Genomic DNA, 72,089 nt, shown 5'->3' on the forward strand with positions numbered 1-72,089 from the left:
CGTTGTTTATAATCAATCCTCAATGTGTTTTTCAAATATCTATTCGATAATATATCAACCGGGACAATTGGTTTCTCAGTAGAAGCGATTGGTATAATGGCTACCTCTGTATTTTAAGCGAGAATTTCTCAGGGAGCATCAGGTGACCACTTGCGCAATGAAGCTGCCTACGGGTATTTTTCAACATAAATGCGTAAAACTACGTCACAATGCTGTAGACACCTTGGGGAATACGCAGAAAGCGTAATCTGGTTGATAGGGCATTCACAGCTCAATAGGGACGCATCGGAACGCAGGGCTTTCAAAAGATGAGTCACTTCCGGATTGGATTTTTCTCAGGCTTTCGCCTGTAACATCAGTTATGTTATACTCACAGACAATATTTTTTACAGTTTTGGAAACTTTAGAGTGTGTTCTATCCTAAGCTGTAAATTATATGCATATTCTAGCATCTTGTCCTGACAAAATATCCCGTTTAATTTGGGAATGTTATTTTTCCAAAAATGAAAAATACTGTCCCCTAGTACCAACAGGTTTTTAAAGTAGTTCATTTGTATCCACTCTCATTGGACTTTGGCTGAATATTTTCCTCCATTTTCTTCAAATCTGACATCGACGTGAAGTCACGCCCATTTCCTGAAGAATTGCATTATGGGCCGTAAAGTACTGCGTGTATATTTCATATTTTGGCGAATTTAGTACTACATCCGGGAACTTTTGGCATACTAACTACATCATACTATAATAAGCAAACTATATACTCAATTAACATCACAAATAGTGCAGTTAGTATGAGTATTCTAACACAGCTTAGGTCTCTGGGCAGCCATTTTGTTTGTTTAAAAACTAGGTGGCCCCTTTAAAAAAGCCAAACTTTCAATCAACCAATCTGCAGTTCAACCAATAACAAAGCTGTAATTACACCACTATTTTGGTAATAAGATGGATGGGGCTGGAGAAATGTAACTACTCTCAAATTCATAGACAGACCTATGGATGCAAGGACTGACCATCCATGATATCAACATTATAGTTTTAACCATGTTGACGCTATACAGTGTTGGTTTACATTGTTTCTAAACATTGGAGTAAAAAAAAGCTTATTTGGGGTTCTGATGTGGTAAACAGTTGAACTAAGCTCATGAGGCATGCGTTATAGTCTTCAAGAATCAATGCCTATAAATAAATAATTTAAAAGTCAAAATATGGATGTAGCAATTGCAAATTTCCCCTTTAACACCACACATCAGTTCAACAACTGCAGAGTTTGTGCTCCTGTTTTTAAGACAGTACTTACTAGTGTTAATCAGGGCCCCGTCATCGTTAGAACCATCGGACGCCTTAAGATGCGCTTGGGAAACCGGGCCGAGATATCCAGTTTCCTCCTCTTCTTCATTTTCCGATGTGACAGTCACCTCCCCCTCCTCTTCGTTCACTGAAACGTCGTCGTCCCCCTCTTTATTAACTCTGAACGAGTCTCCCTCTTCTTTAACTGAGACGTCTTTCTCTTCTTTCACGGTAACAGCCCCAACCTCTACTTGTTTTTGTATTGTAACAGCCTCCTCTTCCTCCACCGCTTTCACGAGAGCTTCTTTCTCCATCCAGACGACCGTCTCTTCTTCAGCAGGAACGGGGTTAAGTTGACTGGAGCTCTGAGGCATGTACTGAAGTCGCTAAGCGGTATAATTCAAAGCAGTCTCACTTTATCAGCACCACGTGATAAATGACGTCTGAAGAATAATTTCGTCGAACACCTGATTGGTTTTGATTCATTTGGGCTCGTTCGACATTGCAGCCGACAGTGCAGGTGGCTGCTGACTGCTGACTGACTAATTTACAAATCACCTTGCATCATAACCGCACAGCTCTTATATACGTCACAGAAAGTAGGTTGACCCTAGGAAGATCGGATCTCCGGATTGGTTCAGCTGGTTGTAGTCTGTAGTCTTCCGCCATTGGCTCAGTTGTCTGTCCATCATCGTAGGATCTTCTTCGGGCACACAGTGTTCGGTTAAAATTAAAAGGAGATTGTGTGTAATGTGGGAGCTATCCTGTAGGGGACCCCACAGGCTTTACTGTGAGTTGTAGCCATGTAATTAGCAGTAAGTTAGTCACCTGCATACGAAATAGCAATTCCTTACAAAACCCTCTCTTCACGTCTCACCAGAGACGTGACACAACCTAACTGGATCCAGACACAAAGAGAAACTTCTCCCATAAGGACTATGAAATAAGGCACGGTATTAAACAGAAATAGATATTTATGTATTACCATCATGTTCTCCATTCAATCCCACTATGTACTAAGTTGGCTACCAGCCACCTAGGAACTTACAACCCTCATTTAACAGAGCGGAGAACAGCTCAAAATAAAAGTAAAATGATTGTCCACATTAGCCCACTTTTTCCAGCAGGAAAAAGTTTCTGATACCCTCTCTTCACATCTCCTAAGAGATGTGATATAGTCCAGATACATTACTCCAAGCAAAAACGAAGACATAATCCAAAAAGGAAAAATATCCTAAACTAGGTATGTCTATCCGGAAATGGCCCACAAAGAAAAATAATTTCCCCCTCTTCCCATCCCAGATGGGACACGACATACAATGGAGAAGCTTAATCAATAAAAGCAACTGGATCCCCCTTTTTACTCCTGCTAGGGTGTCACTCAATTATCCTTTATTTCAGCAGTCATAGCATTTCATGAAAATAATAAACAGTTTATTACTAATTACAAGTTATATATGCCTTTGTTGTATGCCTTTGTTCCCCCCAAGGGTGTCACTTATCAAAAACAGGATAAAACTTTATTGTTATTGACATGTAAGATGTAGGATAAAACTTTGGTCATGGAAAACAGAGTAAAGAATTATTAGAAACCATCTGGTCCTCTCAGCTACTTCTATCCTGTACCAGGTGGTACCAGTCCCATCCTCCCCTGAAAGCATGCGTCCGTATCAGCATCGCCAACTGGAGCATCAAGCAAAGGCATCATGCCTGAAGCCCTCACCACATCTGTAACAGACTTGTCAAAACACAGTATGATGCAAGCAGCACATCACATCAATAACAAATAATACAAGAATTAGGGTCAGAAATCCAGTAACCATCATATCAGTGTACTTACCAAACCAGGCCAAGAGAACAGACTCCTCCACCCCCCCCGTGGACCTCATCTTAGCAGATAGTGCATCAACCCCGCCTTAGATTGTGAAGTTTAAAAACTATCATCTGGACTGGTATTAGGAATATACGTGCAACATTGTTTACCGAACATCTTGAAGACGTCCCACCGACTGGCAAGAAGCATATCCAAGGCAAGTCTATTCTGTCTGGAAACCCCAAATGTGGCCTCAAGCTGTTCAGACATACTAGTGAGTGCATCACGGGAGTAATTCACAAAACGCTGTTGGTCATAGTAGATATAATTAATCCATGCAGTCTGTCCAGCATCCACCATGGCTGGACCCATAGTAGGTAGTAAGTGCCAGAGTCCATCATTCCTACCCAAGGCCTGAAACTCATGAGGAATCCCCACTGGCACTCCCAACAGGTTAGTGTGTATGTCAACTACATCCTCTGTCCATGGAGCACTACTACATTTGTCTCCCATGGGATGGAATGTTTTCAGGTCCCCTGGTTACAGAACTCAGCAGCTGTTCAGCAACAACATCAACAATGGTCAGTGGAATTATCAAACTGGTCAGACCACACGTACCTTGCCATTCTCCTCTAAGAATGGGTCTCAGCCCTCTTTTGGCTTCACTCATCCACCATACATCAGCCAGACCACTAGTTTGGTTTAGGCCTGTAACTGGCCAAGTGGAATTAATGGTTATGTTACTCCTGCAATCAGCTTCAGGCAATCTCCCATAATCAATGCCATTACCTGTACCCGTGATGCACTCGTAATTGCCCCCATATGCCTCAACACCCCAAGAGGCCCGATGAGGAGGTACTGCAGGAAACACAAGGCTCAAAGAGGAACAGAGGGTTGAATTGGGCTTAACCTGGTAAAAACTTCTCAAAATACACAACCACCCCTCTCCTTCTCCTACAGAAATAATACAGTCCTTTCCTCTCAGGGTTTTAGCTGTGTACCTCATATAAGACAGCCACAAATTGTCCCTACTATCAAAACCAGTCTCAGTTTCTAATTGATCAATAGCCGAATAGTCTCTATCATTAATTACCTGAATGGTATTTTTAACACAGTGGTGGTAGAGGAGTGTGTCCGGCCACCTCTGGTCTTGGCAGTACCTTGATAGAAAACACACCCATCATGTCTGTCCTCGTCCTTTGTAGTCCGAGGGTGTGAGTGCCTGCATCAGAGAGCTTAATAGTTTTGATGGTTAGTAGGATTTCATCACCTTTACAAAGTTCAACATTGCTCCCAGGTTTCCCCATATCATGGAAAACCTATCCACCCTTGTGGGATCCTCCATGCTATCAGGATACCCTCTTCTCCAATCCTAGAACTGTCCTAAGTCGGTTATCATGTAATCTCTACTCTAACTTCTTGTCTACCCAGATCTAGGGATTCTTATGCTTATTTTGGAACAAAATACACATCACTTAGCCAGAGCCAGACACATCTTCACTTCTATGAACAAAAACAGGGGTGATAGGACAGGTAGGGTTACTTCATTCGAGAGTTGGCCCCCGGAATTCTGTTAATTCCAGTTCTTCTCCCGAACTCTGTTTATTGTCCGACAGTGAAAAAATGTCTTACCCTTCCGCCGTGCGATATGAATCTGGGTAGCTCTTTCAGCTAGCTGTCACCAGGGGTCTTCTATGGTCCCCAAGCCTCTGGGACTGGATTGAGGGACTTCACCTGTAGTTCACCTGTAATGCATACAATCCTGGACATACAGGCTTGGTTAACAAACAATTTCTCATATGTTTTATCTGATTATATCTTTAACTTCTATTCCCAATTGTTAGCTTACATTTTTTAAAGTTTCCTATCCAATAAGCCCCATCCTATCCTAGACCACAATTTACCCATCCCCCTTTGATACCTGACTCTGCCCAGGTATCAACCTTACCTACTCTAAATACTGACTTAGGTAAGATTAGTATATTATCCTTATGTCTGACATCATGAAGGAGCCCCTTTTAGTTTTCCACATGTCCAATTCTCCCTTGGGCGTCAATCCAGTACCAATTCCCTGTCAAGTTTCTTATCTACTTAAGAACTATCTGCGCTACTTATATATTTTCTTAAATATATATTTACCAATTTAAACCTTTTCTCTCATATTTCTCAAATACCACTAAGCTTCTAACTGTTTGACTTTATCCAAAATTATGTCTATGAGTGTCAATCTCTAAAGTCCTTACATTTCCTTAATCAACCTAACAATAATCCTAAATCATCACAGATGTCCTATATACCTGTTAAATATAATACTATTTTTTTTTTATTATTATTATTTTTTTTTTAAACCCCTAATGGTCAAAAAAAATTCAAAACAAATGCTTATCATATCAAAATCCTTCCTTCAAGGACTCTCAGTATTCTATCTGACAATAACATGAATTTAATATATGTTGCAGAGTGCAGAATTCCTTGTCTACAGTGATTTATCACCCCTAAGAACTGAAACTTATTTTTCTATGTAATTCCCTGCCCTATTGGCTTAATATATATCCTATCCTAACCTCCTAACCTAAACTCCTTTATAATGAATTTACCTTAAAACTAGTACTCAATATGACCACATTCATTATACCAATGACTCTCCCCAAGGCTGATCAGACCTTAGAAGACAGTCATGATAAGGTCCATGAGTCAACCCACCCTTTTATAGTCAAGGTCTATACTACACTAGACATATTAAAGAACCCTTTATCCTTAAAATCCAAATTCACTTGTGTAATTTAAAACTCATAAAATAAAAACTCATAAAGTTCCATATTTGAGCGTGTCTCTTTAAAATACCTTTGCACCAAAACAAATAGTCCTAACAAATGTTTTATGTGTATATATTTGCAAACCTTAATGATTAATCAAAACTTCCAGGCCTTTCCAATTTGGTCGTTTATGGCCTCATTCTCCCCAATATTATAATCCCTGATATTTAATAAAAATAACGTATTTTCCCTTGGCTCCTTCAACTCACATTTACATCTCAATATAACAAAACACCATCTGCGTGTTCCTCAAGGAAAAACAACTTGCCCCTGTTACGTATGTCTACGTATCAAGGGAAATGTTCAAATAACCAAATTCAACCTCGCTAGTTTACCGAAACATGTACAATTATGTTTTACCATATAGGTTACTTTTCACCATTAATACCCTGACACCGTTCCACATAATGGAAACAGTGCTCAAATTCACTGGTGCTATTCAAACGATCAAACCAAGAATCAACAACCATCAGAATCCACCATCACGATGTTTTATGACTCAGACATCCAATCCCTCTCTCTCACGGCCCAATTACAGTCCAAATAAACGCCACAAATCAATGATACCCACCCAGCGAATCAGCTGCTAGTTTTTAGCATCTTTCCTGACGATTTACATACTCCTTTTAAAGGACACTAACCATTTTCTCTGTCACCCCCAGTCAAGACATCATTTCCGTGGCGACGGAAACCTCGCGAGTGATGTCATCAACAAGCGCTCAATCTTGACTCATTTCGCAACGATTTTCAACTCATTGTAAATAATGGTTGGCCTTCTGCAACAACAGTATTTCGGGTTCGATAAACCAAACCTAATTTATCACATCTGTTGAATCCTGAATTAGAGTTTACAACATCAATCAACATCTCTCAATTCGCTAATCTTATAAAAACATTTCGATGGACACAAATCTATCGTAATTGTTCCCTCGTTATTATTCAGAATTAATTTGATTCAAATCACTGTCTTCTCTATTGATACAGTAATTTAAATACGACCCAATTCTCAATACATTATTCCAGCAGATCATCTAGTGAACAGATATCGTCTTGCATCGGAATTCGCTTCGTTATTATTTTAAATTGAAATAGTCTATCAATTTAACCTAAACAATCTATTGAAAACGTTCAATTTATCTCTTATACAAACACTAGCGACCATAACTTTCCAGGCAATCCTTCAAATAGATTATTTACAATCAAAAACTCTGAATTCAGCCAGCGCCATGACTGGGAATGGAACTCGGGCCTCCCGCGTGGCAGGCGAGAATTCTACCACTGAACCACCAATGCTATTGTGAATATCTAAAATTACTCCGGATATAAACCCCATTTACAAAGGAAAATCTAAACAAGTCACTATCGGTAATTCCCAGAAAAATAATAGCCCAATTTTAATAGTACGAACGTTACTCCAGCTATGATTCTCAAATTCCAAATTGCACATATTAGCAATCAAAGAATAAAGTCGACACTAATGACTAGGAAACAGATGCGCCTTTTAATTGAAAGTAGATTGTTTACTTATGCAACGTATTTCAGTTACTTTACTACTTCACATTAATCACGCAATGATAATTAGTTTGATGGAAAACCTTAGGCTTTGTACAACATTATAAATTACATCGAGCATCCCTCGAATTCTCTAACTTTATGGAAAACAGTTTATTCAATAAATCCCGCAACTTCTCTCATACTGGGAAGAAAAATTATTACATGTTCAGACTTTAAGGGCAGTTTAATTTAACATGTTTCACCCAGATGGAGATAATCCAATATGCGTTCTATAGTTACATCGTTAGGGTAAGATAACCAGAAGTGGACACTCTAATCAGTTTCTAGAGCTCAATTTCCCAGATTTTGTAGATTATTTTAATAGTGCTTAAAAACTTCATCTTTACTATAACTTTCTCTGCAAAACAACCAGTTCAATTACAACCAAAAACTCAGATATATATAACTATTCTTTACACCTCAGCTGGGAACCGAACCCCGGCCTCCCACGTGGCAGGCGAGAACTCCACCACTGAGATTCTCCGCAAATAGACCCAATTTTCAGTTATCTGCGTGTGTTACTCCGGCATCTGAACAACAGAAAATAGCACTAATTTAAACGCCCAAAGTTTTCCCTCAATTAGGATTCTCATTAATCTCGCTCCCTTCGTATCTGACCCCTCTTTCTTAAATACGTGATTTTTGTTCTTTTCTGCCTCTTTCTCTCTATGTAACAACCAACAATCTTAATGGAAACAATTACAACCACTTTGCATTTTAATATAAACAGTTACAAATAGACAAAACATACAATTACAGGTTATATCTCTGACCTCTATTAATTCGACCCCTATCAGACCGAGCTAAGCGGATTTACTGGATAGAATTCAACTCTAGAATCCAATTCTATCCCCTACTGATCCCTATCGAATTTAACCCCTATCAGAATTAATACACGTTAATACACGATCTCTCTGACCCCTGAAAGCCGATCCCTATCGGCGAATCTCTCTATTCCCGATCCCTATCGCACTAACCCCTATCAGCATTGATGCGCATGTCCAACCCCTATCGGAACTGAATTTATATATATGTCCGATCCCTATTGGAACTTTTTAGGCCTTTAATTGATCTCTCATCATTGAAAGCTATCAGACTGTGACTGATATCTCATCATTGATTCATATCACACCAGCCGTCGCTGGCTTGTTTCTACATATCTTCACTTACACTGTTCTTTTCGACTCGTCAGCAAATTATAAATTTACACAAGAATTCATACTTACTCGGAAATACTGATCAAAATTTAGGCAGACTATACGACAATATGCAAAGTTTGATTTAACAGGTTTTGCTTACCTTATTTATGGTGCACCTTTAGATCAGTTTCCCGAGTTGAGTAGAATTGTTGTCCACCCCCCGAGAATCAAATCACCCGTCCTTCTCGAATCTCCCTCTCCACGCGCTCAACCCTCTCTCACATCCAATCTGCCCGCTTCGACTGGACCGTTAGTTAACCATCCTCTGCGTACCATTTCTGTTAGCAATTGGATATGTAGATGGGTGAGCCGGTCAAGGATCGATTCAGACTAAGTGGTAAATTTTATGACAAGTAAACAGTTTATTCAGAGTGAAAATATGTATTACAACGTAATTACGGCTCTTCCGTTAGTTCGTGTGGAACGGCAGGCAGAGAGCGTAAACAGTCAGCACAGCTCTTATATACGTCACAGAAAGTAGGTTGACCCTAGGAAGATCGGATCTCCGGATTGGTTCAGCTGGTTGTAGTCTGTAGTCTTCCGCCATTGGCTCAGTTGTCTGTCCATCATCGTAGGATCTTCTTCGGGCACACAGTGTTCGGTTAAAATTAAAAGGAGATTGTGTGTAATGTGGGAGCTATCCTGTAGGGGACTCCACAGGCTTTACTGTGAGTTGTAGCCATGTAATTAGCAGTAAGTTAGTCACCTGCATACGAAATAGCAATTCCTTACACTACTCATTATTATTTATAAATCAGTCAGCCAGTCACCGTAGATCCGATCTTCCTTCCGGAGATCCGATCTTCCTAGGGTCAACCTACTTTCTGTGACGTATATAAGAGCTGTGCTGACTGTTTACGCTCTCTGCCTGCCGTTCCACACGAACTAACGGAAGAGCCGTAATTACGTTGTAATACATATTTTCACTCTGAATAAACTGTTTACTTGTCATAAAATTTACCACTTAGTCTGAATCGATCCTTGACCGGCTCACCCATCTACATATCCAATTGCTAACAGAAATGGTACGCAGAGGATGGTTAACTAACGGTCCAGTCGAAGCGGGCAGATTGGATGTGAGAGAGGGTTGAGCGCGTGGAGAGGGAGATTCGAGAAGGACGGGTGATTTGATTCTCGGGGGGTGGACAACAATTCTACTCAACTCGGGAAACTGATCTAAAGGTGCACCATAAATAAGGTAAGCAAAACCTGTCCTTACCTATGATGTTAACTACAACAGAAATGACTTCAAATGTAGAACTTTAAATTAAACCAATCGTTTGCACTCATGACTTGAGTGATTAAAGTAAACCAACGTTTTGGAAATACATAATGGTTGATTTCCAGTTTTTTAAGTATGGCATTTAAGATGATTGATGAGAAAAGTATCGTCCAACCATCGGGTAACTTGTTTCATGCACAGCAAAGGTGAGGGTGAATTTCAGATGTTCACTGCTTGTATTGATGAAGGAGTGGAATCGATGAAGTTCCTCTGCTGTCCCCTGGAATAGAAAGAACACGTCATCAATGAAGACTTTTTCAGAGCCTGATGAGATGCTAGAATGGATTGTTAGGGCTGACAATCACATTCTTCTCTAACAACCCCACATACAGTTACGCATAATTAGATGCTATTTTTTTAAACTACAATGACCATAATGACCTGAGCGCCTACTTGTCATGGCTGTGTTTCTTTTACACCTGCTACGTAAAAGAGACTGAAGAATGTGTAACAGTATAGCTTCCGTCCCTCTCCTCGCCCCTAGCTGGGCTCAAACCAGGGACTCTGCACACATAAACAACTGCCTCCCACGAAACATCGTTACCATCGCTATTAGCGCACACCCCGCTAACTAGCTAGCCATTTCACATCGGTTACAAATGCACAATGGTCAATGCTATCTGGGATTCTTGGGACATCCCTACCCTAAACCCTAACCTTAATCCACAACTTAACCATTTTAAATGTAAACTTCAACGGGCTAGTGACGTCCCAAGATCTATCTCTACCTGAAAATACATGATCTAAGTGATTGATAGGTTGGTATTCAGCAGTCATAAAGCCTTATTTATTTTAATGAACTACTAATTTTTTTGTCAGACAGCAGCTCTACACTTTATTGACTGACTGATCCATTCATCCTTCCAACCCTCCTCAGCCTTCCTCTCCTCTGAAGACCCAGTGAGGGTGGAGCTCAGTCAGAGAGCTGTTGAGGGACTGGTTAGGAAGAACACTTCTACAGCCAGAGAGGTGAGAGGTCAAATATGGTTTAGATGGTAAATATTTATGTCCCCTTAATGGTTCATCACGTAAGCAAAAGGGAATATGTTCCATCATCCATGTTTATTTACATTAGTACAAATTGTCCACTGATATTGGTGTAATTTCTCACCCCTTCTGGCTGTATGAAAGTTAATTTCCCCTCAGGCACACATTTGTTCTTTGCTATTATGGTCATTTGTGTAGAATGTACTTTTCCCCACTCATTCACTCCACCACTTTACGTTGCTTATTTATATTCAGTGGCCTGACTGCATCCAGACTGTCAAAGGCCCATCCTGGTAGATCTGAACCTAATGCAGCTTGGAGTGATCAGATGACAGAAGTCATATTTAGGTGCCAGGTGTAACTGAGGCCATAGACGCTCCATATCGATTACTTTTAATGTTTTATATAATATGACTAAATGTATTTATTTCTGTGTTACAGGGGCAGTCAAGAAATGGAACAGCAAGGCCACAGAACATGACATAAGCAGAGCTGTGGGAGACCACCTCAAGCCCCTGGTAGAGCAGGGGGTGGTGTTTACCACTCCACCACACCTTCAGCAGGCTGGAAAATTAACCCTGATATTTTAAAAGCAGGGCAACAACGTCAATATAATTGTACCCAAAAATTGTCAGTTGGTTGCATAAATAATTATGATTACTAAATGTTACATGAAATGTAAATATTAAATATTCGGTTACAGTCTCATTTTCAACGTCTTTTCAATGACATTTTGCTAGGTGGGATATCCCCAATGTCAAAACACAGTTTTAATGTCTCCAAACCAATAACCAATATGCAGAAACAGTTTGGGATAAATTGAAAACCTAAACATAAAATGTGCTATATACACAAACATCTGCCACAATAATCATATTACTTGTAATTTTTAAAACAAGCTCCTTATAAACTGCACAAGCACCAAAAACACTGTTGTTTTGACAAGTAGCAATAAATCACTGATATTGATTAGAGGGGAAATTAGGTTGTACGTGCTGTTGAAACTAACACAAACAAACACATGGAAATGGGAGATATATTTCACCTCACTGGTTAGAGGACAACCTGCAGAAGACAGTCAGCTACATTTTGGAGTGAGGCATTTAAATTTAGGAGTCACTAAACAAAGGAACACAACACTTATTTGTTATAACTCATCGATATCATGCTAAAATAATTTGTGGAAGAGGAGAGAGATGGGGTTGCATGTCCTGTTAAAGCTAACAGCTCAAAAACCACACTGAATCTGGGAGTAATGTGTACATCCTTAAATCAATAGAACAGGGGACAAATGTTTAGGGTTCTACATTGTGACGTCATTAAAATACGTCCTCTACAATGTTAAAACATTCTACATTGTGTCATGTTTTCATTGGTATCATGAAATAACTCATTCATGTATGTATTTTCTGATGTTTGATCAGAGATCTTTTATTAAAGTATCTCTTGGCACACTGATCACAGCTATAAGATTTCTCTCCTGTGTGTGCTCTCTGGTGTGATACCAGATGGCCAGATTGACCAAAACTCTTCCCACATTATTCACAGACAAAGGATTTCTCTCTTGTGTGTATTCTCTGGTGTTGAGTCAGAGTTCTTGATGCAGCAAAACTGTTCCCACATTGACTACAGCTATAAGGTTTCTCTCCTGTGTGTATTCTCTGGTGCACTGTCAGCGCTCCAGATTGGGAAAAACTCTTCCCACATTGATCACAGCTATAAGGTCTCTCTCCTAAGTGTGTTCTCTGGTGCACTCTCAGATCTCCAGATTGACCAAAACTCTTCCCACATTGACCACAGCTATAAGGTTTATCTCCTGTGTGTACTCTCTGGTGCACTGTCAGTGCTCCAGATTGGGCAAAACTCTTCCCACATTCATCACAGCTATAGGATTTCTCTCCTGTGTGTATTCTCTGGTGTGATATCAGGTTGCTTTGTTGAGTAAACCTCTTCCCACATTGAGTACAGCTATAAGGTTTCTCTCCTGTGTGTGTTCTCTGGTGTGATATCAGGCCGGATGGATTAGTAAAACTCTTCCGACATTGAGTACAGCTATAAGGTTTCTCTCCTGTGTGTATTCTCTGGTGTGTTATTAGGCTGCTGAGCTGAGTAAAACTCTTCCCACATTGAGTACAGCTATAAGGTTTCTCTCCTGTGTGTGTTCTCTGGTGTAACGTCAGAGAGCCAGATGTAGTAAAACTCTTCCCACATTGATCACAGCTATAAGATTTCACCCCTGTGTGTGTTCGCTGATGAATTGTAATGCCTGATGAGGTGAATCTCTTCCCACAGTCAGAACAGCAGAGAGTTCTCTTCCCTGTGGATCTCTGCAGGTGTTTCTTGGGGTGTTCTAATGTGGAGAGACTCTTCTCTGCCTCGTCAGCGTCATGAGGTTGTTGAGGCTCCCCAGAGGACCCACGGTAGTCCCGTCTCTCTCCTGTGTGAACAACAAAGTCAGACAGATGGTTAAAAGCCCACAACAGCGGAAATCCATTGTAAAAGGTGATGCCAACAGCGTAGCCATGATGTTGTACAACAATTGTTGTCTGTAATGAATGTAATGATTATTTGACAATGGTCTTAAAATGAGCAAGAATAGTCCTATTTTGTCTTGTTTTCACATTAGTAGTAACATCGATGATTGTAGGCTAGAAATAAGTTATTAAAGTTGTTGAAATCCTTAGAAGTGTGCCAGACGCCTTTTGGTCTACAAAATAGGCACCTTTCTGTGTTTGCTAAAATTGCGACACGAGGGCGATGCACATACAATTTGGTGGTAGAAACTCATCCCCCTAATGAGGAAACCAAATAGTTTTGGATGAAGTATATCTGCCTGGAGCAAAAATTGTGAGCAAAGATTTTGTTTTTTCACAATGTATTCTGAATGTGAATGGGAGAAAACTCAGGGGAGCAACCTCCATTTCCAGGTTGCTTATGAGAGCATTTCACACTACTTTGGATTAAAATTGTAAGGCTCGTTTGAACGTCCTGCTTAATATAATGTTTGTGTCGTCATCGCAAATCAACCTCTTTGTACTTAAAAAACACTTCAACCAGTAAAATGCTCTTTGGCTTTTCCATCAGCCTGACAATCAGGGTTGTTTGCCAAATTGGCCCATAACTTCACCTAACAATAACATAGACCTATGTAATGAATGAAGAAGCACTTTGGTTGTTGTTGCATGACACACATAGTGTACTCTAGGACCCATAACAATAACATAGACCTACTGTAGGACCCATAACTTCACCTAACAACAAATATAGGAAAATAGCTCTATGTGTTGTACTAAGCATCAAGGAACAGTTCTCTACACATTAACAGGTAAGAAACTCTGTGTCCAAACATACTAACGAGACCCTACTGTAAATCAAGTAGACAATAACACATTATAAACATGAATTTGTTAGGGATGTTGGATCCAACGTGGAGCATAACTGTCTTTACCAGAGTAATGAATGAAGAAGCACTTTGCTTGTTGTAGGTCGTGATGTTTGTCATGTGACTGTCATTCAGAAAATGATTTCCTGGATCAGCTGAACATTATTTTTTATTTTTTTTACCTTTATTTTACTAGGCAAGTCAGTTAATTAAGAACAAATTCTTATTTTCAATGACGGCCTAGGAACAGTAGGTTAACTGCCTGTTCAGGGGCTGAATGACAGATTTGTACCTTGTCAGCTCAGGGATTCGAACTTGCAACCTTTCGGTTACTAGTCCAACACTCTAACCACTAGGCTACCCTGATTTCCTGGCCCCATGTGACTGTAACTAAACAGCTAGACTATTAAATAACGATGTGTAATTATTGAAGAACCGCGTAATGACAGTATCGATTTGGGTGTTGTCAATAAAGTTAAGGTGACTCTCAGTTAGAACCATTGGATTTAGCCAACTCTGAAATGATTTAGGATTTCTGTGCCCATGAAAACTGTTTTCCCATCGTAATATAAGGAGACACTAAATGTTACGTAGTTAGAGAGCATTTCAGAGATCTGAATACCAAAAAAACTGTCCTAACAGGAAAATAACTTAAACTTCAAGGCCAAATCTACACTGGAGGAGCTTACCAAGATGACATTGAATGTTCCCAAGTGGCCTAGTTACAGTTTGGACTTAAATCGTCTTGAAAGTCTATGGCAAAACTTGAAAATGGCTTTCTAGCAATGATGAACATCCAACTTGACAGAACAGGAAGGATTTTAAAAAGAATAATGAATATTCACATGAAGATCCATCACCTATTGGATGACATCACAACTCCCCATCAAGCCAACTCATTGAAGGACTTACTATGACATCACTCACTCCAAGTTTGCAGTTGTCTAAAAAATACTATTTTTCTTACTGTATTTATATATCACTTTCAACAGGAAAAGTTTTTTTTTTTATCACTGGAGGACGTCATCAACAATGTAGAACGGCCTTTTAAAAATCACACATTACTTCAACAACTGCAGAGTTTGTGTCCCTGTTTTATAAGATAATACTCACTGTATTTACTGGTGTTAATCAGATCAATGTCCCTGTTTTATAAGATAATACTCACTGTATTTACTGGTGTTAATCAGATCAATGTCCCTGTTTTATAAGACAATACTCACTGTATTTACTGGTGTTAATCAGATCTCCAGTCTTCGTCCTCCTCTAATGTGACAGTAATCTCCCCCTCTTCATTCTTCATGCCAAAAATGTCTTCATTCTCCACTCTGAAGGCGTCTTTCTCTTCTTCTTTCACGGTAATAGCCTCACCCTCTACTTGTTTTTGTATTGTAACAGCCTCCTCTTCCTCCTCTTTCACGAGAGCTTCTTTCTCCGTCCAGCAGACCCCCTCTTCTTTAACAGGAGGAGAGTAGCTTAGTGAACTCATGTTCGGAAATAATAGCTAGTTAGTATTAGCGAGTATTAGTATTAGTATTAGTATTAGTATTAGTGCTAACTTAACCAGCCAGCAAGTTGACTTAAACGTAAATATTAAATTAAATGGGGTATTAAATGTGGTATCTAGTTGTTTCCACATAAGTATGTTTAAATCATAGTGGCAAATAAACCACGAAATTGTCTAAAAAACTTGAATGTTCCGACGTTGTTGTCTAGCGAGCTACCGAGGTGGCTGCAGTTGTTGAAGAAGCGTTCCGTCCACTAGATTAAAAGTCACAGTAGAAACATCGCCTGAAAGACACTTATTGCCATCTGCTGTCTGGAGGGAGGAAACGCATGGTGTATATAATGAACAGACTAGGTCTATACTGCGCCTACATGGTGTAACAATACATCAGTGTGCCAGGTGGACATTGGGTTTGATTCAGACCCTGTCAGTGTGCCAGGTGGACATTGGGTTTGATTCAGACCCTGCCAGTGTGCCAGGTGGACATTGGGTTTGATTCAGACCCTGCCAGCATGTCCAGAAATGTATTCCAAGGTCAGTAACATATAACCACATAACCACCACAGACCTTTCATGCGTAACTAAAAACACCTAAGTATTAGATTTACTGCCATGGTCTAGTATGTCACCGCCTCAGACAACATTCACAATGCTGGCTGAGGTACGAGTAAAACATGAAATATTATTTCCTATTTGTAAAAATGGCAAGGCTTTAGCTCAGGGGGCTTCTCCATTGTTGAGGAAAGCAGAGGAAGTGTTGTGAGTAACAGAACTGCCTGAGATGTGGGGGAAGGGAAGCTGCTCACTGATTGGTTGTAGTGACAAGGGTACCTCCAGAAATCTATCATTATTCCAACTGACATGTCAAATTCACAAATTCTACAGCATAACGACAGTTATGTCTTAAGTGTAAAACTAACAATGACTCAATAATCCTTCTGGGAATGTTACGATGTCATAAAGTTAGGGGAGGAGTTAGAACGTTGGCTGTCAGAAGTACAGTGTTATAATGTACATTTACTTTAAATAGGTCTGTCTGCATATTTCAAGACATGGCATATGAGGATGCAGTGAGATACCCGATGGTTGGATGATACCTTTCTAATCAGTCATCTTAAATATTATAGTTCAAACCTGGAAATCAACCAATCCTCTGTTGTTAATTCAATAGAAAGGTAAAATGCTTTATTATCTAAAAGTTGAAAGTGACGGAGAGAAATAAAATGGTGCTGATGCGCTGGACGCTGTGGGTCTGGGCAGATGTAGTTAATGGAGATGGAGGTGTGTTCTAGTGGGTCTGGGCAGGTGTGATGAAGTTAATGGAGATGGGGGTGTGTTCTAGTGGGTCTGGGCAGGTGTGATGTAGTTAATGGAGATGGAGGTGTGTTCTAGTGGGTCTGGGCAGTGAATGATTGTTTGATGTTTGTATGTTTTGTATTGTTTATAAAATATCAAATACAATATATATATATTTTTTTAAACCAATCAGAATTCAGAAGAATGCCAAAGTCAGGTGTGAAGTAATATGCAGGACCAGCCTATTCCCTATGATGTCAACTACAACATAAATAACTTCAAATGTAGAACTTAAAGTTCAAAATTATTTGCGCTCATGACTTGGGTGATTAACGTAAACCACAGTTTTGGAAATATATAATGCCATCTAACCAATCAAAGAATGTTAGCTACATGCAGTTATCTTAGACAGCCAGCTAACGTTAGCTATTTAGCCAACTAGCTATTAGCCTAAACAGCATAACCAACAAGCGCGGTTATGGTCAGCGAGACCAACTACCGGAGACCAGTTAGAACCCAACTAACAGTAAGCCAAGGTGGAACATGTTACAAAACTCCCGTAGTCTAATTCACAGAAAACATGCTGAAAAATAGTGATGGGGAAACAAAGCTTCCTGAAGCATTGGCTCTTTTCCAGCCAATTGTGTCAAAAATAGGTTCATTACTCAGACACAGAATTTAGAACAGCCACATTAGTATAGATGAAGTCCCGCAGCGTAGTCTTTATGTCATATATACATTTATAAATAATAATGAGTAGTTATTTCTGATGCAAGGTGATTTGTAAATTAGTCAGTCAGCAGTCAGCAGCCACCTGCACTGTCGGCTGCAATGTCGAACGAGCCCAAATTAATCAAAACCAATCAGGTGTTCAACGAAATTATTCTTCAGACGTCATTGATCACGTGCTGCTGATAAAGGGACACTGCTTTCAATTATACCGCTTAGCGACTTCAGTACATGCCTCATAGCTCCAGTCTCAAACTTAACCACGTTCCTGCTGAAGAAGAGGAGGTCTGCTGGATGGAGAAAGAAGCTCTCGTGAAAGAGGAGGAGGCTGTTACAATACAAAAACAAGTAGAGGTTGAGGCTGTTACGGTGAAAGAATAAGAGAAAGACGTCTCAGTTAAAGAAGAGGAAGACTCGTTCAGAATGAAAGAGGGCGACGACGTTTCAGTGAAAGAAGTGGAGGGGGAGGTGACTGTCTCATCGAACAATGAAGAAGAGGAGCAAACTGGATATCCGGGCCCCGTTTCCCAAACGCATCTTAAGGCGTCCGATGGTTCTAACGATGAACGGGCCCTGATTAACACTAGTAAGTACTGTCTTAACAGAATAGCAAGTACTGTCTTAACAGAAGCACAAACTCTGCGGTTGTTGAACTGATGTGTGGTGTTAAAGGAGAAATTTGCCATTGCTACATCCATATTTTGAGTAAATTATTTATTTATAGGCATTGGTTCTTGAAGAATATAACGCATGCATCATGAGCTTAGTTCAACTGTTTACCCCATCAGATCCCCAAATAAGCTTTTTTTTACTCCAATGTTTAGAAACAATGTAAACCAACACTGTATAGCCTCAACATGGTTAAAACTATAATGTTGATATCATGGATGGTCAGTCCTTTTATCCATAGGTCTGTCTATGAATTTGAGAGTAGTTACATTTCTCCAGCCCCATCCATCTTATTTCCAAAATAGTGGTGTAATTACAGCTTTGTTATTGGTTGAACTGCAGATTGGTTGATTGATTGTTGTATGGCTTTTTTAAAGGGGCAACCTAGTTTAAAAAAATGGCTGCCCAGAGACCTGAGCTGTGTTAGAATACTCATACTAACTGTACTATTTGATGTTAATGGAGTATATAGTTGGCTGCCCAGACACCTGAGCTGTGTTAGAATACTCATACTAACTGTACTATTTGATGTTAATGGAGTATATAGTTGGCTGCCCAGACACCTGAGCTGTGTTAGAATACTCATACTAACTGTACTATTTGATGTTAATGGAGTATATAGTTGGCTGCCCAGACACCTGAGCTGTGTTAGAATACTCATACTAACTGTACTATGTGATGTTAATGGAGTATATAGTTGGCTGCCCAGAGACCTGAGCTGTGTTAGAATACTCATACTAACTGTACTATGTGATGTTAATGGAGTATATAGTTGGCTGCCCAGAGACCTGAGCTGTGTTAGAATACTCATACTAACTGTACTATGTGATGTTAATGGAGTATATAGTTGGCTGCCCAGACACCTGAGCTGTGTTAGAATACTCATACTAACTGTACTATGTGATGTTAATGGAGTATATAGTTGGCTGCCCAGACACCTGAGCTGTGTTAGAATACTCATACTAACTGTACTATGTGATGTTAATGGAGTATATAGTTGGCTGCCCAGAGACCTGAGCTGTGTTAGAATACTCATACTAACTGTACTATGTGATGTTAATGGAGTATATAGTTGGCTGCCCAGAGACCTGAGCTGTGTTAGAATACTCATACTAACTGTACTATGTGATGTTAATGGCTGTGTTAGTATATAGTTGGCTGCCCAGACACCTGAGCTGTGTTAGAATACTCATACTAACTGTACTATGTGATGTTAATGGAGTATATAGTTGGCTGCCCAGACACCTGAGCTGTGTTAGAATACTCATACTAACTGTACTATGTGATGTTAATGGAGTATATAGTTGGCTGCCCAGACACCTGAGCTGTGTTAGAATACTCATACTAACTGTACTATGTGATGTTAATGGAGTATATAGTTGGCTGCCCAGACACCTGAGCTGTGTTAGAATACTCATACTAACTGTACTATGTGATGTTAATGGAGTATATAGTTGGCTGCCCAGACACCTGAGCTGTGTTAGAATACTCATACTAACTGTACTATGTGATGTTAATGGAGTATATAGTTGGCTGCCCAGACACCTGAGCTGTGTTAGAATACTCATACTAACTGTACTATGTGATGTTAATGGAGTATATAGTTGGCTGCCCAGACACCTGAGCTGTGTTAGAATACTCATACTAACTGTACTATGTGATGTTAATGGAGTATATAGTTGGCTGCCCAGACACCTGAGCTGTGTTAGAATACTCATACTAACTGTACTATGTGATGTTAATGGAGTATATAGTTGGCTGCCCAGACACCTGAGCTGTGTTAGAATACTCATACTAACTGTACTATGTGATGTTAATGGAGTATATAGTTGGCTGCCCAGACACCTGAGCTGTGTTAGAATACTCATACTAACTGTACTATGTGATGTTAATGGAGTATATAGTTGGCTGCCCAGACACCTGAGCTGTGTTAGAATACTCATACTAACTGTACTATGTGATGTTAATGGAGTATATAGTTGGCTGCCCAGACACCTGAGCTGTGTTAGAATACTCATACTAACTGTACTATGTGATGTTAATGGAGTATATAGTTGGCTGCCCAGACACCTGAGCTGTGTTAGAATACTCATACTAACTGTACTATGTGATGTTAATGGAGTATATAGTTGGCTGCCCAGAGACCTGAGCTGTGTTAGAATACTCATACTAACTGTACTATGTGATGTTAATGGAGTATATAGTTGGCTGCCCAGACACCTGAGCTGTGTTAGAATACTCATACTAACTGTACTATGTGATGTTAATGGAGTATATAGTTGGCTGCCCAGACACCTGAGCTGTGTTAGAATACTAATGGAGTACTAACTGTACTATGTGATGTTAATGGAGTATATAGTTGGCTGCCCAGAGACCTGAGCTGTGTTAGAATACTCATACTAACTGTACTATGTGATGTTAATGGAGTATATAGTTGGCTGCCCAGAGACCTGAGCTGTGTTAGAATACTCATACTAACTGTACTATTTGATGTTAATGGAGTATATAGTTGGCTGCCCAGACACCTGAGCTGTGTTAGAATACTCATACTAACTGTACTATGTGATGTTAATGGAGTATATAGTTGGCTGCCCAGAGACCTGAGCTGTGTTAGAATACTCATACTAACTGTACTATGTGATGTTAATGGAGTATATAGTTGGCTGCCCAGACACCTGAGCTGTGTTAGAATACTCATACTAACTGTACTATGTGATGTTAATGGAGTATATAGTTGGCTGCCCAGACACCTGAGCTGTGTTAGAATACTCATACTAACTGTACTATGTGATGTTAATGGAGTATATAGTTGGCTGCCCAGACACCTGAGCTGTGTTAGAATACTCATACTAACTGTACTATGTGATGTTAATGGAGTATATAGTTGGCTGCCCAGACACCTGAGCTGTGTTAGAATACTCATACTAACTGTACTATGTGATGTTAATGGAGTATATAGTTGGCTGCCCAGAGACCTGAGCTGTGTTAGAATACTCATACTAACTGTACTATGTGATGTTAATGGAGTATATAGTTGGCTGCCCAGACACCTGAGCTGTGTTAGAATACTCATACTAACTGTACTATGTGATGTTAATGGAGTATATAGTTGGCTGCCCAGACACCTGAGCTGTGTTAGAATACTCATACTAACTGTACTATGTGATGTTAATGGAGTATATAGTTGGCTGCCCAGAGACCTGAGCTGTGTTAGAATACTCATACTAACTGTACTATGTGATGTTAATGGAGTATATAGTTGGCTGCCCAGAGACCTGAGCTGTGTTAGAATACTCATACTAACTGTACTATGTGATGTTAATGGAGTATATAGTTGGCTGCCCAGAGACCTGAGCTGTGTTAGAATACTCATACTAACTGTACTATGTGATGTTAATGGAGTATATAGTTGGCTGCCCAGACACCTGAGCTGTGTTAGAATACTCATACTAACTGTACTATGTGATGTTAATGGAGTATATAGTTGGCTGCCCAGAGACCTGAGCTGTGTTAGAATACTCATACTAACTGTACTATGTGATGTTAATGGAGTATATAGTTGGCTGCCCAGACACCTGAGCTGTGTTAGAATACTCATACTAACTGTACTATGTGATGTTAATGGAGTATATAGTTGGCTGCCCAGAGACCTGAGCTGTGTTAGAATACTCATACTAACTGTACTATGTGATGTTAATGGAGTATATAGTTGGCTGCCCAGACACCTGAGCTGTGTTAGAATACTCATACTAACTGTACTATGTGATGTTAATGGAGTATATAGTTGGCTGCCCAGAGACCTGAGCTGTGTTAGAATACTCATACTAACTGTACTATGTGATGTTAATGGAGTATATAGTTGGCTGCCCAGACACCTGAGCTGTGTTAGAATACTCATACTAACTGTACTATGTGATGTTAATGGAGTATATAGTTGGCTGCCCAGAGACCTGAGCTGTGTTAGAATACTCATACTAACTGTACTATGTGATGTTAATGGAGTATATAGTTGGCTGCCCAGAGACCTGAGCTGTGTTAGAATACTCATACTAACTGTACTATGTGATGTTAATGGAGTATATAGTTGGCTGCCCAGACACCTGAGCTGTGTTAGAATACTCATACTAACTGTACTATGTGATGTTAATGGAGTATATAGTTGGCTGCCCAGAGACCTGAGCTGTGTTAGAATACTCATACTAACTGTACTATGTGATGTTAATGGAGTATATAGTTGGCTGCCCAGACACCTGAGCTGTGTTAGAATACTCATACTAACTGTACTATGTGATGTTAATGGAGTATATAGTTGGCTGCCCAGAGACCTGAGCTGTGTTAGAATACTCATACTAACTGTACTATGTGATGTTAATGGAGTATATAGTTGGCTGCCCAGACACCTGAGCTGTGTTAGAATACTCATACTAACTGTACTATGTGATGTTAATGGAGTATATAGTTGGCTGCCCAGAGACCTGAGCTGTGTTAGAATACTCATACTAACTGTACTATGTGATGTTAATGGAGTATATAGTTGGCTGCCCAGAGACCTGAGCTGTGTTAGAATACTCATACTAACTGTACTATGTGATGTTAATGGAGTATATAGTTGGCTGCCCAGAGACCTGAGCTGTGTTAGAATACTCATACTAACTGTACTATGTGATGTTAATGGAGTATATAGTTGGCTGCCCAGAGACCTGAGCTGTGTTAGAATACTCATACTAACTGTACTATGTGATGTTAATGGAGTATATAGTTGGCTGCCCAGACACCTGAGCTGTGTTAGAATACTCATACTAACTGTACTATGTGATGTTAATGGAGTATATAGTTGGCTGCCCAGACACCTGAGCTGTGTTAGAATACTCATACTAACTGTACTATGTGATGTTAATGGAGTATATAGTTGGCTGCCCAGAGACCTGAGCTGTGTTAGAATACTCATACTAACTGTACTATTTGATGTTAATGGAGTATATAGTTGGCTGCCCAGACACCTGAGCTGTGTTAGAATACTCATACTAACTGTACTATTTGATGTTAATGGAGTATATAGTTGGCTGCCCAGACACCTGAGCTGTGTTAGAATACTCATACTAACTGTACTATGTGATGTTAATGGAGTATATAGTTGGCTGCCCAGAGACCTGAGCTGTGTTAGAATACTCATACTAACTGTACTATGTGATGTTAATGGAGTATATAGTTGGCTGCCCAGACACCTGAGCTGTGTTAGAATACTCATACTAACTGTACTATGTGATGTTAATGGAGTATATAGTTGGCTGCCCAGACACCTGAGCTGTGTTAGAATACTCATACTAACTGTACTATGTGATGTTAATGGAGTATATAGTTGGCTGCCCAGAGACCTGAGCTGTGTTAGAATACTCATACTAACTGTACTATGTGATGTTAATGGAGTATATAGTTGGCTGCCCAGACACCTGAGCTGTGTTAGAATACTCATACTAACTGTACTATGTGATGTTAATGGAGTATATAGTTGGCTGCCCAGACACCTGAGCTGTGTTAGAATACTCATACTAACTGTACTATGTGATGTTAATGGAGTATATAGTTGGCTGCCCAGACACCTGAGCTGTGTTAGAATACTCATACTAACTGTACTATGTGATGTTAATGGAGTATATAGTTGGCTGCCCAGACACCTGAGCTGTGTTAGAATACTCATACTAACTGTACTATGTGATGTTAATGGAGTATATAGTTGGCTGCCCAGAGACCTGAGCTGTGTTAGAATACTCATACTAACTGTACTATGTGATGTTAATGGAGTATATAGTTGGCTGCCCAGACACCTGAGCTGTGTTAGAATACTCATACTAACTGTACTATGTGATGTTAATGGAGTATATAGTTGGCTGCCCAGAGACCTGAGCTGTGTTAGAATACTCATACTAACTGTACTATGTGATGTTAATGGAGTATATAGTTGGCTGCCCAGACACCTGAGCTGTGTTAGAATACAACTGTTGATGTTGAAGGAGCGTCCAGTCCACAATATTACACGTCACAGTGGCAGAATCACCTGAAAGACACACATCGCCATCTGCTGACTGGAGTTGGTATCACAGTTGAGAAAATAACTTTCAGACAAAAAGCTAAAACAGTTATTTGAAGAACCTTTTGTGGGAACACCTATATGTTATTTGAAGAACCCCTTATCATGGTTCCTCAAAGAACATTTGGGGTTCATTTTTTAACTCCCTGTCCACCTTCCCTCCATTATAAAAACATATTATAATAATATTGACAATTTTGACTTAAATAATTAATTGTTTATTTAGTGGCACGACAAATGTGAATTAATATTTACAAAACAATTTATCCACAATTTTTTTTACAAATGATGATGTACAATAAAAACAACATAAAAACAACATACATTAAAAATGAATCATAGGTAAACTAACAACATTGTAGACTTGGTAATAAATGCAGATTTTTCAGCTTTAGTGTGTATATCATAAAGTTTGCCATCTTTATGACCGGCCCTGGTAACTTCACCCAACTTCTCTTATCCCCAGAACACAGTAACTTAATAACATAAGTGTTTTTCTGACATTTTTGGGAAATTTAAGGGAATTTTTTTTTTTAATACAGCCGAAGCAGAGCCCCAAGTCCCATGGGGACGTCCTCGAGGGCGTGGATGTTCTCCCCATCAAAGGCCAGCGGGATTTCACTCTCATGGTGAAATGGATTTCCACCGATGTGCAGTAAAGGAGTGAAGAGCGGTGAAATCTGTGTCAACAAAAGTAAGAAAAGATTAATACACATACAATTAACAAAGACCATAACAAAAGTTCAGCTGTAGTTTTATATAAGCATGCACACCTATGTTTATGAAGAAACAGATGATTGGTGCATAAGCATACCTTGTCATGGACATAAAGACCCCTCGGGTCCTGAAGAGGTAGGGCAAGAGCAGAATCGCTGCTGTGGTCTCCAGTCCTAGTAAAGCATTGATCTTACTACACTTGCTAATTTTATTACAAAATACATTAGAGAAAGGGAAGGAATAAGAGAAAATCCCTCTTCTGTATTGTCCTTCAGGGACTGTCAAAATAGCAGGATGATGTCCTCACCCCTGCCTCGCCTCTCTACCTCTGCTAGTCCTTGAAATCTCGTTTTGTCGATATCCATTCAATGGACTTGATTCATTTCTGAGAAGATAATGAAAAGATAATTAAGATACTTAACGCAGACATGTAACGTTTCCAAAATGGGATGGGATTGTTCATGTAACGTTATGCCCCCTTGTGAGTTAATAGTGTTGCAGGCTGTAGCAGGCTATATAAAGAGGAAGACCTCCATTGACGATTCAGTTCCTTGTACATCTCGTCTGGACAGGTCACCGTCCTTACTTAGTTAGTTAACGTTTGCTAGTTCATTATCACAAAACTGAGAACTGCTCTAGATTGGAAACTTACGTTAATGAGAGTGTAAAGCCATGTTGGCTTTATGGAAACGATATACAATACATGGGAACAAATATAGTTGAGGGAAATAATCCAAACCTTGTTGTGCCTAGTTAGGACATCTAACGTAACGGTATCTAGCTAGATCAACGGCTTTCTACTGTAATTAACTATAGTAACGTTATATTCAACGAAAACCATCATTGTCTTCGTTATTCATTATTAGTATGTTATATTATTATAATTATTATTTCGACATCAAACCCCAACTTAACCTTTTTAACTTGTTTCGCATCTAATATTTTCAGTTGTAATAATTAACTACCCTTCCTCGACGGTTCTTTGAAGAAACTTTTGGGATCAGAGAACAACTCCAGTTGAACCCTTCATTTTTGGAGTTGTAATCGGATCTATTTACTCTCAGATTCAAAACATGATGATAAGCATCAACGAACTGACGGTGAACTGGGCAGTCAGCGGCTGCTGCTCCAATACAGTATGAGGTGAGACGGTGAACTGATGTTGAATCATAATAATTAAGTTAATTAAAATTAATTAGTGAAACTGTTAAAAAAAACAGTAGTGTATGATTAAAGTTAATTAAAATGAATTAGTGAAACTGTTATATATTAAATATATTAGGCTATTATTATCATATAGAAACATCATGGAATATTGTACATCATATTAGCATCAACATACATTATTGTTTCATTCAATTTCACATTATACGGATATTTAATTTTTTTCAAGTTCAGAAGTCAGAACCCATCACCTGCTATGTAAAAGAGACAGAAGAATGCACAATGGTCAATGCTATCTGGGATCCTTGGGACATCCCTACCCTCAACCCTACCTTAACCATTGTAAATGTCAACTTCAACGGGCTAGTGACTTCCCAAGGATCTATCTCTACCTGAAAATACATGATCTAAGTGATTAATAGTTGGTATTCAGCAGTCATAAAGCCTTATTTCCTTTAATGAACTACTAAAATAGTGATTTTGTCAGACAGCAGCTCTACACTTTATTGACTGACTGATCCATTCATCCTTCCATCCCTCCTCAGCCTTCCTCTCCTCTGAAGACCCAGTGAGGGTGGAGCTCAGTCAGAGAGCTGTTGAGGGACTGGTTAGGAAGAACACTTCTACAGCCAGAGAGGTGAGAGGTCAAAGATGGTAAATATTTATGTCCCCTTAATGGTTCATCACGTAAGCAAAAGGTAATATGTTCCATCATCCATGTTTATTTACATTAGTACAAATTGTCCACTGATATTGGTGTAATTTCTCACCCCTTTTGGCTGTATGAAAGTAAATTTTCCCCCAGACACAAACATTTGTTCTTTGATATTATGAAGGTAATTTATGTAGAATTTACTTTTCCCCACATCTCTTTACATTGCTTATGCATATTTGGTGGCCTGACTGCGTCAAAGGCCCATCCTGTTAGATCTGAACCTAATGGAGCGATCGGATGACAGAAATCACATTTAGGTGCCAGGTGTAACTGAGGCCATAAATGCTCCATATCCATTACTTTGAGAGTTTTATATAATATTACTAAATATATTTCTTTCTGTGTTGCAGGGGCAGTCAAGAAATGGAACGGCAAGGCCACAGAACATGACATAAGCAGAGCTGTGGGAGACCACCTCAAGCCCCTGGTAGAGCCGGGGGTGGTGTTCACCACTCCACCACACCTTCAGCAGGCTGGAAAAGTGGGATTGATCTGTTTGATCCATTTGTCTGTTTCAGTTTTCAGTAGTTTGATCCTTTGATGTATTGTTCATTTAAACATTTTTGATTTTCAACAAATGCACTGGGTTGGTTGAAAAGTGATACTAAACTTACATACCATGCACTGAATTGATACTGTTTTTCATACGTAGATGGACCATGCGCTATAATGACAAGGTAGAAGATAAATTCAGTCTAAGATGGACCAAAATATGCCTTTGCACAAACAGAAACTTAACTGAAAGACTGAGCATTTTAAGGAAATGTCATTGATTCAAATATTAACAATTTGATGCAACATCCAATACAAATTATAAACTTGTTTTACTCCATTGTTTGTTGTTATGTTCTCCATCAAGAAACCCCCCAAAAACTAAATGTTACATGAATTGGAAAAAAAAGCAAAAGCAAATGTGATTGTTGAGGCATGGAATAATACAACATATCTTTGTCAGGCTGAATGTTTGAAATATGAGGTGATTTGAGACATGCTTCTTCAGTAGTGGAATAAAGACAATTAGCGCTTGAATGTTGTCAATAAATACTGGAGTGATGTTAGATTGTTAATAATATTGATTATAGGTGTATAAGCTGCAAGTACATTGAAATTAAGTTATGAAAAAAGACCTGAAAATATATATTTTATAAACAATACAAAACATACAAACATTAACATCACACCTGATCTTTTTGTTAAATCACATAAATAGAACTCATTCAATTCAGAGCCTGGATTCTTCCCCAGAGGCTAATATCCATATCATGCTGAAATCAATTCATCAAATTGAACAGGGGGCAAACGTTTAGGGTTCTACATTGTGAAATTCATTCAAATACTCCTACTACAATGTTACAACATTCTACATTGTGACATCATTAGAATACTCCTACTACAATGTTACAACATTCTACATTGTGACATCATTATTCTACATTGTGACATCATTAGAATACTCCTACTACAATGTTACAACATTCTACATTGTGACAATATTCCATTGATTTCATGAAACAACTCCATGTATTTTCTGATGTTTGACTAGATATATGTTATCAGAGTATCTCTTGTCACATTGATCATAGCCATAAGGTTTCTCTCATGTGTGTGTCCGCTGGTGTGATATCAGGCTGCTTGACTGAGTAAAACTCTTCCCACATTGATTACAGCTATGGGATTTCTCTCCTGTGTGTATTCTCTGGTGTATCTTCAGATAGACAGATGTAGCAAAACTCTTCCCACATTGAGTACAGCTATATGGTTTCTCTCCTGTGTGTGTTATCTGGTGTGATATCAGGCCGCTTGACTGAGTAAAACTCTTCCCACATTGATCACAGCCATAAGGTTTCTCTCCAGTGTGTATTCGCTGGTGTGATTTCAAGTTGCTTGGCTTAGTAATACTCTTCCCACATTGATCACAGCCAAAAGGTTTCTCTCCAGTGTGAATTCTCTGATGTATTTTAAGGTCTACTGAAGAGGTGAATCTCTTCCCACAGTCAGAGCAGAAGTGAAGATTCTCTCCAGTGTGTATTCTCAGGTGTAGTTTAAGTGAATCTGATTTTAAGTAACTCTTCCCACAGTCAAAACAGTGGTGAGGTTTCTCTCCTGTGTGTACTCGCTGGTGTATTCTCTTATGTAGTTTAAGTGAATCTGATCTTGAGTAACTCTTCCCACATACAGAGCAGTGGTGAGATTTATTCCCTGTGGGTCTCTGCAGGTGTTTCTTGAGGTGTTCTGATCTGGAGAGACTCTTCTCTGCCTTGTCAGCATCATGATGTTGTTCTCCTGTGTGAAGAACAAAGTCAGACAGATGGTTAAAGGCTCAAAACAGCAGAAATCGACTGTTTATTTGAGTTAAAAGGTGATGCCCAGAGCGTACCCATGAAGTTGTACAACAATTGACGTCTGTTAAATTATTTGACAAATGTCTTAAAACAGTCATGTGAGCAACAATTTTGTATTGTTTTCACATTAGTAGTAACATCGATGATTGGAGGCACTCCTCCCTGCTAATGAGGAAACTGCTAGTTATGGATGTAGTATATCTGGTAATGAGGAAACCACTAGTTATGGATGTAGTATATCTGGTAATGAGGAAACCACTAGTTATGGATGTAGTATATCTGCTAATGAGGAAACTGCTAGTTATGGATGTAGTATATCTGGTAATGAGGAAACCGCTAGTTATGGATGTAGTATATCTGGTAATGAGGAAACTGCTAGTTATGGATGTAGTATATCTGCTAATGAGGAAACTGCTAGTTATGGATGTAGTATATCTGCTAATGAGAAAACTGCTAGTTATGGATGTAGTATATCTGCTAATGAGGAAACTGCTAGTTATGGATGTAGTATATCTGCTAATGAGGAAACCACTAGTTATGGATGTAGTATATCTGGTAATGAGGAAACCACTAGTTATGGATGTAGTATATCTGGTAATGAGGAAACCACTAGTTATGGATGTAGTATATCTGGTAATGAGGAAACCACTAGTTATGGATGTAGTATATCTGGTTGGAGCAAAAAATGGTGAGCCAAGATTTTAGTTTTTCACAATGTATTCTGAATATTACAGCTCACTATCATCGCAGATCAGGAGTCCTACTGAAGGAAACTCACATTAAGCTCTGTGTCTATTCACTAATTCACCACCGTGGGGGAAAACTCAGGGGAGTTCTCAAAGGCTGACAGCAAAAATAGCCTCCATTTACAGGTTGCTTATGAGTGCATTTCACACTGCTTTTGGATTATAATTGTAAAGCTTGCTTGAATCTCCTGCTTAGTGTAATGTTTGTGGAAGTCTCAAATCAACTGCTTCATACTTACAAAACACCTTAACCAGTAAAATACTCTTTAGCTAGCTTTTCCATCAGCCTGACAATGAGGGTTTGTAAACCAAGTGTTTGCCAAATTGGCCCATAACTTCACCTAACAATAACATAGACCTACTGTAGGACCCATAACTTCACCTAACAATAACATAGACCTACTGTAGGACCCATAACTTCACCTAACAATAACATACACCTACTGTAGGACCCATAACTTCCCCTAACAACAACATAGACCTAGAACTATAAATAATTTCTTATTTCAGGTGAAACATGGAAAATAAAATGTCATGACATTTCATAACCTGATCACCAGATAATTTTGTCAATAATCCCACTAAGCTACTCTGTAATGTGTTGTCATTCTAAATGTCCTGAATAAAGGAAAATAGCTATGTGTGTTGTACAATAGCCTATCCATCAAGGAACAGTTCTCTACAGATTATGAGCAAAGTATCTCCGTGTCCAAACAGACTAACGAGACCCTACTGTAAATCAAGCAGACAATAACACATTATAAACATCAATTTGTTAGGGATGTTGGATCCAACGTGGAGCACGGCATGACTGTCTTTACCAGAGTAATGAATGAAGAAGCACTTTGGTTGTTGTTGCATGTCGTGGTGTTTGTAATTTGACTGGAATTCAAAATTGTCCGACAGCAAGATCCCGTATTTAAGTTGAAGTTCATCATATGTGCTTGACGTTCTGACTATAACTACTGCTCCCTGAGTTTTTATACCTAGCTGACCCAAACGGATACTAAATGAAACGGCCCCTGGCAGACCACCCAGACCTTATCCGGCAAGATGCGTCAGTTTTGTCAATTTATTAAATTGTCTTTCAATTGAAACACTCCTGTCAATGTTGAGGAAGGACGCACAACTGATTGTGCATATAGAAGTAGGAAGTAGGACTAGTCTACCTGGCCTGCATGCACATGTAGGCCTATAACTATAAATGTGCCCATTTGGGGATGTCTGATAGTATTTCTCATTGTCTTACCGCTGCACCAATAATGAGTTGTGGAGCTTCTCAAAGTAATGTTTTCTTCACCTCAAACAGCAACAAAGTCTAATCAAAATCAATTGTGAATGACAATAGTTTCTAAAAGTATTTTCGTAAAATATTTACAGCTCTCGCCCTTTCACCATTCGGCACTTGAGTGGTTACATTTCTCCAGCTCCCATCCCTCAGCTGTTGACAAAACCAAGTCTCTGGGCAGCCATTTTATTGCTTTTTTAAAACCTAGGTTGTCCCTTTAAAAAAGGCCACAATCAATCAACCAATCTGCAGTTCAACCAATAACAAAGCTGTAATTCCACCACTGTTTTGGTAATAAGATGATGGGAAATGTAACTTCTCTCAAATTCATAGACAGACCTATGGATGCAAGGACTGACCATCCATGATATCAACATTATAGTTTTAACCATGTTGAGGTGATACAGTGTTGGTTTACATTGTTTCTAAACACCGGAGTAAAAAAAGCTTATTTGGGGATCTGATGGGGTACAACAGTTGAACTAAGCTCATGAGGCATGTGTTATATTCTTCAAGAATCAACGGCTATAAATAAATAATTTAAAAGCCAAAATATTGACGTAGTAATTGCATATTTCCGCTTTAACACCAAACATCAGTTCAAGGACTACAGAGTTTGTGCCTCTGTTTTTAAGACAGTACTTACTAGTGTTAATCAGGGCCCGTTCATCGTTAGAACCATTGGATGCCTTAAGATGCATTTGGGAAACCAGGCGCAGATATCCAGTTCCCTCCTCTTCTTCCTTCTCATTTCTCGATGTGACAGCCGTCCCCCCCTCCTCCTCCTCCTCTATCACTCCAAAAACAGCATCATTCTCTTTCTCTTCTTTCACTGTAACGTCTTTCTCTTCTTCCTTCACGGTAACAGCCTCACCCTCTACTTGTTTCTGTATTGAAACAGTCTCCTCTTCCTCCTCCTTTTTCACGATAACTTCTTCCTCCGTCCAGCAGACCTCTTCTTTAGCAGAAGGAGAGTAGCTTAGTGACCTCATGGTTGGAGATGTTACCTAGCTAGTCTAATGCTAACTTAACCAGCCCGTCCAGCAGACCTCTTCTTTAGCAGAAGGAGAGTAGCTTAGTGACCTCATGGTTGGAGATGTTAGCTAGCTAGTCTAATGCTAACTTAACCAGCCCGTCCAGCAGACCTCTTCTTTAGCAGAAGGAGAGTAGCTTAGTGACCTCATGGTTGGAGATGTTACCTAGCTAGTCTAATGCTAACTTAACCAGCCCGTCCAGCAGACCTCTTCTTTAGCAGAAGGAGAGTAGCTTAGTGACCTCATGGTTGGAGATGTTACCTAGCTAGTCTAATGCTAACTTAACCTTAAGCTAGCTGACTAATAACAACAACACCATTAATATAGAATTCAATCCGATAACTAACTAGACCACAGAATTAGGTTTTAAAACACAGTGGCTAATATCAACGAAAGCGTCTAAAGAGCTTTATTGGTTCGGCTATTTTGTCTAGAAAGCTACCGAGGTACCTAGTCTGTTCATTATATACATCTACATGATGTATTGTTACACCATGTAGGAGCAGTATAGACCTAGTCTGTTCATTATATACATCTACATGATGTATTGTTACACCTGTAGGAGCAGTATAGTCTATTCATTATATACATCTACATGAGCAGTATAGACCTAGTCTGTTCATTATATACATCTACATGATGTATTGTTACACCATGTAGGAGCAGTATAGACCTAGTCTGTTCATTATATACATCTACATGATGTATTGTTACACCATGTAGGAGCAGTATAGACCTAGTCTGTTCATTATATACATCTACATGATGTATTGTTACACCATGTAGGAGCAGTATAGACCTAGTCTGTTCATTATATACATCTACATGATGTATTGTTACACCATGTAGGAGCAGTATAGACCTAGTCTGTTCATTATATACATCTATGTGATGTATTGTTACACCATGTAGGAGCAGTATAGACCTAGTCTGTTCATTATATACATCTACATGATGTATTGTTACACCATGTAGGAGCAGTATAGACCGACAGTAGCTAGCTACTTATTTAGATTTAGTTTGATTTAATGAAAATGCCTTTAATGTGCTGTAGTAAACATGTTTTATTTGCACTAATCAATCAACACATTCAGGTCTTTGTATGTCTCAATATAATAGTATTATTTAATTAAATCCATGTAAATCCTTTGTCTCAAAGGATTTAAATCCAGGCGGCGATGTGCGTCTTTCAGGCGACGCTGCCAGCGTGACGTATAATCTAGTGGACGGTTCTTCAGAAACAGCTCGTCAACCACCTCGGTAGCTTGCTAGCCAACATAGCCGAAAGATTCAAGATATTTATACGATTTCGGTGTATATTAGCTACTGTGTTTCAGACACACTTCTGTGTCTAAACTTGTTAACCTGTTTAATTTAATATTACGTTATTTTGTATTAGTCAGCTTTAGTAGCTGGCTGGTTTAAGTTAGCAGGAGCCTAGTCGCTAATGATAGCTAGCTAGCTAACATCCCCGACCATGAGCTCCCTAAACTACTCTCCTCCTGTTAAAGAAGATGAGGTCTGCTGGACGGAGAAAGAGGGTCTGTGGCTGAACATTGTTGTGAAAGAGGAGAAGGAAGAGGGGGATGTTACAGTAAAACAAGTAGGAGGTGAGGCTGTTACAGTGAAAGAAGAGAAAGACGTTTCAGTGATAGAAGAGGAAGACACGTTCAGAGTAAAAGAAGAGGAGGATGAGAAGGAGGAGGGGGAGATTACTGTCACATTGGAGGAAGAAGAGGAGGTTGGTGATCTGTTTAACACCAGTAAGTACCGTCTCTGCAGTCGTTGAACCAATATGCAGTAAAAGGGTTCTACACTTTAATGTTGTTCTGTAGGAATGGCTGAAGCTTCACTGTAACGTGTAGAACATCAAGAGTGGACCATCAACAAAACGTTAACAATTGATCAAATGCATCCAATGACAATGTCTGAAATACTGTACTCCCCAATATCTCCTATTAGATTAGCCCAGGAGGGGCTATCAGCAGTTGTTACATCCATTTTGGGACTTATACATTAATGATATGTACCCATTGTTTCTTGAAGAAATCACTTATAAATGCCTCATGAGCTTAGGTCAACTGTCGTACCCCATCAGAACCCAAAATATAAGCTTTTTTTCACGACAATGTTCATTAGTAAATGTAAACACACTGTATATCCTCAAAACATGATTCATTAATTTGAGTCTCAAGCATTTCTAAAACATTTAACATTTTCATTTAATTCTTTAAAACAAATCTAATTTAGAATAAGTAACGTAACAAAATGTGTAAAAAGGGAAGTGGTCTGAACTTAATGAATGCACTAGGGCCCCAACTAAAACAAATCTTGGGTCAACCAAGAATCATCTTTTCTTTCTACCAACCGATTTGGAGAAATGTTATAAACGTGTATTTTTCCATATATAGACACATCCCATGTGGTTTTTAATAAAAATAAACTGTATGTACTGAACTGGTCTGATGCTTTGAGCACGCAGTTTGATTAAATAATTAAGACACACATATGACTCGGGAACCAGAGATCAAGATAGCCTAACCATCAGAAAAAACCTCTTCCTCCTCCCGCTGGCCTACGTAAATTCTGACGTTATGCTCCTATAGTTTCTGGTAATAGACTACACCAGCAGTCGGCGACCTTTTCCATCCATCCTTTGAGTTCCTTTTGGCAAACTCCAAGCAGGCTGACATGTGTCTTTTACTGAGGAGTGGCTTCTGTCTGGCCACTCTACCATAAAGGCCTGATTGTTGGAGTGCTACAGAGATGGTTGTCCTTCTGGAAGGTTCTTCCATCTCCACAGAGGAACTCTGGAGCGCTGTCAGAGTTACCATCAGGTTTTTGGTCACCTCCCTGACCAAGGCCCTTCTCCCCCAATCGCTCATTTTGGCCGGGTGACCAGCTCTAGGAAGAGTATTCCATTTAAAAATGATGGAGGCCACTGTGTTCTTGGGGACCTTCAATGCTGCAGAATTTTTTTGGTACCCTTCCCCAGATCTGTGCCTCGACATAATCCTGTCTTGGAGCTCTACGGACAATTTCTTCGACCTCATTGCTTGGTTTTTGCTCTGACATACACTGTCAGCTCTGGGACCTTATATAGACAGGTGTATACCTTCCAAATCTTACCCAATCAATTGAAATTACCACAGGTGGACTCTGAACAAGTTGTAGATACATTTCAAGGATGATTAATGGAAACAAGATGCACCTGAAAGCAATTTCGAGTCTCATAGCAAAGGGTCTGAATACTTATGTAAATAAGGTATTTCTGTTTATTATCTGTTGTCATTATGGGCTATTGATGACACTCCTCTGAAACAAGATAGTCTAACCATCAGAAAAAAACCTCTTCCTTAGCCTACACCTCCCGCTGCTGCTGGCCTTCGTAAATTCTGATGTTATGCTCCTATAGTTTCTGGTAATAGACTACACCAGTAGTCGTTATGCTCCTATAGTTTCTGGTAATAGACTACACCAGCAGTCGTTATGCTCCTATAGTTTCTGGTAATAGGCTACACCAGCAGTCGTTATGCTCCTATAGTTTCTGGTAATAGGCTACACCAGCAGTCGTTATGCTCCTATAGTTTCTGGTAATAGGCTACACCAGCAGTCGTTATGCTCCTATAGTTTCTGGTAATAGACTACATCAGCAGTCGTTATGCTCCTATAGTCTCTGGTAATAGACTACACCAGCAGTCGTTATGCTCCTATAGTTTCTGGTAATAGACTACACCAGCAGTCGTTATGCTCCTATAGTCTCTGGTAATAGACTACACCAGCAGTCGTTATGCTCCTATAGATTCTGGTAATAGACTACACCAGTAGTCGTTATGCTCCTATAGATTCTGGTAATAGACTACACCAGTAGTCGTTATGCTCCTATAGATTCTGGTAATAGACTACACCAGCAGTCAGCAACCTTTTCCATTTGGTGCCAAAGTTTGCTGTATCCAATGTTTTTTAACTGAGTCATCTTGCAATTCAAGATGGCGTAGCAGTGATGGCTGTTGTAAATGTTATGGGTTTTTTTCCTCATTTTTTGTATATATTGCAAAATATTCCAATCTCTTTTTCCATGTTTAAATTAAATATACCTTCCGGCATCCCGCCTCACCCAATGTGATACGGATCTGCTTATTTTTAGACTTTATAGCTAGAACCTCCATCAGCAGCTAGCCATCAGAAGCTAACCAGCTGATTAGCTACTAGCTATTTAGTCATTGTTAGCCACTGCTAGCGGCCTTTACCTTTTTAGCTCAGACACCAGCCGCTTTTAGCCTGGATAATACCTGCCAGTCTGCACAGCGTAATATCAACCCTGAGCATATCAGACTGTTTTTCTCCACTACATCACCGTATTCTTGCCGTATTCCCGCTCTGGACCATTACACCGGATAATCGCAGCTAGCTTGCTGCCACCAAGTGGCCCAGTCTCGAAGCTAGCCGTGAGCCAGGCTCATCTCCCAGCCTGCTCAGTGGACCCTATGATCACTCGGCTACACAGCTGTTGCCTCCCAGACTCTTCACTAAGACGACTAGAAGCCACTACATCACCGGATTCCTGCCGTAAGCTCTGGATCTTTGCACCAGTGTGGCTATAGTGGCTAACGCCCTTGTTCCGAAGCTAGCACCAGTTAGCCTCGAGCCAGGTGCATCTCCCGGCTAGCAAACAAAATTACTCCAGCTACAGTACCTCTTTTGCCAATTGGCCTGGACCCTTTGTCAACACGGAGCCCCGCCGATCAATCACGACTGGTCTGCCGACGTAATTCTGTCCGATGTGCCCTCAACCGGCCTTTGCAGGACGTCCGTGACGCCCTTGTCCCGAAGCTAGCACCAGTTAGCCTCGAGCCAGGCGCATCTCCCGGCTAGCGTAGTAATGACTACCTAACGGCTTCCCTGGTTCATATATTCCTGTTCACTGGACCCTATGATCATTTGTCTACATAGCTGATGCCTGCTGGATTGTTCATTAATCACGGGTCTCCATTTTGTTTTTTGTTTATCTGTCGGCCACAGTCTCGAACTCAGGCCCTGTGTGTAGTTAACTGACCCTCTCTGCCCATTCATTGGCATTTTACCTGTTGTCTTAGATGATTAACTGTTGTTGTCTTACCCGTTGTTGTCTTAGCTAGCTCTCCCAATCAACACCTGTGATTGCTTTATGCCTCGCTTTATGTCTCGCTTTATGTCTTTATGTTAAGTACAACCCTAAATCCGTAAACATGGGCACCCTCATAGATATTATCCTGACCCACTTGCCCTCCAAATACACCTCTGCTGTTTTCAATCAGGATCTCAGCGATCATTGCCTGCATCCGTTATGGGTCCGCGGTCAAACAACCACCCCTCATCACTGTCAAACGCTCCCTAAAACACTTCTGCAAGCATGCCTTTCTAATCGACCAGGCCTGGGTATCCTGGAAGGATTTTGACCTCATCCCGTCAGTAGAGGATGCCTCGTTGTTCTTTAAAAATAATTTCCTCACCACCTTAAATAAGCATGCACCTTTCAAAAAATGTAGAACTAAGAACAGATATAGACCTTGGTTCACTCCGGACCTGACTGCCCTCGACCAGCACAAAAACATCCTGTGGCGTACTGCACTAGCAGCGAATTATCCCCGCGATATGCAAGTTTTCAGAGAAGTCAGGAACCAATACACACAATCAGTTAGGAAAGCAACGGCTATCTTTTTCAAACATACATTTTTATCCTGTAGCTCTAATTCCCAAAAGTTTTGTGACACTGTAAAGTCCATGGAGAATAAGAGCACCTCCTCCCAGCTGCCCACTGCACTGAGGCTAGGAAACACTGTCACCACCGATAAATCCACGATAATTGAGAATTTCAACAAGCATTTCTCTACGGCTGGCCATGCTTTCCTCCTGGCTACCACAGCCAACAGCTCCACACACCCCGCAGCTACTTGCCCAAGCCTCCCCAGCTTCTCCTTCACCCAAATCCAGATAGCTGATGTTCTGAAAGAGCTGCAAAACCTGGACCCATATAAATCAGCTGGGCAAGACAATCTGGACCCTCTCTTTCTAAATTGATCTGCCTCCATTGTGACAACCCCTATTACTAGTCTGTTCAACCTCTCTTTAGTTTTTTTCAGAGGTTCCTAAAGATTGGAAAGGTTCCGCGGTCATCCCCCTTTCAAAGGGGTGACACTCTAGACCCAAACTGTTAGACCTAGGTCCATCCTGCCATCCTGCCCTGCCTTTCTAAAGTCTTCGAATGCCAAGTTAATTAACAAACAGATCACTGTCCATTTCGAATCCCACTGTACCTTCTCCGCTGTGCAATCCAGTTTCCGAGCTGGTCACGGGTGCACCTCAGCCACGCTCAAGGTACGAAACGATATCATAACCACCATCGATAAAAGACAGTACTGTGCAGCAGTCTTCATCGACCTGGCCAAGGCTTTCGACTCAATCAACAACCGATCGCTGCCTGCACCCCCCGGACTAGCACCACTACTCTGGACGGTTCTGACTTAGAATACGTGGACAACAACAATTACCGAGGTGTCTGGTTAGACTGTAAACTCTCATTCCAGACTAATATGAATCATCTCCAATCCAAAATTAAATCTAGAATCGGCTTCCTATTTCTCAACAAAGCCTCCTTCACTCACGGTGCCAAACATACCCTCGTAAAACTGACTATCCTACCGATCCTTGACCTTGGCGATGTCATTTACAAAATAGCCTCCAACACTTTACTCAGCAAACTGGTTGCAGTCTATCACAGTGCCATCCGTTTTGTCACCAAAGCCCCATATACCACCCACCACTGCGACCTGTCGGCTGTCCGCTGGCCCTCGCTACATATTCGTCGCCAAACCCGTTGGCTCCAGGTCATCTCTAAGTCTTTGCTAAGTAAAGCTCTGCCTTAACTCAGTTCACTGGTCACCATAGCAACACCCACCCGTAGCACGCGCTCCAGCAGGTTTATCTCACTGGTCATCCCCAAAGCCAACACCTCCTTTGGCCGCCTTTCCTTCCAGTTCTCTGCTGCCAATGACTGGAACAAATTGCAAAAATCGCTGAAGTTGGAGACTTATTTCTCCCTCAATAACTTTTAAGCATCAGCTATCTGAGCAGCTTACCGATCGCTGCAGCTGTACACAGCCCATCTGTAAATAGCCCATCCAACTACCTACCTCGTCCCCATGTTTTTATTGACTTTTTTGCTCTTTTGCACACCAGTATTTCTACTTGCACATCATCATCTGCACATCTATCTCTCCAGTGTTAATTTGCTAAATTGTTATTACTTCGCTACTATGGCCTATTTATTACCTTTCCACCCTACACCATTTGCAGACACTATATAGATATTTCTATTGTGTTATTGACTGTTCCTTTGTTAATCCCACGTGTAACTCTGTTGTTTTTTGTCGCACTGCTTTGCTTTATCTTGGCCAGGTCGCAGTTGTAAATGAGAACTTGATCTCAACTGGCCTACCTGGTTAAACTATCATTATGACATCATGGCCACCTGGTTAAATAAAGGTTAAATAAATAACATTAAGAAAAATTATAAATATCGTAACTTTATTGACAACACCCAAATGGATACTGTCATTAATGTGGTTCTTCAATAATTAAACATCATTCTTAATACTGTAGCTGTTTAGTTAGTCACATGTTCATCTATCATCAGCTGATCCAGGAAATAATTTTCTGAATGATTGTCACATGACAAACATCACAACATGCAACAACAACCAAAGTGCTTCTTCATTCATTACTCTGGTAAAGACAGTTATGCCGTGCTCCACGTTGGATCCAACATCCCTACTTTGGTCATAATTTGTAGAGAACTGTTCCTTGTTGGATAGGCTATTGTACAACACACAGAGCTATTTTCCTTCATTTGTTGTTAGGTTAAGTTATGGGCCAATTTGGCAAACCGTGTACAAACCCTCAGCCAAAGAGCATTTTACTGGTTGAAGTGTTTTTTAAGTACGAAGCGGTTGATTTGCGATGATGACACAAACATTATATTAAGCAGGACGTTCAAACGAGCATTACATTTATAATCCAAAGTAGTGTGAAATGCTCTCATAAGCAACCTGAACATGGAGGTTACTCCCCTGAGTTTTCCCCCATTCACATTCAGAATACTGAAAAACTAAAATCTTTGCCCACCATTTTTGCTCCAGGCAGATATACTACGTCCATAACTATCGGTTTCCTCATTAGCAGGGAGGAGTATCTGCAATCAAATTGCATGTGCATCGCCCTCATGCTGCAAGTTTAGCAAACACAGAAAGGTGCCTTGGAGACCAAAAGTCGTCTGGCACACTGTTTAGAGTTTCAACAACATGAATATCCTATTTCTAGCCTACAATCATCGATGTTACTACTAATGTGAAAACAAGAAAAAATATGACTTTTCTTGCTAATTTTAAGACAATTGTCAAATAATGTTAACATTCATTACAGACGTCAATTGCTGTACAACATCATAGCTACGCTGTTGGCATCACCTTTTACAGTGGACTTCTGCTGTTGTGGGCCTTTAATCATCTGTCTGACTTTGTTGTTCACACAGGAGAGATACGGGACTATCGTGGATCCTCTGGGGAGCCTCAACAACCTCATGATGCTGAAGAGGCAGAGGAGAGTCTCTCCAGATCAGAACACCTCAATAAACACCTGCAGAGACCCACAGTGAAGAGAACTCACTGCTGCTCTGACTGTGGGAAGAGATTCACCTCATCAGGCATTACAATTCATCAGAGAATACACACAGGAGAGAAATCTTACAGCTGTGATCAATGTGGGAAGAGTTTTGGTCAATCTGGAGAGCTGACAGTGCACCAGAGAACACACACAGGAGAGAAATCTTACAGCTGTGGTCAATGTGGGAAGAGTTTTACAACATCTGGCTCTCTGACTCTACACCTGAGAACCCACACAGGAGAGAAACCTTATAGCTGTGGTCAATGTGGGAAGAGTTTGGTCGATCTGGCCATCTGACTCTACACCAGAGAATACACAGGAGAGAAAACCCTAGCTGCTGTGATCAATGTGGGAAGAGAGTTTGGTCGATCTTGGGAAGATCTGACTCTGACTCTACACCAGAGAACACACACAGGAGAGAAACCCTATAGCTGTGATCAATGTGGGAAGAGTTTTGGTCAATGACTGAGAACACACACAGAGCTGACAGTGCACCAGAGAACACACACAGGAGAGAAACCTTATAGCTGTGGTCAATGTGGGAAAAAGTTTTACAACAGTTTTACAACATCTGGCTCTCTGACTCTACACCAGAGAACACACACAGGAGAGAAACCCTATAGCTGTGATCAATGTGGGAAGAGTTTTACAACATCTGGCTCTCTGACTCTACACCAGAGAACACACACAGGAGAGAAACCCTAGAACACACAGCTGTGTGATCAATGTGGGAAGAGATTTGCACCAGAGAACATCTGGCCACTGTGACAATGTCTACACCAGAGAACACACACAGGAGAGAAAAACCTATAGCTGTGATCAATGTGGGAAGAGTTTTGGTCAATCTGGCCATCTGACTCTACACCAGAGAACACACAGGATTGAAATCTCATAGCTGTGACCAGAGATATCTGATAAGAGATCTCTGATCAAATATTAGAAAATACATACATGAAGGAGTTGTTTCATGATTTCAGTGAATTAATGTCACAATGTAGAATTTTTTAACATTGTAGTAGGAGTATTGTAATGATTTCACAATGTAGAAGCCTAAACGTTTGCCCCCTTATGAATTGATTTCAACATGTTATGGATATTAGCCTCATGGGGAAAATCCAGGCTCTGAAATGGAAGAGTACTATATTATGGATCAAATCAAATGTATTTATATAGCCCTTCTTACATCAGCTGATATCTCAAAGTGCTGTACAGAAACCCAGCCTAAAACCCCAAACAGCAAGCAATGCAGGTGTAGAAGCACGGTGGCTAGTATAAACTCCCTAGAAAGGCCAAAATCTAGGAAGAAACCTAGAGAGGAACCAGGCTATGAAGGGTGGCCAGCCCTCTTCTGGCTGTGCCGGGTGGAGATTATAACAGAACATGGCCAAGATGTTCAAATGTTCATAAATGACCAGCATGGTCAAATCATAATAATCACAGTAGTTGTCGAGGGTGCAACAGATCAACACCTCAGGAGTAAATGTCAGTTGGCTTTTCATAGCCGATCATTAAGAGTATCTCTTCCGTTCCTGATGTCTCTAGAGAGTTGAAAACAGCAGGTTTGGGACAGGTAGCACATCCGGTGAACAGGTCAGGGTTCCATAGCCGCAGGGAGAACAGTTGAAACTGGAGCAGCAGCACGGCCAGGTGGACTGGGGACAGCAAGGAGTCATCATGCCAGGTAGTCCTGAGGCCTGGTCCTCCGAGAGAGAGAAAGAAAGAGAGAATTAGAGAGAGCATACTTAAATTCACACAGGACACCGGATAAGACAGGAGAAGTACTCCAGATATATCAAACTGACCCTAGCCCCCTGACACATAAACTACTGCAGCATAAATACTGGAGGCTGAGACAGGAGGGGTCAGGAGACACTGTGGCCGATGATACCCTCGGACAGGGCCAAACAGGAAGGACATAACCCCACCCACTTTGCCAAAGCACAGCCCCCACACCGCTAGAGGGATATCTTCAACCACCAACTTACCATCCTGAGACAAGGCCGAGTAAAGCCCACAAAGATCTCCGCCACGGCACAACCCAAGGGGGAGCGCCAACCCAGACAGGAAGATCACGTCAGTGACTCAACCCACTCAAGTGATGCACCCCTCCTAGGGACGGCATGAAAGAGCACCAGTTTGCCAGTGACTCAGCCCCTGTAATAGGGTTAGAGGCAGAGAATCCCAGTGGAGAGAGGGGAACCGGCCAGGCAGAGACAGCAAGGACGGTTCGTTGCTCCAGAGCCTTTCCGTTTACCTTCACACTCCTGGGCCAGACTACACTCAATCATATGACCTACTGAAGAGATGAGTCTTCAGTAAAGACTTAAAGGTTGAGACCGAGTCTGCGTCTCTCACATGGATAGGCAGACCATTCCATTCAAATGGAGATCTACAGGAGAAAGCCCTGCCTCCAGCTGTTTGCTTAGAAATTCTAGGGACAATTAGGAGTTGTGTTACACTTACCACGTTGGTGACCCACTTGAATCAAAATGCAACACTTCAAAATGTGGCGTGCTGTTTTCTACAAATTGTCCTCTAACCAGGGATGTACTCCCAGATTCCGATTCCGTGTGGTTTTTGAGCTGTAGTTTTAACAGGACGTGCAACCTCATCTCTCTCCTCTCTCACAATTTTTTTAGCATGATATCGATGAGTGATGACAAATAAGTGTTGCATTCCCTTGTTTAGCGACCCCTAAATTTAATGCATCACTCCCAAATGTAGCTGACTCTTCTGCAGGTTGTCCTCTAACCAGGGAGGTAAAATATATCTCCCATTTCCATGTGTTTTTTTGTGTCAGTTTTAACAGCACGTACAACCTAATTTCCCACCTAATCGATATCAGTGATTTATTGCTATTTGTCAAAACAACAGTGTTTCTGGTGCTTGTGCAGTTTATAAGGAGCTTGTTTAAAAAATACAAGTAATGTGATTATTGTGGCAGATGTTTGTGTATATAGCACATGTTATGTTTAGGTTTTCAATTTATCCCCAAACTGTTCCTGCATATTGGTTATTGATTTGGACACGTTAAAACTGTGTTTTGACATTGGGCTATCCCACCAAGCAAAATTATATTGAAAAGACGTTGAAAATATGACTATGCAATCAAATATTTCATATTTACATTTCATGTAACATTTGGTAGTGATATTTATTCATGCAACCAACATGACAATTTTTTGGTACAATTATATTGACATTGTTGCCCTGTTTTTAGAATATCAGGGTTAATTCTCACATGTGCCAAACCAAATGTTCTAGAGCATGATATTGGGGACTGGGCCCAGATCCAACAACATGCCTATCTAGTGAACCCTGAAAAGAGAGAGAAGCTCCGCAGTGAGGTGGAAAGTTATTACGGATATCGCAGGAGTTTCCTCTTGAAATCAGTCCGTGGTAAGGAAAACTTGGTTGCTGATTATCTCTGGGGTGGGCAGTCAAAAAGATTTGTGTTTTGCGTTGAGCCAGCGTGTTTATTTGGAGTTTTATCTCTTATTCTTTTCCGTATTGAAACTGCACTGTTGGTTAGGGGCTCATAAGGAAGCATTTCACTGTTGTATTCGGTGCATGTGACTAATACAATTTGATCTGAGTTTTGTTTGGGCAAACAAAAGGGGTCTAATGGTGGGTGTCTTTTAGGTCCCAGTTGTTGTTACTAGTCAACTTTCAGTGGACACTGTGAGAGCAAAATTGCAAGATTATGTTATTGTACTTTTATTGTATCAAATGGTTGTTTTATGCAACAGAATAGAGGGTTCTTAGAACTATTGTGTCTGTGTTCTACTGAGGATGGGCCTCTGGGAGAAAACACTGACAGGAGATTTACATTGTCTTTTGGGTGATTAAAACCTAAAGAGACAGTATTCCAGATTATGAGTTAATGTTTCTGTTCTATATGTTACCAGGGAGAGATGACCTCAGGGCCAGACCCTGGTTTCTACACAGAGTACTGTTTTTACAGCAGATACTGTCTGCTGAGAATTATAAGTATCTTTCATACAAATCTTAACCTTGTGACCCGTTCTATACATCTGTTGTTGGTCATGTAGGTTGAAAGGGGTGTATCTTAGCTATAAAAGACCTTTGTACTTTTGTCTCGTGGCTCTCAACGAATCATCTGGGGCTGATTTGTTGACCAGCCATCATTATTGTAGAGCACTCAATTGATTCACTTTATATGTGTGTGTTGTATTGACCTGCTCCCTTATTAATAAGTGAATAAAGATTTAGTTTAAGAATAAATCTGACTTGTGTGATAAGTTTGTTTCTCATTTGATATTAAAGAAATTAACAACCACATTTGGCAATGTGAATCTTGACTTGGTGACCGCTCCTGACGACCTGGGTAAATGGTCCTCGAGGGATCCCTCAAACTTGGAATCTCATGGAGACCACACTTCGGGAATGGAGCAGATGGACCCACCTTAGACCTGAGAGGCAGCGAGCAGATTCTATACACCAAGTTTTTTAAAAAGTTTTTAGAAAATCCTCGTAGGCTCTGAGTGTGTATTCCTATGTGAGGGGGCACCTTGGAGGCGTAAACAGGGCCGAGTCAGGATCTGAGTGTGTACTCCTGTGTGGGGGTGTAAACAGGGCCCAGTCAGGAGGCTCGGAGTGTGTATTCCTGTGTGGAGGTGTAAACAGGGCCCAGTCAGGAGGCTCTGAGTATAAATGTATGAGTTGCATTATCCTAGGAACTAACCATGAGATAGAAATGTGAAAATATTCCTGCAGGTAAAAATATTGTTGAAAAACTAATTGATTAGGTATGTTTGGGAATAGCATTGTGTGACTGATATGAGAGTTGTGTGAATGTGGAAATGAGTCTTAATCTGACGTTTGGATAGTAACATATAGAAATATGCTTACTCAGATTATTGAAATTTGGATAATAAACGGGATGATATTTTAGAAAGCAGCGGAAGGTCTATAGTTCCTGGGAGGCTTGATTTTGCCGTGGTCTCTGAAAGGTTAGAGAACTGTTGAGGATCCTATGGTCATTGTCTGGGAAACAAAAGTTTATTTTTTTATTCTGCTGGGAGTATGTTTGGAGAGCTGCTGTGTAGCTATGGAGAGTCCTTGAAAAAGCAAATGGAATGGTTGTCGCAAGTCGCTGAGAATTTCTTACGTTTTATATGGATTCTGTGAATATGAAAATATGATGAATTGTATGTGGGTATATTTATTACTAGAGATTTGATGAAGTATTACTGGCATAATCATTAGATACAATTTAAACAACCCATATGTAGATGAATGTAGGTTTTGCATTGGTATCTTTAATGGATAATTTGATAAAGATGAGGTTTAAGCATTATTAAACAGTCTACAAAGTCTGGGCAGTTGTCTCAGAAACTGGTGGGAGTGTGTCCACTTTAGGATAAGTTATCCTAACATTGTGACTATAAAACGCTAACTGGATTTTCTCTGTCCGGGTACTACAATTGAAATAAAACTGCCCTTAAGGCCTGAAAATGCGGGGGTCTTCCCAGTATGAGAGGAGTTGCATTCCCAGTATGAGAGGAGTTGCTATTGCAACAGTATAGCTTCCGTCCCTCTCCTCGCCCCGACCTGGGCTCGAACCAGGGACCCTCTGCACACATCAACAACAGCCAACCTCGAGGCATCGTTTCCCATCGCTCCACAAAAGCCGCGACCATTGCAAAGCAACTACTTCAAGGTCTCAGAGCGAGTGACGTCACCGATTGAAACGCTAACTGGCTAGCCATTTCACATCGGTTACACTATATTTATTGAATACACATTTTTCCATAAAGTTAGAGTGAACCAAAGTGTCTGACTAACTGTTGATGTTGAAGAAGCGTCCCGTCCACTATATTATACGTCACAGTGGCAGAATCACCTGAAAGACGCACATCGCCATCTGCTGACTGGAGTCGGTATCGCAGTTGAGAAAATACTTTGACAAAAAGCTAAAAAGCGACTGCCTCTAAAAACCAACGACTCCCTTTGAAAAAGGGCTATGTGTCATCAAAAACATTTATCATTGTGTAAAAACGTACTACAAAGTGTAGCTAAATATAATCTTTGGTCAGACCCCCTCAGCACGTGACGTCCAAGGACTTCGAATTATGGGGCGATATCTGGTCTGTCTGTCGTGGCCGCTATTTCACCCCAAAATAGTCATCCCAAATTGGGCTGTGTAGAACTACGTAAATGTCTCTCGGACAAGGTGACTTTCATCAATATACACTCTAAAAGGTAAAGGTTCCTGGAATATCCTTTAGGGGTTCTTCAATTTGAAACTGTGAGGAAACCCCTAAAAGTTATTGGAAGAACCTTTTGTGGGAACCCCAATAAGTTCTTTCAAGAACCCCTTATCATGGTTCCTCAAAGAACCTTTTGGAGTTCATTGTTTCTATCTGTCCACCCTCCCTCCATTATAAAAACATATTTTAATAATAATCACAATATTAATTTAATTAATGTCACAATGTAGAATGTTTTAACATTGTAGAAGGAGAATTTTAATGATGTCACAATGTAGAACCCTCAATGTTTGTCCCCTTTTCTATTGATTTCAACATGACATGGATATTAGCCAAAGGGGGAAAATCCAGGCTCTGAATTGGTCACAAAAAGTGATTAACAAAAAAAGAGTTGTTCCATTTACCACGTTGGTGACCCACCTCATTCAATATGCAACACTTCAAAATGTATCTGTCTGTTTTCTCCTAATTGTCCTCTAACCAGTGGTGTGCACATTATTCCCAGATTCCGTGTGGTTTTTGCTGCGTTAGTTTTAACAGGACTTGCAGCCTCATCTCCCCCCTCTCGGCACAATTGATTTCAACGTGATATCGATGAGTGATGACAAATAAGTGTTGCGTTCCTTTGTTTAGCGACCCCTACATTTAAATGCAACACTCCAAAATGTAGCTCACTGTCTTCTGCAGGTTGTCCTCTAACCAGTGAGGTAAAAGATATCTCCCATTTCCAGGTGTTTTTTTGTATGTGTCAGTTCCAACATCATGTACAACCTGATTTCTAATCGATATCAGTGATTTATTGCTACTGTCAAAACAACAGTGTTCTGGTGCTTGTGGAGCTTGTTTTAAGAAGTAAAATGATTATTGTTGCACATTTGTTTAAATTTTATGATTCTCAATTCATCAAACTGTTAATGCATATTGGTTATTGATTTGGACACCCCAAAATGTCATTAAAAAGATGCCCGAAGTCCAATATATGTTCGGTTGAAAGTGAAAGTTAAGATGTCTTTTCAGGTCGTTTTTTTTTCAATGACTTGAAAACAACTTAATTTCAACGTACTTGCAGCCTGGACGCAGTATGATAAATTGAGTCTATAATCAATTTTATTAACAATCTGACATCACTCCAGTATTTTTTGACAACATTCAAGTGCTAATTGTCTTTATTCCACTACTGAAGAGCATGTCTCAAATCACCTCATATTTCAAACATTCAGCCTGACAAAAGATACATGTTTATTATTTCATGCCTCACCATTAAGGAAGTATTGCCAATACATATTAACAAAGCGGTGTACATTTGGTTTTGATAATTCATATTTACAATTATGTAACATTTAGTAATCATAGTTATTCATGCAACCAACTGACAGTTGGAGGTGTGATGTAGTTAATGGAGATGGAGGTGTGTTCTAGTGGGTCTGGGCAGGTGTGATGTAGTGAATGGAGATGGAGGTGTGTTCTTGTGGGTCTGGGCAGGTGTGATGTACTTCATGTTTGTATGATGTTGTCGTTTGTATGTTTTGTGTTGTTTATAAAAAGAAAAATAAAATCTTTTGCCCAATGCAAAGTAACACCTCACAGTTGTATATTTGGAGTTATTACATTAAACCAATCAGAATTCAGGAGAATGCCAAAGTCAGGTGTGAAGTAATATGGAGGACCAGCCTATTCCCTATGATGTAAACTACAACCGAAATCATTTAAAATGTAGAACTTTAAATTAAACTAATCGTTTGCACTCATGACTTGAGTGTTTAAAGTAAACCAACGTTTTGGAAAAACATAACACCATCTAACCAAATATCAAAGAATGTTAGCTATATGCTCTTATCTTAGCCAGCCAGCTAACGTTAGCAATATGCAGCTATTTAGCCAACTAGCTATTAGCCTAAACGGCATAACCAACCAGCGTGGTTATGGTCAGCAGAGACAAACTACCGGAAAATTTACAAAACTCCCGTAGTCTAATTCACAGAAAACATGCTGAAAAGTAGTGATGGGGAAACAAAGCTTCCTGAAGCATTGGCTCTTTCCAGACAATTGTATCAACAACAAAAAAGCCAACCAGCACCGAGACCATTTTGAACCAAACTAACAAAACTGAAACGTGTTTGCAGATCAAAAGATCAGAGACATAGAGAATGATGGGAGAAAATGAATCTTCAAAAGTCATTGATCAATGCTGATAAAGGGACACACTGCTTAAATAATAATGAGTCGTTATTTATGATGTAAGGTGATTTGAAGATCAGTCAGTTGGCAGTCGCCTGCAGTGTCAAACAAGCACAATACCAAACCAATCAGGTGGTTGTTCGATGAAACGAAGCCTCAGACGTCATTGATCACGTGCTGCTGATAAAGTGATACAGGCATCAGCACACTGCTTTGAAGTTTACTGCTGAGCGATTTGGACGCATGGCCTCGTACCTCCGGTATCAAACATAACATCCCCATTGAAAAGTTGACAAAACAAAACGGAGCAAGCAGGTTGATTTCCTCTGTCGTTTTGATCCCACGGCAAGAAAGCACCAGAGCCTACCGTGCTAACGCGTTCCACACAGTTCATATGAGATGAAGCTTGAGCTCGATATCAACCTATCGAGCTAGTGTGACCTTCCTGGTCTCTCAAGTCAGTGAGTCAACACAGGAAGGTGCAATGGATGGATAGTTAATTTTTTCCAAAGCTGCAATGATGGGACACACACAGTATGGATGAATGATCAGTAGTGACGGGATATAAATACCACTCCCACAGCATTCTACATTAATCTGCCCTATAATATACTAACAAAAAAAAACAGTTTAAATGTCTATCAAAGTCATTGTGATCGTATAGTGGATTTAACAATTCCTACTAATTCCTAATTTACTATAATAAATTAAATCAATTATTTCCATGTGTCTCATATTCACTACATCAGAATAAACTGTCATCCATTTTAGTATCAAAAAATTATCAAATTAACCTGAAATATTACTCAACGGCTCCATCTGGTGGCGAAGAAGTATAATACACCTAAACTAACAAAACCGGGCTGATAAACTCGCTAGTGTTCATGAGTTTATAAAACATGTACTTTATACATTTGTCATAAATGACCTGCTTTGATGAGACACACAGTGTGGATGAATGATCAGTAGTCGACAGGGTAAAAATAGCACTCCCAAAAGAAGATGCATTTTCCAGTTAGATACCAATTTGAAAGAGGGATCTTTAGCATAAAACCCACATGGAAAACAGAGATTTGGCAAATAACATATAAAGAGAGGCTGACTTGACACCAAACCAACAACAGTAGTTACTAAAACATAAATCGCTAATGTATGATTTAAAACGTGGATTTAATGATGTAATGTCAATTTTATACATTTCTATCCCAGGACCACTCAATTTTCAAATTCTCCATAAATCTGCTGTGGATTACCCAGAATCCTATACCTTTATCACACGAGCGGGGCAGCGGTCTAAGGCACTGTTCTTAAATGAATTGCCTCGTTAAATAGAGGATACAAATATTTTAAACATGTTCGTTACACCGTTACACTGGCAAACAAACTCAGTAGCACAGAGAAGATCATCCATATGACGTTGAGAAATACTGCATTGTGTGTAGTTTGGAAGAGTCACAAAATAAGTTAATAAATATGTAATAACGCAAAAACATAACTGTTTGTTCTTATAGGTAACCATATCGTGATTACAATTAGCTTACTAAGTCTTTAACCACACTGTATTGTTACACTGGTGAGTTAAAACTCATGCTTCGTACACTTTAACTTGTTATCTGAAGATAAAATCTACATTTTACTCAACTGCGTTACCCACTCCAGTCAGCAGATGCGGTCTGGGAATTTAAGGTTATGCTGCTGGTGTGACGTATAATCTAGTGGACGGAACGCTTCTTTCAACAGCAACAGTTCGTCAGCCACCTCGGTAGCTTGCTAGACAAATTAGCCGAACCAATAAAGCTCTTTAGACGCTTTAGTGTATATTAGCCACTGTGTTTTAAACCCACTTCTATCGTCTAGTTAGTTATCCGATTTAATTTCATATTTACGGTGTTGTTATTATTCAGCTAGCGGGCTGGTTAAGTTAGCATTAGCCTAGCTAGCTAACCACGCCGACCATGCGGTCACTAAGCTACTCTCCTTCTAAAGAGGGGGGAAATATCACAGTAAATCAAGGAGTAGGGAGTGGGGCCGTTACTGTGAAAGAAGAGGAGGACGCGTTCAGAGTGAAAGAAGAGGAAGATATCACAGTAAAACAAGAAGTAGAGAGTGGGGCCTTTACTGTGAAAGAAGAGGAGGACCCGTTCAGAGTGAAAGAGGAGGATGATATCACGGTAAAAGGAGAGGAAGATGCAGTTTATGGCGTGAAAGAGGAGGGGGAGGAGATGACTGTTACATCGAAAAAGGAGGAAGAGGAGGAACCTGGATATCTGGTTCCGGTTTCGCAAACGCATCTTAAGGCGTCCAATTGTTCTAACGATGAACTCAACCGTAAGATGGTTTTTAGAAACCGTTCCCTGATTAACACTAGTAAGTACTGTCTTAACAACAGAGGCACAAACTCTGCAGTTGAACTGATGTTTGGTGTTAAGGTGGAAATCTGCAATCACTACATCCATATTGTGACTTTTAAATGATTTATTTACAGCCATTGATTCTTGAAGAATATAACACATGCCTCATGAGCTGAGTTCAACTGTTGTACCCCATCAGAACCCCAAATAATATTTTTTTACTATAATGTTTAGAAACAATGTAAATCAACACTGTATAGCAGTTAAGAAAGATTTGTACCATGTCAGCTCGGGGATGTGAACTTGCAACCGGTTACTAGTCCAACGCTCTAACCACTAGGCTACCCTTCTGCCTCAACATGGTTAAAACTATAATGTTGATATCATGGATGGTCAGTCCTTGCATCCATAGGTCTGTCTGTAGTTACATTTATCCAAACCCATAATAATTTTATTACCAAAATAGTGGTGGAATGACAGATTTGTTATTGTTTGAACTGCAGATTGCTGGGTTGTGTGGGGTTTTTAAACAGCAACAAAATGGCTGCCCAGAGACTTGGTTAACAGCTGAGGGATGGGGGAAGGAGAAGTGTAACCACTCTCAAATTCATAGAGAACGATATTGTAGAAACCTTAACCCAACACCTAGCTGCCTCGTCAAGAAGTTCAGACATCTTGGCGTAACAGTTATAAGGTGTTGACTTGACAGTCGCTGGACCCAGGTTTGAGTTCAGCTCAGGGCCTCCCCCTGAATTCACTACACTATGAATACAAGGACTGGCCATCCATGATGTCATAATGATAATTTAACCAGTTTTCTAGGCTATATAGTATATTCTAGAATTAATCCATGATGTCATAATGATAGTTGCCTAATACCTGCAGCAAATGCCTCTACCCCGTCTTCTGGCTGGGTAGAGTACTTTAGGATTTTAGTTACTGCGGTGTAACAAGGGCCTAACCCTTCTATTTCTGCGTAATGGCCCTTCGCGTGAGTTGGGTTTGTTCCTTCGTTCACTCCCTTATTTTCCGGTCTAGTATGAGGTCTTGGATAGATATACTCCTATTTAAATATTCTGAGTGTTATGGATTCCTCCTATATTTCCTTACCTTCAAGTTTCTTTTACCTCTGTATATATCAATTAATAACTTATTCTATTGGTTATTATGCTCGTCAGCTAGTGGTATATATTTTGACACACAATGAATATTTTTTTTTTTTTATTTTACTAGGCAAGTCAGTTAAGAACAAATTCTTATTTTCAATGACGGCCTAGGAACAGTGGGTTAACTACCTGTTCAGGGGCAGAACGACAGATTTGTACCTTGTCAGCTCGGGCTTTCGAACTTGCAACCTTTCGGTTACTAGTCCAACGCTCTAACCACTAGGCTACCCTGCCGCCCCAAATATTCTTTAGTGCAATCACTTTAACCTATAACCAGGGTCACTTTCTGTTCAGTGAGAGTGTCAAAGGCGTTTGCTCTCCAGATCGTTAATCTGGCCTAGTTGTCAAAGTTTTTTGTCTTATACACATTATTACAATTCAATGGTTCTACAGTTTCCTAATACATCAATAATGCTCAATCAATCCTTAATGCTTTAAGCTATGCCAGATAATATTGCAAAACTTTAAATGCGTTAACACTTCTAACAATATTGACTAAATAGCAAAAATAGTTCAATTACCTTAAATGCTCAGCCCCTTGGTCACTTTCCTGTAATTGGTATTCTCACAGCACTAACGCTAGATTCCGAATTCCAATATCTTAATACACTTCCAACTCTGTGTATGGACTCAATATATTGTAACCGGTACTTGGCTGTGTCCTTGTATTGCTAATCACATCTGTACCTGATGTCTCACTGTGTGACTGCCGCTTTGTCTGTGATCAAGAGGTGTCAAGACCCCTGTGTTTCAAATATTGTTCTAGTCTAACAAAAAGCGTATAGTGCAATAGTAAATTTACCTACGATGATTCTCCATATGAAGTCTGTCTCATATGTCAGTGAGGATCATGCCTCTCTTATGATCTCTGTTCTCTTTATATACCTTTTTACAGGGGAAGTTCGCAAGTTTCTGGAGCTGTGGCTAAACCACACTTTCACACTGACACTGCCCTGCTGCTTGCACCGGGGACCTTACACTGAGTGCTTACTCGGGGACTGTAGATTGCTTACACTGAGTGCTTACTGGGTGCGGGACTGTAGATTGCTTACACTGAGTGCTTACTCGGGGACTGTAGATTGCTTACACTGGACTGTGATTGCTTACACTGAGTGCTTAGTGCTTACTGGGGACTTGCTTATTACGTCATCTTAGACCTGTGTCTAAATGGAAGCTTCTTATTCTAAATCTAGGTCATGCACTACTAACTCCCATTCTGCTGCTTCCGTGTTACTGTTGGCTGATTCTACTTAATGATACCAGCTGGTTGTTTCTACCACTTGAGGCGGCGTAGGTGGCATGTCAAGCGTCAGCTGGGAGAAGTCTCTGCTTTCCCCTGTTGTCCAGTTTCTGCAGGTGTGGTCCATGGTTCCATGAGGTCCCGTGAATGCCCTGTGTTGCTGTCCCATTGCTTGATGGAGTGGGCAGATTATTTTCATCTCTTGTCACACCAGATATACGACATCCATAACTAGTGGTTTCCTCATTAGCATGGAGGAGTTTATGCAATCGAATTGCCCTCGTGCCGCACAAACACAAAGGGGCCTGTATTGTAGACCAAAAGTCTTCTACCACACTGCTTAGAGTTTCAACAACATGAATAACTTATTTCTAGTCTACAATCTTAGATGTTACTACTAATGTGAAAACATGACTTCTTGCTCATTTTAAGACAATAATTTTAACATTCATTACAGACATCAATTGTTGTACAACATCATGGCTATGCTGTTGGCATCAACCTTTACCCTGGATTATCACTGTTGTGGGCCTTTAATCATCTGTCTGACTTTGTTGTTCACACAGGAGAGAGACGTGACCATCGTGGATCCTCTGGGGAGCCTCAACAACCTCATGATGCTGAGGAGACAGAGAAGAGTCTCTCCAGATCAGAACACCTCAATAAACACCCACAGAGACCCACAGGGAAGAGAACTCACTGCTGCTCTGACTGTGGGAAGAGATTCACATCATCAGGCATTAAAATTCATCAGAGAACACACACAGGAGAGAAACCTTATAGCTGTGATCAATGTGGGAAGAGTTTTACTACATCTAGCTATCTGACTCCACACCAGAGAACACACACAGGAGAGAAACCTAGCTGTGATAGCTGTGAAGAGATTTGCAATGACTGGAGAACACACACAGGAGAGAAACCTTTGTGATCAATGTGGGAAGAGATTTACTATCTGGCAATCTGACTCACACCAGAGAACACACACAGGAGAGAAACCTTATAGCTGTGATCAATGTGGGAAGAGTTTTACTAGATCTGGCTATCTGACTTTACACCAGAGAACACACACAGAGAAACCTTATAGATAAATCCTTACAGCTGTGCTCAATGTGGGAAGAGTTTTACTGTGAGTCTGGGAGCACTGACTAATCACCAGAGAACACACACAGGAGAGAAACCTTATAGCTGTGACCAGAGTTAATCTGGTAAAATATCAGAAAATACATACATGTAGTTGTTTTATGATATCAATGAATTAATGTCACAATGTGGTATGTTTTAACATTGTATTAGGAATATTTTAATAGTCTCAATGTAGAAGCCTAAAAGTTTTCCCCCTCATCAATTGATTTCTACATGATATGGATTTTAGGCTCAGGGGAAAAATCCAGGCTCTGGATTTAAGATCCTCTAACCAGGGCTGTACACATTACTCCCAGATTCCGTGTGGTTTTTGAGCTGTTAGTTGTGCGCTGCCCTAAGGGACTCCCAATCACTGCCTGTTATGATACAGCCTGGATTTGAACCAGGGTCTGTAGTGACGCCTCCAGTGAGATGCAGTGCCTTAGACCGCTGCGCCGCTCGTGTGATAAAGGTGTGGGATTTTGGGTAATCCACAGCAGATTTATGGAGAACTTGAAAATCGAGTGGTTCTGGGATAGAAATGTATAAAATTGACATTACATCATAAAATCCACATTTTAAATCATACATTAGCAATTTATGTTTTAGTAACTACTGTTGTTGGTTTGGCGTCAAGTCAGCCTCTCTTTATATGTTATTTGCCAAATCTCTGTTTTCCATGTGGGTTTTATGCTAAAGTTCCCTCTTTCAAGTTGGTATCTAACTGGAAAATGCATCTTCTTTTAGGAGTGCTATTTTTACCCTGTCGACTACTGATCATTCATCCACACTGTGTGTCTCATCAATGCAGGTCATTTATGACAAATGTATAAAGTACATGTTTTATAAACTCATGAACACCAGCCAGTTTATCGGCCCGGTTTTGTTCGTTTAGGTGTATTATACTTCTTCGGCACCTGAGGGGGACATTGAGTAATTTTCCATGTCAATTTGATATATTTTGATACTAAAATGGATGACGCGTTATTCTGATGTTGTGAATATGAGACACATGGAAACAATTGATTAATTTATTATAGTAAATTAGGAATTAGTAGGAATTGTTCAATCCACTATACGATCACAATGACTTTGATAGACATTTCAACTGTTTTTTTGTTAGTATATTACAGGGCAGATGAATGTAGAATTGCTGTGGGAGTGGTATTTATATCCCGTCACTACTGATCATTCATCCATACTGTGTGTGTCCCATCATTGTAGCTTTGGAAATAAATGAACTATCCATTCATTGCTCCTTCCTGTGTTGACTCACTGACTTGAGAGACGGGACCAGGAAGGTCACACTAGGTCGATATCAAGCTCAAGCTTGCAAACGTTAAACACACCTCCATCTCCATGAACTACATCACACCTGCCCAGAACCACTAGAACACACCCCCATCTCCATGAATGACATCACACCTGCACAGACCCACTAGAACACATCTCCATCTCCATTAACTACATCAAACCTGCACAGACCCACTAGAACACACCCCCATCTCCATTAACTACATCACACCTGCCCAGACCCACTAGAACACACCTCCATCTCCATTAACTCGCTGTAGAATTTGTGAATTTAGTCTCTTGTATAATAAGGGACTTTCATTTATCCCAACATCACAGGCCACAGACATTGATACAGTTCAAGACTTCCAAAAGTTTTTTAATGGGGTTTCTCCCTGTGCACCTGCCAATTGAAATCCATTAAATGAGACAAGTTACCAGACAGGACATATTGCTGATGCTCTTCCCATTGATAACCTGAATGACAATTAACTTGTGGGCGGTGGTGGTGATGACGGCCTATTGGATGACGTCGTCCATCGGGATTCCCCCCAAGAAAGAAGACGCTCTGGATTGATCATTGGGGTCAGATGTGAAGGAGGAGGTTGATCATCAGGAGTCAGATGTGAAGGAGGAGGTTGATCATCAGGAGTCAGATGTGAAGGAGGAGGTTGATCATCAGTGAACCTCTAGGATTGTGGCTGGGCTGGCATTTCCACTTCCAGCTTGGTCATATATTTTGATACATTGAATGTTGATATTGTGAACCTATGTTATATATTTGTACCTCCTGTTTCAGGAAGTGATGTCACTAAGTACTGCCCCTATATATACAGTGCATTTGGAAAGTAATCAGACCCCTTCACTGTTTACACATTTTGTTACGTTACATCCTTATTCTAAAATGGATTAAATTTATTTTTTCCCCTCATAATGACATCACAATACCCGATAATGACAAAGCAAAAACAGGTTTTTATAAATGATTAAAAACAATTGTTGATTTTCTTTCAAAAACAAGGACATTTCTAAGTGACCCCAAACTGTTGAACGGTAGTGTACATCTACATCATGTATTGTTACACCATGTAGGAGCAGTATAGACCTAGTCTGTTCATTATATACATGATGTATTGTTACACCATGTAGGAGCAGTATAGACCTAGTCTGGTCATTATATACATGATGTATTGTTACACCATGTAGGAGCAGTATAGACCTAGTCTGTTCATTATATACATCTACATGATGTATTGTTACACCGTGTAGGAGCTGTATAGACCTAGTCTGTTCATTATATACATCTACATGATGTATTGTTACACCGTGTAGGAGCAGTACAGACCTAGTCTGTTCATTATATACATCTACATGATGTATTGTTACACCTTGTAGGAGCAGTATAGACCTAGTCTGTTCATTATATACATCTACATGATGTATTGTGTGGACGGACCACTAGAGGGCAGGCTGGGCTCATGGATAGTTGCCCAACAGAGCCTGGGAGACAAGGTAACCAGAGTCAATTAAGCACAGCTGACGGTACTAATGAGATACTCTCCTTCCCCTATAAAAGAGAGAATGGAACCAGAAGAGAGGGGGGGAAACTATCTCTGGAAGATGGCCACCGAGAGAGAGAAGCTGTGCTGAAAGAACCACTAAGACGGTGACAAAACCGTGATTTATGTTTGTTGTAGTTTAAAGATTATCCTATTGTGTTCTTGTTTCATCTGGAGAAGAAGATGTGTGTTTTTCCTTGGAAGATTTTTCATTGATTATGTTTGAATGTTTTTGTTGACAAAATACTCTCAATAGAGAACCGTGTTCAATCAGAAAAACCTTTTTCCTGACTCGTTTATTCCACCTTCCCGCTTTAGAGTGACGCCTAATTACTTGGTACGCTCACATTGGTGGAGGATGCGGGCATTAGGTGGACGAGTGACACAAGGATAAGTGAGTAAATCAAGATTCTTCCAGTAGACCCGGAGGAACCATTCAAGAACAATGGATAACGCCCTACTACAACAATTGTTCACAGCACAGCGGACAACCATAGAACTCCTGCAACAACAGCTGAACCGTCTAGAAGAACCTAGAGTTAAGCCAAGAGCGGCTGCTCACGCCATCTTACCTCGTCTCTCCAAGGAGGATGATATTGAGGCCTTCCTCATGACCTTCGAAAGGACGGCCACCTTGGAAGAGTGGCCGCCCACAGAATGGGCGAGCGCATTAGCCCCTCTTTTGACCGGGGTGGCTCAGGAAGCCTATTTTGACCTGGATTCCCACGAAGCTGCGGACTATGGGCGACTAAAAACCGAGATCCTGTCCCGGTACCAGCTGACTGCCAGAGATAGGGCTGTAAAGTTCCATCAATGGACCTATACAGCTGATCAACCCGTCCGTGCCCAGATCTTCGCCTTAATACGACTGACGAAACAGTGGCTAGAACCTGGAAAGGGAGTAGGACATGTGATAGAGACTCTCGTAGTGGACAAGATATTGAGAGAATTACCCAGTGACTTAAAAAGGGTTGTGGGGCAAGCCAACCCGTTGTCAGCCGACGACATAGCCCAGGCGGTGGAAACATATCGGTCTACAGGGGAGTTGTTAAAAAGTGACAAGGAGGAACGGAAGGAGTCTTGCAATCCCGTACCACGACTCACCCCGGCGCGCTCGCCACCAAAATGTCCAAGCCCCTCCCGGAGGTGGGAGAAGTCAGCCACCACACAGCAGGGTCGGTGTTATAAATGTCAGTCTCCCAACCATTATGCCCCACAATGTCCTAGCAAGGATGAGCCCATGGTCACGGAGTCATCACTGCCTACCCCCACACATCCCGTTTTGAGGGGGCAGGATCAACACTGTTGGTTAGCAGAGATAGCCCCAGCCTCAGAGATTCCGGTGCAAGTCGAAGGACAAGATGTGGTAGCTATTCTCGACTCGGGAAGTATGGTTACGTTAGTAGAGGAGCGGATGGTGACCTCCGCAACACTGCTACCAGACAAAGTAGCCGTATCCTGTATCCATGGAGACACCCACTATTACCCCACTGTGAATCTGCCTATTCTCACTCCAAAAGGAAGGTGTACAGTCAGGGCCGGGAAAGTGCCGCAGCTGAAGGTGCCATTATTGATCGGGAGAGACTGTCCCTTATATAAGGAGCTTCGGCAGATGACGTTATGCACGGGAAGAAGGGGGACAGGAAAGAAGAGAAAATCCAAGCCCGAGGTAGTAGTCCTACAAGGAGACGTAGCCGCGTCCTCGTCCTCTGCAGCAGAGGAAGAAATAGCGACCCAACGTTTACGACAGATATTCCAAGAAACCACCGATGAAGACACATGTGAAGGGCTATACACAACGCAGGAAGGAAGGAGCAACCAGGCGTTAAGGGATATATTTGAAGCTCCATCCGAGGAGGGAACCTGGAAGGGATTCTCCTCGGTCACCCCTGATGGGGATGTGGAACAACCTCCACATCCCTCTACCGAGGTCGACCTGCCCCAGGAATTAAAGGGACAGTTCGGCACCTCGCAGCATAGAGACCCAGACCTAAGGGAGGCCATGAGGAAGGTGAAGGTGATCGACGGGAGGAACGTCGATGGATCAGGTGAGCCCCCTCTTCCTTACTATGCAATCAGGCGGGGTCTCTTATACTGGGTCGTACGACGAAGGGGGGAAAACCAGGAATTACTAATGGTGCCTAGGCCATACAGAGATACAGTTCTACAGTTAGCCCATTCCCACGTCCTAGGAGGACACCTGGCACGAGACAAGACTATTGACAGAATCATGCAGAGATTCTATTGGCCCCGGGTCACCCGGGATGTGGCCAGGTATTGTAGGACGTGTGATCAATGTCAACGTACAGCCCCACGGCCACACCTACGTAACCCTTTGATTCCTCTCCCCATCATAGAGACTCCCTTTGAACGCATAGCTATGGACCTCGTAGGACCCCTCCCAAAATCCGCCAGAGGACACGAGTACATCCTAGTGGTTATAGATTGCGCTACCAAGTTCCCGGAGGCCATACCCCTGCGTAACATGTCGTCAAAGGGAATTGCCAAGGAGTTATTCCTGATGTTCTCTCGTGTGGGCCTCCCCAAGACTATCTTGACTGATCAAGGAACCCCGTTCATGTCCCGGTTGATGAAGGACTTGTGTCGGTTATATCAGGTTCAACAGATACGTACAAGCATATTCCACCCTCAAACAGACGGGTTGTGTGAACGCTTGAACAAAACGATAAAAAGCATGTTGAGAAGGGTGGTGTCCCGAGATGGGAAAAACTGGGACATGCTTCTCCCACACTTAATGTTTGCCCTGCGAGAAGTACCCCAGGCATCCACTGGATTCTCTCCGTTTGAATTGCTCTATGGCAGACCCTGTCGAGGAATCCTCGACTTAGCCAAGGAGACCTGGGAGACCCAACCATGCCCCTTTCGATCCACAATAGAACACGTTACCCTGATGAGAGACCGCCTGTCAGCAGTGTGGCCCATAGTCAAGGAGCATATGGAGAAGGCCCAAAGGACCCAAGGCCGGGCCTATGATAAGTCTGCGACCCCCGTGAGTTCACCGTGGGAGAGAAAGTGATGGTGCTTGTGCCCACGGCCGAACATCGCTTGCTGGCGCAGTGGAGGGGGCCCTACGAGGTAATGAAAAGGGTCTCACCGGTCAATTACCTCATCAAGCAACCTGACAGGAGGAAGAAGGTCCAAATCTATCACATAAACCTGCTGAAGACATACCATGGACGAGAGGAGGAGGTGGCTTTGATGGCCCTGGAGGGCAAAGGAAAAGAGGAGGCTCTACCACAGGTGCGCCGTGGCCAAACTCTCCTACCGGAGCAGTCAAGACAGCTAGACAAGCTGATTATGAACTTCGGTCGAATATTCTCTCCATTCCCAGGACAAACAGATGTCCTGTTCCACCATATCCACACTGAACCCGGCAAGAAGGTGCATATCCGCCCTTACAGGATTCCTGAGGCTCGCAGAGTCATCGCTAAGAAAGAGGTGAGGGAGATGTTGAGGATGGGCGTGATCGAGCCCTCGACGAGTGAGTGGTCCAGTCCCATAGTCCTGGTCCCCAAATCCGATGGTAGTATGAGACTCTGCAACGACTTTAGGGGCGTGAATGCCATCTCTACATTCGATGCGTATCCCATGCCCCGCGTGGATGAACTCTTGGAGCGCTTAGGAAAGGCCAAGTTCATCACTACCCTGGATTTGACGAAGGGATATTGGCAAGTGCCGGTGGCTCCGGAGGATCGCCCAAAGACTGCCTTCGCCACTCCAGAGGGGCTTTTCCAGTATGTGAGGATGCCCTTCGGACTGCACGGTGCCGCTGCAACCTTCCAACGCCTCATGGATGCCATTCTACGGCCCCATCAAGAGTATGCAGCGGCGTACATAGACGATGTGGTCATCCACAGCGAGGACTGGGATAGTCACCTCCTGCGATTACGGGCGGTGCTCGTGAGTTTGGAAGCCACAGGGTTGACAGCCAATCCAAATAAATGCTGCCTGGGTTTGTCCGAAGCGGAATACCTGGGGTACACCGTGGGGAATGGGAAAATACGCCCACAGGCAGAGAAGACCAGGGCAATTCGTGACTGGCCTCGACCCCGGACCAAGCGAGACGTTCGGGCCTTCTTAGGGATAACAGGATATTATCGCCGTTTTATCCCGGGATATGCAACCATTGCCAACCCCTCACAAACCTCATCAGGAAAAACCTGCCAAACCAGGTAGAGTGGAAAGACGAGACGGAAGAGGCCTTTCAATTGTTAAAAGATGGCCTGTGTTCTGATCCCGTTCTACAGGCTCCGGACTTCTCACAAGAGTTCATTGTGCAGGTCGACGCCTCGGATACAGGGCTCGGGGCCGTACTAGCTCAGGGTAAAGGTGAAGCAGAGAAGCCGATTCTCTTCATTAGTAGGAAACTCAGCGATCGGGAACAGAGGTATGCGACCGTAGAGAAAGAGGCCTTAGCCATCAAGTGGGCCCTCGATTATCTCCGGTACTACCTACTGGGTCGGAGGTTTGCATTAGTTACTGACCATGCGCCCCTCACGTGGATGGCTGGTAAGAGAAACAATAACAACAGAATAGCCAGATGGTTTTTGTCTTTACAACCATTCTCTTTCCATGTCATCCACAGGGCCGGATCGAGGAACGGGAATGCAGACGCGCTCTCCCGACGCGACCAAGACGGTGCGTCTGGCGCCGACCCTCCGGTTCGGTCCTGGGGGGGAAGGTATGTGGACGGACCACTAGAGGGCAGGCTGGGCTCATGGATAGTTGCCCAACAGAGCCTGGGATACAAGGTAACCAGAGTCAATTAAGCACAGCTGACGGTACTAATGAGATACTCTCCTTCCCCTATAAAAGAGAGAATGGAACCAGAAGAGAGGGGGGGAAACTATCTCTGGAAGATGGCCACCGAGAGAGAGAAGCTGTGCTGAAAGAACCACTAAGACGGTGACAAAACCGTGATTTATGTTTGTTGTAGTTTAAAGATTATCCTATTGTGTTCTTGTTTCATCTGGAGAAGAAGATGTGTGTTTTTCCTTGGAAGATTTTTCATTGATTATGTTTGAATGTTTTTGTTGACAAAATACTCTCAATAGAGAACCGTGTTCAATCAGAAAAACCTTTTTCCTGACTCGTTTATTCCACCTTCCCGCTTTAGAGTGACGCCTAATTACTTGGTACGCTCACAATTGTTACACCATGTAGGAGCAGTATAGACCTGGTCTGTTCATTATATACATCTACATGATGTATTGTTACACCAACAAATAAAGTGAAATTATATTGTTTTATACTGATACAATTGCTCAGAGAAAGAGATTTAGTTCCCCTCGGGAGGATAACGACACTGAAATGTTTTATGAGATTAGAGAACATATTGGGTGGGATCTTAGACCGTTCCTCCATACAGAATCTCCCCAGGTCCTTCATTTATTTTGTCTGCGATTATGGACTGCCCTGTTCAATTCAAGAGGTGAAGTTATGGGTCCTACAGTAGGTGTATGTTATTGTTAGGTGAAGTTATGGGGCCTACAGTAGGTCTATGTTGATGTTAGGTGAAGTTATGGGGCCTACAGTAGGTCTATGTTGATGTTAGGTGAAGTTATGGGTCCTACAGTAGGTCTATGTTGTTGTTAGGTGAAGTTATGGGTCCTACAGTAGGTCTATGTTGTTAGGTGAAGTTATGGGCCAATTTGGCAAACACTTGGTTTACAAACCCTCATTGTCAGGCTGATGGAAAAGCTAGCTAAAGAGTATTTTACTGGTTAAAGTGTTTTGTAAGTATGAAGCAGTTGATTTGAGACTTCCACAAACATTACACTAAGCAGGAGATTCAAGCGAGCCTTACAATTATAATCCAAAAGTAGTGTGAAATGCACTCATATTCAACCTGTAAATGGAGGCTATTTTTGCTGTCAGCCTATGAGAACTCCCCTGAGTTTTCCCCCACAGTGGTGAATTAGTATTATAATTTGTATTGGATGTTGCATCCAATTGTTAATATTTGAATCAATGACATTTCCTTAAAATGCTCAGTCTTTCAGTTAAGTTTCTGTTTGTTGTGTACTAAATATTTCAGTTTTTTTTCTTCCTGTGAAGCCATTGTGTTGCATCCATGTCTGAAATGTGCTGTATAAATAAAGCTGGATCTGATCATATTTCAAAACAAATTAACTCAGTGACCAACCAATCAACAGACTCTTGCTAAACCAATGAACAAATATGTACAAAGGCATATTTTGGTCCATCTTAGACTGAATTTATATTGTCTTTCATGCTATCTTCTACCTTGTCATTATAGCGCATGGTCCATCTTAGTATGAAAAACAGTATCAATCCAGTGCATGGTATGTAAGTTTAGTATCACTTTTCAACCAACCCAGTTGATTTGTTGAAAATGAAAACTGTTTAAATGAACAATACATCAAAGGATCAAACTACTGAAAACTGAATCAGACAAGTGGATCAAACAGATCAATCCCAATTTCCCAGCCTGCTGAAGGCATGGTGGAGGGGTGAACACCACCCCCGGCTCTACCAGGGGCTTGAGGTGGTCTCCCACAGCTCTGCTTATGTCATGTTCTGTGGCCTTGCCATTCCATTTCTTGATTAACTACATCACACCTGCCCAGACCCACTCGAACACACCTCCATCTCCATGAACTACATCACACCTGCCCAGAACCACGAGAACACACCCCCATCTCCATTAACTACATCACACCTGCACAGACCAACTAGAACACACCTCCATCTCCATTAACTACATCACACCTGCCCAGACCCACTAGAACACACCCCCATCTCCATTAACTACATCACACCTGTCCAGACCCATTCGAACACAGCCCCATCTCCATTAACTACATCACACCTGCCCAGACCCACTAGAACACACCTCCATCTCCATTAACTACATCACACCTGCCCAGACCCACTAGAACACACCGCCATCTCCATTAACTACATCACACCTGCCCAGACCCACTAGAACACACCCCCATCTCCATTAACTCCATCAAACCTGCACAGACCCACTCGAACACAGCCCCATCTCCATTAACTACATCACACCTGCCCAGACCCACTAGAACACACCTCCATCTCCATTAACTACATCACACCCGTCTCCAGCGCTCGCATCAGCACCATTTTATTTCTCTCCGTCACTTTCAACTTTTACATAATAAAGCATTTGACCTTTATATTGAATTAACAACAGAGGATTGGTTGATTTCCAGGTTTTAACTATAATATTTAAGATGACTGATTAGAAAAGTATCATCCAACCATCTGGTATCTCACTGCATCCTCATATGCCATGTCTTGAAATATGCAGACAGACCTATTTAAAGTAAATTTACATTATAACACTGTACTTCTGACAGCCAACGTTCTAACTCCTCCCATAACTTTATGACATCGTAACATTCCCAGAAGGATTATTGAGTCATTGTTAGTTTTACACTTAAGACATAACTGTCGTTATGCTGTAGAATCTGTGAATTTGACATGTCAGTTGGAATAATGATAGATTTCTGGAGGGACCCTTGTCACTACAACCAATCGTTGAGCAGCTTCCCTTCCCCCACATCTCAGGCAGTTCTGTTACTCACAACACTTCCCCTGCTTTCCTCAACAATGGAGAAGCCCACTGAGCTAAAGCCTTGTCATTCTTGCAAATAGGAAATAATATGTCATGTTTTCAAACCCAATGTCCACCTGGCACACTGACAGGGTCTGAATCAAACCCAATGTCCACCTGGCACACTGACAGGGTCTGAATCAAAGCCAATGTCCACCTGGTACACTGGCAGGGTCTGAATCAAAGCCAATGTCCACCTGGTACACTGGCAGGGTCTGAATCAAACCCAATGTCCACCTGGCACACTGACAGGGTCTGAATCAAACCCAATGTCCACCTGGCACACTGACAGGGTCTGAATCAAACCCAATGTCCACCTGGCACACTGACAGGGTCTGAATCAAACCCAATGTCCACCTGGCACACTGACAGGGTCTGAATCAAACCCAATGTCCACCTGGCACACTGACAGGGTCTGAATCAAACCAAATGTCCACCTGGCACACTGACAGGGTCTGAATCAAACCCAATGTCCACCTGGCACACTGACAGGGTCTGAATCAAACCCAATGTCCACCTGGCACAATGACTGGTTAAGTTAGCACTAGTCTAGTCGCTAATTCTAACTAGCTATTATTTCCGAACATAAGTTCACTAAGCTACTCTCCTCCTGTTAAAGAAGAGGGGGTCTGCTGGACGAAGAAAGAAGCTCTCGTGAAAGAGGAAGAAGAGGAGGCTGTTACAATACAAAAACAAGTAGAGGGTGAGGCTGTTACCGTGAAAGAAGAAGAGAAAGACGCCTTCAGAGTGGAGGATGAAGACCTTTTTGGAATGAAGGATGAAGAGGGGGAGATTACTGTCACATTAGAAGAGGACAAAGAAGAGATGACTGGAGATCTGATTAACACCAGAAAATACAGTGGGTATTATCTTGTAAAATAGGGGCTTTGGTCTGATTAACACCAGTAAATACAGTGAGTATTATCTTATAAAACAGGGACACAAACTCTGCAGTTGTTGAAGTAATGTGTGATTTTTAAAAGGGCGTTCTACATTGTTGATGACGTCCTCCAGTGATTAAAAAAAAAACTTCTGTTGAAAGTGATATATAAATACAGTAAGAAAAATTGTGTTTTTTAGACAAGTGCAAACGTGGAGTGAGTGATGTCATAGTAAGTCCTTCAAGGAGTTGGCTTGATGGGAAGTTGTGATGTCATCCAATAGGCGATGGATCTTCATGTGAATATTCATTATTCTTTTTTAAATCCTTCATGTTCTGTCAAGTTGGATGTTGATCATTGCTAGAAAGCCATTTTCAAGTTTTGCCATAGACTTTCAAGACGATTTAAGTCCAAACTTACATTTACATTTACATTTAAGTCATTTAGCAGACGCTCTTATCCAGAGCGACTTACAAATTGGTGCATTCACCTTATGACATCCAGTGGAACAGTAGTGCATCTAAATCTTTTAAGGGAGGGGGGTGAGAGGGATTACTTCATCCTATCCTAGGTATTCCTTACTGTAACTAGGCCACTCAGGAACATTCAATGTCATCTTGGTAAGCTCCTCCAGTGTAGATTTGGCCTTGTAGTTTAAGATATTTTCCTGTTAGGACAGTTTTTTTGTATTCAGATCTCTGAAATGCTCTCTACCTACGTAACATTTAGTGTCTCCTTATATTACGATGGGAAAACAGTTTTCATGGGCACAGAAATCCTAAATCATTTCAGAGTTTGCTAAATCCAATGGTTCTAACTGAGAGTCACCTTAACTTTATTGACAACACCCAAATCGATACTGTCACTTACGCGGTTCTTCAATAATTACACATCGTTCGTAATAGTCTAGCTGTTTAGTTACAGTCACATGGGGCTGTAACATGGTAGCCTAGTGGTTAGATTGTTGGACTAGTAACCGAAAGGTTGCAAGTTCAAATCCCTGAGCTGACAAGGTACAAATCTGTCATTCAGCCCCTGAACAGGCAGTTAACCTACTGTTCCTAGGCTGTCATTGAAAATAAGAATTTGTTCTTAACTGACTTGCCTAGTAAAATAAAGGTAAAAAAAATAAAAAAAATAATGTTCAGCTGATCCAGGATATCATTTTCTGAATGACAGTCACATGACAAACATCACGACCTACAACAAGCAAAGTGCTTCTTCATTCATTACTCTGGTAAAGACAGTTATGCCGTGCTCCACGTTGGATCCAACATCACTAACAAATTAATGTTTATAATGTGTTATTGTCTGCTTGATTTACAGTAGGGTCTCGTTAGTCTGTTTGGACACAGAGTTTCTTATCTGTTAATGTGTAGAGAACTGTCCCTTGATGGTCAGTACCACACACAGAGCTATTTTCCTATATTTGTTGTTAGGTGAAGTTATGGGTCCTACAGTAGGTCTATGTTATTGTTATGGGTCCTAGAGTACACTATGTGTGTCATGCAACAACAACCAAAGTGCTTCTTCATTCATTACATAGGTCTATGTTATTGTTAGGTGAAGTTATGGGCCAATTTTGCAAACAGTGTACAAACCCTCATTGTCAGGCTGATGGAAAAGCCAAAGAGCATTTTACTGGTTGAAGTGTTTTTTAAGTGCAAAGAGGTTGATTTGCGATGACGACACAAACATTATATTAAGCAGGACGTTCAAACGAGCCTTACAATTATAATCCAAAGTAGTGTGAAATGCTCTCATAAGCAACCTGGAAATGGAGGTTACTCCCCTGAGTTTTCCCCGATTCACATTCAGAATACATTGTGAAAAAACAAAATCTTTGCTCAGCATTTTTGCTCCAGGCAGATATACTTCATCCAAAACTATCGGTTTCCTCATTAGGGAGATGAGTTTCTACCACCAAATTGCATGTGCATCGCCCTCGTACCACAATTTTAGCAAACACAGAAAGGTGCCTATGTTGGAGAGTCGTCAAGCACACTTCTTAGGATTTCTTTGTTGTTCACACAGGAGAGAGACGGGACTACCGTGGGTCCTCTGGGGAGCCTCAACAACCTCATGACGCTGACGAGGCAGAGAAGAGTCTCTCCACATTAGAACACCCCAAGAAACACCTACAATCCACAGGGAAGAGAACTCTCTGCTGCTCTGACTGGGAAGAGATTCACCTCATCAGGCATTACAATTCATCAGCGAACACACACAGGGGAGAAATCTTATAGCTGTGATCAATGTGGGAAGAGTTTTACTACATCTGGCTCTCTGACTTTACACCAGAGAACACACACAGGAGAGAAACCTTATAGCTGTACTCAATGTGGGAAGAGTTTTACTCAGCTCAGCAGCCTAATAATGCACCAGAGAATACACACAGGAGAGAAACCATATAGCTGTACTCAATGTGGGAAGAGGTTTACTCAACAATGCAACCTGATATCACACCAGAGAACACACACAGGAGAGAAATCCTGTTGGTGGGAAGAGTTTTGCCCAATCTGGAGCGCTGACAGTGCACCAGAGAATACACACAGGAGAGAAACCTTATAGCTGTAGTCAATGTGGGAACAGTTTTGCTGCATCATGAACTCTGACTCAACACCAGAGAATACACACAAGAGAGAAATCCTTTGTCTGTGAATAATGTGGGAAGAGTTTTGGTCAATCTGGCCATCTGGTATCACACCAGAGAGCACACACAGGAGAGAGACCTTATAGCTGTGATCAGTGTGCCAAGAGATACTTTAATAAAAGATCTCTGATCAAACATCAGAAAATACATACATGAATGAGTTATTTCATGATATCAATGAAAACATGTCACAATGTAGAATGTTTTAACATTGTAGTAGGAGTATTTTAATGATGTCACAATGTAGAATGTTTTAACATTGTAGTAGGAGTATTTTAATGACGTCACAATGTAGAACCCTAAACATTTGTCCCCTGTTCTATTGACGTCAACATGATATGGATATTAGCCTCAGGGGAAAATCCAGGCTCTGAAATGGAAGAGTATTATTTAACAAAAAGTGATTAACAAAAAAATGGTTTTGTTCCACTTACCACGTTCGTGATCCACTTGAATCAAAATGCAACACTTCAAAATGTATCAAGCTGTTTTCTGCAAGTTGTCCTCTAACCAGGGATGTACACATTACTCCCAGATTCAGTGTGGTTTTTGAGCTGTTAGCTTTAACAGGACGTGCAACCCCATCTCTCTCCTCTTCCACAAATGATTTTAGCATGATATCGATGAGTTATAACAAATAAGTGTTGTGTTCCTTTGTTTAGTGACTCCTAAATGTAAATGCATCACTCCAAAATGTAGCTGACTGTCTTCTGCAGGTTGTCCTCTAAACAGTGAGGTGAAATATATCTCCCATTTCCATGTGTTTGTTTAAGTTGTGTTAGTTTCAACAGCACGTACAACCTAATTTCCCCTCTAATCGATATCAGTGATTTATTGCTTCTTGTCAAAACAACAGTGTTTTTGGTGCTTGTGCAGTTTATAAGGAGCTTGTTTCAAAAATGACAAGAAATATGATTATTGTGGCAGATGTTTGTCTATATAGCACATTTTATGTTTAGGTTTTCAATTTATCCCAAACTGTTTCTGCATATTGGTTATTGATTTGGAGACATTAAAACTGTGTTTTGACATTGGGGATATCCCACCTAGCAAAATGTCATTGAAAAGACGTTGAAAATGAGACTGTAACCGAATATTTAATATTTACATTTCATGTAACATTTAGTAATCATAATTATTTATGCAACCAACTGACAATTTTTGGGTACAATTATATTGACGTTGTTGCCTTGCTTTTAAAATATCAGGGTTAATTTTCCAGCCTGCTGAAGGTGTGGTAAACACCACCCCCTGCTCTACCAGGGGCTTCAGGTCTCCCACAGCTCTGCTTATGTCATGTTCTGTGGCCTTGCCGTTCCATTTCTTGACTGCCCCTGTAACACAGAAATAAATACATTTAAGTCATATTATATAAAACATTAAAAGTAATCGATATGGAGCGTCTATGGCCTCAGTTACACCTGGCACCTAAATGTGACTTCTGTCATCTGATCACTCCAAACTGCATTAGGTTCAGATCTACCAGGACGGGCCTTTGACAGTCTGGATGCAGTCAGGCCACTGAATATAAATAAGCAACGTAAAGAGGTGGGGTGAATGAGTGGGGAAAAGTACTATCTACACAAATGACCATAATAGCAAAGAACAAATGTGTGTCTGAGGGGAAATTAACTTTAATACAGCCAAAAGGGGTGAGAAATTACACCAATATCAGTGGACAATTTGCATAAACAGCGTGGCCAACCAGCATGGTTATGGTCAAAGAGACTAACTACCGGAGACCAGTTAGAACCCAACTAACAGTAAGCCAAGGTGGAAAAAGTTACAAAACTCCCGTAGTTAATCCGTCAGCAGCCACCTGCACTGTCGGCTGCAATGTCGAACGAGCCCAAATTAATCAATACCAATCAGGTGTTCGACGAAATTATTCTTCAGACGTCATTGAACACGTGCTGCTTATAAAGGGACACTGCTTTGAAATATTCCGCTTAGCGACTTCAGTACATGCCTCATAGCTCCAGTCTCAAACTTAACCACGTTCCTGCTGAAGAAGAGGCGGTCTGCTGGATGGAGAAAGAAGCTCTCGTGAAAGAGGTGGAGGAAGAGGAGGCTGTTACAATACAAAAAAAGGTAGAGGTTGAGGCTGTTACTGTGAAAGAAGAAGAACATGACGTCTCAGTTAAAGAAGAGGAAGACTACGTTTCAGTGGAAGAAGAAGAAGAAGCAGAGGAGGGGGAGGTGACGGTCTCATCGAACAATGAAGAAGAGGAGGAAACGGGATGTCTGGGCCCGGTTTCCCAAACGCATCTTAAGGCGTCCGATGGTTCTAACGATGAACCGGACCTGATTAACACTAGTAAGTACTGTCTTAACAGAATAGTAAGTACTGTCTTAACAGAAACACAGACTCTGCAGTTGTTGAACTGATGTGTGGTGTTAAAGGGGAAATTTGCAATTGCTACATCCATATTGACATTTAAATGTATTTATAGGCATTGATTCTTGGAGAATAT

At 41.1% G+C, this 72,089-nt stretch overlaps 3 long non-coding RNA genes across 3 annotated transcripts; 2 read left to right on the forward strand and 1 right to left on the reverse strand.

Moving 5' to 3' along the window:
• Positions 1-10,737: 10,737 nt before the first annotated feature.
• Positions 10,738-11,643, forward strand: LOC135570097 (uncharacterized). The gene is made up of 2 exons (XR_010463428.1): positions 10,738-10,920; positions 11,380-11,643. It is a non-coding gene; the product is annotated as an uncharacterized LOC135570097 (long non-coding RNA).
• A 39-nt stretch (positions 11,644-11,682) lies between these two features.
• LOC135570096 (uncharacterized) lies at positions 11,683-16,055 on the reverse strand. The gene is made up of 2 exons (XR_010463427.1): positions 15,544-16,055; positions 11,683-13,375 (listed from the first exon to the last, which is right to left on the reverse strand). It is a non-coding gene; the product is annotated as an uncharacterized LOC135570096 (long non-coding RNA).
• A 9,090-nt stretch (positions 16,056-25,145) lies between these two features.
• On the forward strand, positions 25,146-28,625 carry LOC135570095 (uncharacterized). Its single transcript, XR_010463426.1, has 3 exons — positions 25,146-25,303; positions 27,036-27,127; positions 27,556-28,625. It is a non-coding gene; the product is annotated as an uncharacterized LOC135570095 (long non-coding RNA).
• The last annotated feature ends 43,464 nt before the right edge of the window (positions 28,626-72,089 follow it).

The sequence above is a fragment of the Oncorhynchus nerka genome, unplaced genomic scaffold, assembly GCF_034236695.1.
Source record: "Oncorhynchus nerka isolate Pitt River unplaced genomic scaffold, Oner_Uvic_2.0 unplaced_scaffold_1108, whole genome shotgun sequence".
NCBI lineage: Eukaryota > Metazoa > Chordata > Actinopteri > Salmoniformes > Salmonidae > Oncorhynchus > Oncorhynchus nerka.